The sequence below is a fragment of the Mobula hypostoma genome, chromosome 2, assembly GCF_963921235.1.
Source record: "Mobula hypostoma chromosome 2, sMobHyp1.1, whole genome shotgun sequence".
Taxonomy (NCBI): domain Eukaryota; kingdom Metazoa; phylum Chordata; class Chondrichthyes; order Myliobatiformes; family Myliobatidae; genus Mobula; species Mobula hypostoma.
The window spans coordinates 140,558,992-140,620,653 of NC_086098.1; the positions used below are offsets into that span (position 1 = coordinate 140,558,992).

The window sequence follows — 61,662 nt, forward strand, 5'->3', positions numbered from 1 at the left end:
ATATCTCATCCTCTCTCTAGAATATTTCTTCTTTGGGATGCCTATCATGTGCTTTCCAAATTGCTCCCAGAAACTCTAGCTATTGCTGTTCTTTTACCATTCCTGCTAGTGTCCCCTTCCAATGAACTTTGGCCATCTCCTCTCTCATGCCTCTGTAATTCCCTTTACTGTAATACTGATGCATCTGATTTTAGCTTCTCCTTCTCAAAAAACAGGATAATTTTTGTGATATTGTAATCACTTGTCCTAGGGGTTCCTTGACCTTAAGCTCCTGAATTAAATCTAGTTTATTACACAACAGAATTGCCTTTCCTCTGGTGAGCTCAACTACAAGCTGCTCTAAAAACTCGTCTTGTAGGCATTCCACAAATCCCTTTTCTTGGGATCTAGAACCAACCTGATTTTCCCAATCTACCTGCATATTGAAATCCCCTTTAACTGTTGCAACGTTACCAGTTTTACATGCTTTTTCTATCTCATGTTGTTAATTTGTACCTCACATCTTGGCTACTGTTCAGAGGCCTGGATGATGTGGGTAATTCATCAAACGGACTTTGCAATTCTAGTACTGATCAAAGGAAACAAAAAATTAACTTTTGAAACAAAATCTTTTCTTTTATTTGCATTTGTGCCCTGTCTTTCACATAATGCATTTTTTTAGGTGGCAATAGATGGATTCCTGATAAGCAAAGTGCGAAAAATTACCTCGGGTTGGCAGAGTACAGAATTGAAACGGCTTTCAGATTACCTGCGATCAGTGAAGAACACTTGAGGTGTCAAGTGACCTACTTTTGCTCCTTATTCACCTTAAACCATTTCACCAACTGGGAATACTAGTGGATGAAGAAAAGTAAAAGGGGAATGTTTGAACAGTTTTGAAAGACCATAATGATTTTTATTTACATAGAGAATATATCACCACAAGACATTCTGGAATGCTTTACAGTAAATTAGGTACTTCTGTAGTGTTGTTGAGGTTGTAGTGCAGAATATAGCTGCTAATTTAAATGTAACAGAATTCCTCTAAAAATAATGTCAAGATGATCTGAAAATTTGTCCTTAGCAATGAGGGATAAATATGGTTTGAGATGCTGCCAGCATTTAGGGTTTTGAGATCTTTGCCTCTTTAAAAATCTGTTTGAAAAGATTGCGTTGTCTGCAGCACATCGCTCCCTCAATGTCTCAGTTCAGGCAACACATAAAAAGGTCAGAATGCATTGAGATTTTTCAAATTAATAGACACCAAATTAGGCAGGCAGTACTGGGAAGGGTTTCTTTAAAAACATTGTTGCTGGAACCACTATTTCTCACCAGTTACCTTAACCACTTGGACTCAGGAATTAAGAGAGCAATTTCAAAATGCATGGAGAAGTAAGGGAGTGATTGGTTACCACTGGTGGATAAGAATGCTGAATCAGATTAAATTGTGAGGATTTTCTGTTCGGCAATTAACTGGTAACCAAGTTTCATTGTAAGTGTGTAACATGGTTCATTTTAGACAGAAAATATTGTAATTCACATGCTCCCTTAGAAGGCTAGTGACTGATTGCAGAGCAGAGGGATGTGAGGGTAAATAACTCAATAAAATGGTTGGTAGAGCTCAGTGACATAAGAAAAGACAGCTCAAAGCATCAAGATATAAGTCGAGGGTGTTAAAATAAAGAAATAAAAAAATAATTTTAAGTGTACGTACAATGTCACTTGGACCATGTCCCTGAAGCACGATGGAGATTCGGATATCAAAAAGCAGTGGTGATATGAGAGGAAGTCTAAAATGTGTTTACTAAACTGCTGCAAGGATTGGAAAGTTGCATTCATCAGGAATGAATTGGAGATGAGTCTGAAGCTCCCCTCTCCAGAAGGGAAAATGAATGTGGTAACCTGTTGGAAGTTTGTAGTTGCTCTTCAATGATGTAATACAGGATGACCATGCAGAACAATGGAACAACAACATCTTATGTTTCGTGCTCTTGCCGTTGTAGTATGCTGGGGGGATGGTGGAGAAGTGGAACGCGAACCCATAGTCTCTTAACTCAAAAGAAGGAGCGCTACTACTGACTCAAGTTCAGCACCTCAATAGAGAAAGATTCCTACAAAGAGAATGTCAATATAATGGAAACTGCAGCCAAGTGAAAAGCGTTAGGATAAAGAGGCCAGATTAAAGGAATCTGGAGCACGTGAAATAGAAGGTGCAATTGCAGCAGAGATCGGGGAAAAGAGACTAGTGAAAGGTTATTTAGCCAGCTGGATGATGTTATACTGTGCATTTTCCCAGGGACTGGTACCTGGGCCACGGCTGTTGTTAACGTACGTTGCAGTGGAACTGGGTTTACAGAACCCGGCTTCCAAACACGTAGATGGAAGCACAGTGAACTATGAGGAGAGTGGTAATGGGAGAGGATGCAAAAAGCTTAGAGGAATAGGTGGAAATGTGGACCTCAGTGTAGAAAGTTGTGACATGTTACATTTTATGGAAAGTACAAAGAGAGGAAATATAAACAGGAGGGCAGAATTCTCAATATGGTACAATACGAAAACAGAATATTTAAATTGTCAGCAAGTGGCAGGAGAGCTGAAAGAAAAGTGAAAAAAAGATATTGACGATATTGCTTTATAAACAGAGGCATAGAACACAAGAGAAAGAAAATCATGATGAGCCTCTATAAGAAAAACATATTGTGTCATTCTTGGCACCACACAAGGAAATGTATGGAAGCCTTTGTGAGGGTGTAGGAGAGATTTACTCCAATTATTTCAGGTATGAAAAATAACACATACAACATACTGGAGGAACTCGGCGGGTCAGACAGGATCTATGGAGAGCAATAAAAAGTCAACATTTTGGCCTGAGATCCTTCATCGGGGCTGGTATGAAGAACATTAGCTTTGTCATAGAATGGAGAAGCAGAGCAGCTTTCCTTGGGGTAAAAGAACGGTTGATTAGGGGTTGTGTAAGATATATTTTAAATCATGAAAAATCTACATGGAATAGATAGGGATAAAAAGAAAATGCATGTCCTTTTTTAGGTAATTAATCAATGGATACGGGTTACTGCGAAAGAGTGGTAGAAGGAAAAAGATCAGCTATGGTTTTTCGGAAGATTAAAGCAGGAGCAAGGTGTTGAACAGCCAAGCCCTGCCTCTTTTTCAAATGTTCTTAAGGTAAGCTGTTCCCATTGGCGAAGGGATAGAAACCAAATGCTATAGACTGAATGCAAATTCAAAGCGGTTTTTAAGAAAACTTTTTCTTATATACCGGGGTTTGGAATGCACTGCCAAAGAGGTTAAGGGTGGGGTTATTGGATGTAGAGTCAAATGTAGTTGGGAAATGCAGGGGGAAGTTGCAGGATTATTGGAAGAAGGCGCGGATTGCCAGTTGTTCAATGAGTGACCCGACAGGAAATCAGTGAGGCGATTCATGCTGCAGCCTTCCAGTAATTCAGAGCGGCTCTTAAACCCTAACGAAATTTCAGAGGCAGGATATGGGAAGTTGTTAAGGAAACTGGGAAACCGGGTGACCGATTTTGACTGTAATTTTCTGCATGACCAACGAGCTATTGGCGTTTACCTCGGACAAGGATGATGAGTGGTGAGTGAGACTAGGTGAGACTCGGTTTGAAGTAGGGCGGCCGAGAAAGATACTGCAAAATTGATTACTCATCTAATGCTGCAATGGTTCAAGCAGGCATAGAAGACAAGTCATACACGGTGTATCCACTATTAGTTGGCATTAAAATATTGCTTCAGACAATAATTAATTCTATGCCGAGTTTCTGGATATTGGTCTTCCACGAAACCACAGCCAAAGACAGATTGTCTACCTGAAATGCAAATTCTGTTTCGCTCTCCACAGACCGTTGCCTGGCCTACTGCACATCCACAGCATTTTCTGTTTTTATTTCAGATTCATATCGGCTTCATCTTTGCAAACCTGGCATTCCAGTTATTTAGCTAAAACCGAACCGCTACACGGCCAGGGCAAACACACTATTGGTATTAAACACATGTAAGAAGATGCGGCGGACACCATTAAGAGTAACCCGAGTTACTTGTATTTTCAGAGATTTATCTTGTCGTCCAAGGAGACTTCTGAACGTTGACATTTAATTGTATAATTATTCTCTATTCCAAATGAATTACAAGGGTCTTGACAACTCAGTTACATCTGATACTTATGCACAGAACAACGCAATAAACGTTCCGTTGGAGAGAAAGGAATATCCAAGTGCTGATTTTCTCAGTGCTTATTTGAAAGGTATCTCGTCCACTCCACGCTTCTCGCTCCAAGACGGAATAAACGGTGTACTTCGGCGTCCCAACCAACAGTGGGATCTCCTTCCCTACCGCGTTCAAACTGCACTGCTAGTTTAACCAAAAGTTTAAGACAACAAAAAAAAAGGCACTTATAATGGAGTCTGTGATTAGACAAACTTTCTCCAGTTGGTCTCCTGCCAGAACGAAAGCCTTCTATCTTGTGTCAGAGCAGCAGGATTTAGGATCTGCCTGCACGATTGTTCTCGCAGTTTTCCCGCCGAGAGTCAAGCTGCCCTCTCCTTTGGTCTCAGTACTTACGTCACCGAACAGCTGCTGGATCCGTCGCTTCAGACTTCACATTTGGCTTGTCTCATGTACACGTGTTGACCTTACACCCACGTTTGAAATGTTAACAACGACAACGAAAAAAAAAAGAAAATTAAAACGATCTACTAAGAACCGCAGGAGTAAGTATACTGGGAAATACCACTACCGTACAAACATGCAGGCGCCTGTTCGTGAATAATCTAAACTGTTGCTTTCTTGCAGCCTGGTACAGTATAACTAACAGATCAGTTGAAGACTACGTTTTAAAGACCATTTGTGATTTTGGCAAGAATTATTTTGGAAACGCGACAGATGGGAAGTTTTGAGTTTTGCCACATTGAAGTTAGCTTCGGCCGCTTTTTCGATTCCATTCAGTTTAAGGATCAGTCAAGTTGGTCTAGCCACCTGAGCAACATTTCGCCCACCGTCAGCATCGAGAAGCCCCCAAAACGTTCATAGGGATATGTCGGACTTGCCAGTTTTCTGATGGCTTCTGTGGAGAAGGACAATGTTCAAGTCTGGGCTCGCGTTTGGATTGGTGCGAGCTTCAAACAGTTCGAGTTGCAGGACGGGCAGTTTTCGGGTGGCGTGCTACACAATATCAACAACCCTTGGCCCAGTTTTATTTAGGCACACAAAACATGTGTTTGACAGTAAGAGTCATGAATGTTGTTAGTCTGCTTAAGAAGTTTCAATTATAACACCGGCGAGGTTGATTATCCGTGTAGGAAAGACTTAAGAGTTAAATATCGCTGGATTTGTACATGTCTGACAAAAGTCTTGTGATAGGGACATTGCCGATCGTTTTCTTGAAAAACACTTCCTCAATAGTCGAAGGGTTGACGGAACGTAAGGCCGGCAGAAGTAGAAGTAACTTGCCAAAGCGACACGGCTGTGTTGGGTATCTGGGGAGTACGGAGAAAAGACAGTTAGCATTTTGAGGGCAGACAATACTTTCCCTTGTAAGGGTTAACACGGTGTTCATATGTCAAGAGTTTAAGCGCGGAAGCCCGGGTGAATGTTTCGACGCGCCGTCGCGCACATCTCCCGATCTACAATTCTCCACTTGCGGAGTTTTGTTTCACTCACGCAAAGGGTACGTGGGTTTCGCAGACCGAGGCTGCATTTAGTTGCCCATCTCTAACTGCCCCTGAGAAGATGGTGGTGTTGGTGAGCTGCCTTCTTGAACCTGTGCAGAAACAAATCTCCCTCCGGTTAACCCGAGGTCAATAGAGGGGACCAACACATATCCACAGCGTGTGTTGTGTGGCGGCAGGGAACGACCTAACAGACTGAAAAGCAACCCCCCCCCCCCATCAAATGATCTTCTGTACTGCTGGCGTGTAGAGTTGTGAAGGAGCATTTCCCTCACCTTTATCAGATGTGATCACCATCACATCACTCCCAAATTGTACTTGGCTGTTTATATTTAAGATTATTTTAAACTGGCGTGAGAAGTTAACTTCGTTCTTCTCTCCATATATGCTGCCTGGGTTGAAGAGGATGTGCAGCATATTCCATTTCCACTGTAGATTTAAGACCCCATCCTTGTACTTTGCACCCAACAACACCACTTACAGAAGTGGCTGAACTGCTGAGCGTTTCTGTTTTCGTTACTGGGATAAAACTGATTTAATGTAAAACATTACTGCCAAAAATGAAAGAATGTCAGCCTATTTTGTAAATTAAAATGCTGCATCAGTGCTTTATGTACCCATAGCATTGCCTTGAACACGCCTGTTTAGTGTTTTTATTAGTTGACCAGGAAGTTAATAGCAACATGGTATATTGACGAGGGCAGCAGTAACACACAATGCACCTTAACTTCATCAACTTTTTTTTGGGGGGGGGAGTAAAGCTCCTTTACATATTAAATAAAAACCAAACTCTGACAAGTGTCAGCAGAAAACAAAAGGAAGGTGTAACCCTTAGCACAGAAGCAAAAAAGGAAAACATAAAGCATAATGTTGACAATAGTTAAACACCTGTAATGAGCATGATACAATTAATACTCACGTAGAAAAAAATGGGTTATTTAATAAAAATTATTACGAATCTCTTAGAGAGAACCCAGGCCTGAAAAACTTTTAAAAAATGCTTTTAAGAAATAACATATATACAGATACATGAAATAGAGTGATGATTCTCAATGTGATTTGATAAGGTGTCCCTTAAGAGACCGATAGTAAACCACAGTCCTAGAGTAACAAGGTCAGAGCTTCATGGATGTGAAGTCAGACAGAGGTTGAAAAGAAGAGCAGTTTTCAGCTGGAATATTGCAATTGGTAGTCGACCTCAAAAGTTCTGTTTTCCTTCTCCAGGCCTATACCCTCAGTGGCCACTTTATTAGGTACACCTCTATACCTCGTTAATGCAAATATCTAACCAGCCAATCATCTGGCATCAACTCAATGCATAAAAGCATGCAGACATGGTCAAGAGATGAAGCTGTTGCTCAGACCAAACATCAAAATGGGAAAAAAAGGTGATCTAAATGACTTTGACTGTGGATTGATTATTGGTGGCAGTTTTGAGTATCTCAGAAACAGCTGATCATGCACAACAGTCTGTAGATTTTACAGAGAATGGTGCGAGAAACAAAAAAAAAATCCAAATGAGCAGCAGCGGTTCTGTGGACAAAAAAAAGCCTTGTAAATGAAAGAGGCCAGAGGGGAATGGCCAGTCTGGTTCAAGCTGACAGGAAGGCGACAGTAACTCAAATAACCATACATTACAACAGTGGTGTGCAAAAGAGCATCTCTGAATGCACAATACATCAATCCTTGAAGTGAATGAGGTACAGCAGCAGATGACAACACTGGGTTCCACTCCTTTACCTAATAAAGTGGACACAGAGTAAATATTCTGGATTTGAGCATGGGGAGCGAAATAGCAGAAACACTGCAAATAGCAGTTTAAGGATGGGGGGGTGGTGAAGAGAGAGAGAGGGAGAGAGAGAGGGAGGGAGAGAGGGAGGGAGAGAGGGAGGGAGAGAGGGAGGGGGGAGAGAGAGGGGGGGAGAGGGAGATCACTGAGCAGAGAAATGAAGGGAGGTTGGTATTCAGAGAAACGAAAAGTGCATTTCACTCCAAAATTGTTTCTCTGCAACAGTCCAAGGGTAATAACTGTAGAAGACTTAATAGTGAGCAGAGCAGACATAAGCTTCTGTGGCCAGAAACGTGAATTTAGCTGGTGTGATGCCTCCCCAGTGGCGGGGTCAATACTGTCACAGAACAGTTGTAGGCCATTCAAAAAGCAGAGGGTAAAGAGTCAGAAACCTTGAATCACTTAGGTATTAATTATATAGATAAAATGAGCAATGAGGTTGTGTAACTTGAGTCAAGGAAGTCCCTAGCAGGTTCATATGCAGTACCTTCTAAATTGTCATCTTGCGATTACATCCGGTCATATGTACATGACTTTAGGAACAGAAGTATAAACTAAGCAAATACATGGCTGGAAAGCTAGTGAGAAAGGAGAGGTTTAGATTTCAGGATCACTGGGACCATTTCTGGGAAAAGTGTGACTTGCACAAGCTGAATGGGTTGTATCTGAACCAGAACAGGCCTGGCAGGCTTGCGGGCTGGCTTGCAAACGCTGTAAGTGGTTGGTTTAATTGATTTGACAGACTAATGCTCCACAGATTAGGGGTATGGTAGGGGTGATGGTCAGCCAAATACAGAAGGAAAATTAAGTCAGTCCAGTCAACAGAGCATACATTGACATGGAAAGGCGCATCAGAGAAATGCAAAGCAGGATTGCAACTATTTTAAAGCAAGGAGTTTGACAAAAGTAAAGCCGAATAAACTGCAGGCATTGATTATCAATGGGAATATGATTTTATCATGGAGACATAGATAAAATATTGAAGGGACTGTCAACTCAATGTTCCAGGATGGTAAATAGTTAGCATATTAACGAGCAGGTAGTGCACATTGCAATATTAATCAAGGTGTCTATGACTATAAGAAGGAGAAAGTACATCCCAAAATGCTCTTTAAGTGAGTTCAGATTGTACTTTGGAAGCAGCAAGTGGGTGATGAATCATTGGGGTATACTGCAGGTCTCCTAATCAGCAGCAGGAAAGGATATGATGGCAAATAGGATCATAATAGGAAGGGATTGCAACTTCCCTAATGTTAACTGGGATTGATTTAGTGTGAAGGTTCAGAGGGGGTGAAATTTTTAAAGTCCATCCAGGATAGATATTTGAGCCGGTATGTGGATAATCCCACGAGAGAAGAGACAATACAGGCACAGTGAGGGGAGTGTCTGTGGAAGAACATAGCTCTGTAAGTTTCAAGGCAGTTACAGAAAAGGATTGGAATAGACCAGAAATTAAGGTCCTGGGGAAAGTTGATTTCAATATCCTAAGACAGAAGCTGGCAAAAATGTACTGAAGCCAGTATGTTTACATGTGAACAATGGGAATCATTCAGAAATTAAATAATGGGAATTCGGGGCTTGCTTGTGTGTTTTAGAACAGGGGTATAAACTATTTTGAGCTTTTTAAGCTATTTTGATCAGTTCAGGGATTTCTTTACTTATTATGGTTAGCAAATCTGAAGGTCATGAGACAGTAATTAACCTCTAAGGAAACCCGTTTCACCCTTGCGACCCAGATGCACTTAACATGTACTCCAGTGTGGGTGCAGGCCCCACTCTCTCTTCTACCTGGTGTGGATGTAGCTATTAAGGGTGAGCTGAGCCTCATCTTGCAGAGCTGCGATTGCTGAAGCATTGCGGAAATTCCTTAGCTCTGAGCCACTCTGTGTTGGAACTAGGGGTAAAAAAGAGAGAGAGAAAGAACGCAATTAATAACATTGTAGTCTTTGGTAATCTTTCCCTAGAGAGAAAAAATTTGTTCTGTTAAATGGCTTCATCAAATCACAACATAAAACTATCATTAAATAAACAGAAGTGGGAGGGTATGGTGGGTGATGGTGGTGGGGCGTGGCGACGGAGTGACAGGGAGTTGGGTGTTAATGAGGTTGGGTGATGGTGCTTTGAAAGATGAGGTGGTCATGGAAGTAGAGATGTGCTAGTAGATTGGGAAATGACGGTAGGTGTAATAGATTGTGGTAAGATGGGTGAAGATGGTTGCAGGTAGTGGGCTGGGTGTTGTGGTGAGCAGGGACTGCAGAGAAGAGGCCATGGTGAGACACTGTGCTATGAAAATAGCCTCATGATCTAGACCAAGCGAGAAGGAAAGAAGCAATTTTCTAAACACATGATTCAAAATAGGCTTGCAAATGTGATCTACTTTCAGTGAACCTTTAACTTTTCTTTTGTTTTTGAACATTATAGAGCACATTCATGCATCAACAAAAGACACAAGTCAATTACGTACAAAATATATGGCCTTATGTAAGGCTGGTGATGTTGAGTTCCGATGGGTGAATCCGTACTCCACGTAACTGGTGTTAATTCCTTTGCTGTTCTCACCCTTGGAGGTGTTTCTGCATTGTCGAGGGTTGTACTTGGATGGATTCAAGTGCCTTGTCGGTTGTCCATTAATAAGCTAAGTGATTCTCTGGGGACCAAAGGTACCTTAAAGCATTTTGATCTACAAACATTGTAGATCTGAACACCTATCAAAACGAGCCTTGATTTGAACGATTTCAGATGGCCAACCTCTGCAGTTTGTTTTGGAACTTCCCCCAGGTACTCCCTGTAGAAGTTGCTTACCTCTAGCATTCTAATGAGCTACTCCCCACCCTTCATATCCTCTTTCAGCCAACACCATTCTCTTGCTCTCATCCTATATTTCATTGCTCGCCACACCTATTATCCCTCTCTGCAGATGAACAGATACCTGGTTCCTAATTTTTATCTGTTCTGATTACTTTTATCTGCTGCTCGTTGGCTGCCAGTGACCAGTGGAGTTCCACAGGGGCTGGAGTTGGGTCCACTACTTTTCACGCTGTATGTTAATGACCTAGATGAGGGAATGGATGGCTGTGCGTCCAGGTTTGCAGATGATACAAAAAGAGGTAGAGGAGCTGGTAGTGTTGAGGAAGGACTTGTCCAGATTAGGAGAATGAGCAAAGAAGTGTCAGATGGAACTTAGTGTAGGGAAGTGTATAGCCATGCACTTTGGTAGAACGAACACAGGTGTAGACTATTTTCTAAAATTCAGAACTCAGAGGTGCAAAAGGACTTGGGAGTCCTCGTGCAGGATTCCCTGAAGGTTAACTTGCAGGGTCAGTTGGTAATAAGGAAGGCAAATGCAATGTTAGCATTCGTTTTGAGAGGACTAGAATATGAAAGCAAGGATGTAATGCTAAGGCTTTATAAGTCATTGGTCGGACCACACATGTAGTATTATGGGCAGTTTTGGACCCCATATTTAAGAAAGGATGGATGGCGTTGAAAAGGGTCCAGAGGAGGTTTACAAGAATGATCCTGGGAAGAAAGAGTTAACATGTGAGGAGTGTTTGATGGCTCTGGGTGACCTTAGTGAAACCTACTGAGCATTGAAAGGCCTGGATAGAGTGGGCATGCAGAGGATATTTTCAATACAGAGAGAATCTAGGACAAGAGAACACAGTTTAGAAATAGAAGGATGTCCTTTTAGAACAGCGATAAGGAGGACTTTCTTTAGCCAGAGGATGGTGAATCTGTGGAACTCATTGTAACAGGTAGCTGTGGAGGCATGTCACTGGGTACATTTAAAGTGGATGTTGATAGGTTCTTGATTAGAAAGGGCATTAAAGGTTATGGGGAGAATGCAGGAGAATGGGGTTGGGGGCAGGAAGTAAATCAGCCATTATCAAATGGTGAATCAGATCATCAGATTTGATGGGCTGAATGGCCTAATTCTGTTCCCATGTCTTGTGATGAAAGATCATCCACCTTGGTGCTAATTCTGGTGATCTCCCTGCACGTGCTGCCTGATCTACTGAGCATTTTGAATAACCAGCTAGTGATCCAGAAAACCAAGTTCAAATTCTACCAGAAGACACAAGAGACTGCAGGCACTGAAATCTAGAGCAAAAGCAAACTGCTGGAGGAAGTTTGTGCATCGGGCTCTATCTGCAGAGACAAAGCGACAGTTGACATTTCAGAGCAAGACTTCGCATCAAGACTGAGAGTGTAGGGGGGAGTTGGACAGTGCGAAGAGGTGAAGGGGAGGGCTGAAGCCCATCACCACTCCTCACTTGCCAGTCCGTGCGTCATTCCCACCCTCACCCCTTTACACTGGCTATCTCTCCTCCACAGTCTTCGTCATGACATGCCCCAAGTGTCACCCATCTCTTTGCCTCCACAGGTGTTGCCTAACTCCTTGAGTTCCTACAGCAGATTGTTTCAAGCTCCATTAGACTGCTGATGAACATAAATTCAGCTAACAATCTGAAAAGTAATAATCAAACTAAACAATCAAAGAAATGGACGCAACTATCAATGCTTGAGAGCTTCAAGTTCCCACGTGCAAATGTCACAGAAAGCTTGTCCTGGTCCAACCACACAAATGCTATGGCCATGAAAGCAAACTCGGTTTCTCTACTTCCTCAGAAGGCTAAGAAGATTTGGCAAGTCTGCAGTGACCATCACCAATTGTTACTGCTGGGCCACAGAAAATATGCAGATACATTGAAACATGATATGACAACTGCTCTGCCCGAGACGGAAAGGAATTGCACAGGGGTGTAGACACAGACAAGTCCATCATGAAAAACATCCTCCACTCCATTAACTCTGTCTACATTCTCACGGGCTCAGGAAAGCAAAAATCAATCCAAGATGCCTCCCATCTATCTCCACCCCCCACCCCCACTCCTTCAATTCAACAGAAGATGCAAAAGCTTGTAAACATGCATCAGAAGGCTTTTTAAAAACTCTAAATGTGTTCTTTCTTGTATTATTTATATTTAATTCTATATTTCTCTTGTGAAGGTTGTGGTTCTGATGCTATCTGGCTGCAATGCTACTGCAAGTAACTTTTTCATTGCACCTCTGCATGCATTTACGGTACCTGTGCATATGACAATAAACTCAACGTTGACTTTGACAATTATAGAAACCACTGGAATGTTGTAAAAATACATCTGATATTTGGTTCCCTCATTCCCCTCAGGGGAGAAATTTGCTATCCTTACCCAGTCTAGTCTATGTGTGACTCCAAACCCACCCCATGTGTGACTCTTACCTGCCCACTGAAGTCGCCTGGCAAGCCACTCAGTTCAAGGGCATTTAGGGATGGACAGTAAATGCTGGCCTTGCTAATGACCCCCAAATCCCCAGAGAGGAATAAATTAAATTAAAACTCTCTGCTTTTTTTTCACCAAGTGTGTGAAGTTTACCAAAGTTTTCTCAGTGTCATACCAAATCTGTGCAAACTTCTAAGAAAGTAGAGGTGCTGCTGTGCATTTACATGTTGGACCTCAGACGGATTGGTCTGAAATGATAACACTGGGGAATTTAAAGTTGCTGACTTTTCCCACCTGTGACCCCCCTGATGAGGACTGGTTCACGGATCCCAGGCTTCCTCCTCTTGTAGTCAGTAATCAGCTCTTCCATTTTGCTAGTATTGAGTGAGAGGTTGTTTGTCGTGCAACCATTCAGCCAGATTCTCAGTCTCCCTCCTGTATGCTGGTTTGTCACCACCTTTGATTCAGTCCACAACAAGTCATCAGCAGACTTAAATATGGCATTGGAGCTGTGCTTAGTCTCACAGTCATGAGTACAGTATAAAGTGAGTAGAGCAGGGGGCTAAGTACCTGTGGTACACCTGTGCTGATGGTGATTGTGGAGGAGGTGTTGTTGCCAATCTGAAGTGAGGGAATCGAGGGCCCAATTTCACAAGGGGGTATTGAATCCTAGGCCTTGGAACTTATTGATTAGTTATGAGGGGATGATAGCATTGACTACAAAGCTGTAGCACATGAAGCACATCCTGATGCCTGCACCTTCTCTATCCAGATGTTCTAGCACTGAGCGAAGAGCTAGTGAAATGGCATCTGGTGTTGACCTTCTGTGACAGGAGGCAAATTGGAGAGGATCCAAGTCGCTTCTCAGGAAGGAGTTGATACGTTTCATCCCCAATTTCTTAAAGCACTTCATCGGGCGAATCACAGGTACAAAAGCTTGAAAGCACATACCACCAGACTCAAGGGCAGCTTCTACCCCACTGTTATAAAATGGTTCCCCAGTACCATAAGATGGACTCCTGCCCTCACAATCTACTTTGTAATGATCTTGCACCTTATTGTTTACCTGCACTGCACTTTCTCTGTAGTTGTTACACTTTATTTTGTGTTATTATTGTGTTCCCTTGTTCTATCTCAATGTAATGATTTGATCTGTATGATCAGTATGCAAGACATGCTTTTCACTGTATCTTGATACATGTGACAATGATCAATTCCAATTGGCTGGAAGAACTCGGCAGGTGGACCAGCATTTGTGGGGGGGGGGGCGGTATTGAAGGGATGGTGGTGATGGAAAAATTGTCAAAGTGTGGGTGGAATCCCTGCATAGGGACGATCTCGATGAAGGGTTTGGGACTAGAGAAATCAACGGTTCCCCTCCCCCCCCCCACACACACACAAACGTCCTCCCGCAGATACTGCTTGAGCCCCTGTTCCTTCAGCAGGTTAATGCTCCAGGTTCCAGCATCTGCAGTCTCCAGTGTACCCAATTTTAAAGCAAGTTCCCGTCAAATACCTCAGTATACTTTCAGAGATCCCAATGCTGCTGACGAATCCCTAGTCCTAAATACTTAATTAATACCACTCCAAAAGCCATCAGCAACGACGAAGCCCGTTTTCCAGGTACAAAATTCCCAGTGATAGTTTGCGATGTGGATAACAACAGCCCGAAAATCCCGGGCTTTGGGAAATGCTGCGATTTTACTTTTGGTTTTAAAATGGGAATCCATGCCGAAGGTTTACACCTCGCAACAGACTACGAACTGACCGGCTTTGAACGTCACGATGCACTTCAAACAGGCGAATTCAGTGGCGTCTGCGCGGAGCTGACGGAATCGCGCCACCACTTCCTGCAGAGCATGGATTTCCGCGATGATCTTGTTCAACTTCTGGGAGTCGGTGTTATCGCTGTTCATTCCTTGAGGAAAAAGAGAACGAAAGGGACGGATTTAGTCAGCCTTACTCTCCGTCCGTCACTTTAGAGTGACTCGGTTTCTTCCTGGCATCAGATCGGTTTCTGGACTTGTGAAGGAAACCCTTCCGCAAGTTTTATCACAGCAACCGCTTCAAAGTCTATTTCATCACCTTCAACGATTTCAGATCGTTACGGAAAAATTTATGCGATTTTGACATTAATACAATAATTCAGTGAGTAATTCAAAAAGGTACTGCTCATTATAAAACCTTCAAACTAGGAGTAACACCGAATGTGGTTGTGTAAGTAAACTAGTGATCCATATCCGTGATGAGAGTTTAACTGGTTAGTAAATAGTTGGTACTTAGCTCTCTCAGTGATACATCGCGACACAGCTGTCGTTCACTCCGCCTTCACAAATCCATGGGGCGAGGGGACCAAATGACAAGAGATGACTGGCATGCGGCATGTCAGACATCGGACTGTGTATCCGGTGACTCAGAAACAGAGAGGAAACAAACAGCGCCATACAGGCCCTTCGGCCCACAATGCTGTGCTGAACGTGTACTTACTTGAGAAATTCCCATAGCCCTCTATTTTTCCAAGCTCCAGGTACCTATCCAGGAGTCTCTTAAAAGACCCTATGGTATCCGCCTTCACCACCGTCGCCGGCAGCCCATTCCACGCACTCGCCACTCTCTGCGTAAAAAACTTACACCTGACATCTCCTCTGTACCTACTTGCAAGCACCTTATAACTGTGCCCTCTCGTGCTAGCCATTTCAGCCCTGGGAAAAAGCCTCTGACTATCCACACGATCAATGCCTCTCGTCATCTTATACACCTCTATCAGGTCGCCTCTCATGCTCCGTCACTTCAAGGAGAAAAGGCCGAGTTCACTCAACCTATTCTCATAAGGCATGCTCCCCAATCCAGGCAACATCCTTGTTAATCTCCTCTGCACCCTTTCTATAGTGAGGTGACCAGAACTGAGCACAGTACTCCAAGTGGGGTCTGACCAGGGTCCTATATAGCTGTAACATTACCTCTTGGCTCTTGAACTCAATCCTACGGTTGATGAAAGCCAATACACCGTATGCCATTTAACCACAGAATCAACCTGCGCAGCAGCTTTGAGTGTCCTGTGGACTGGGACCCAAAGATCCCTCTGACCATCCACACTACCAAGAGTCTTACCATTAATACTATATTCTGCTGTCATATTTGACCTACCAAATACTCAGCAAGCATTGTAAAACGATGGGACTAATATATGCGAAGTTAACGAAAGGTACCATCAACTGGGACTTAGGTCTCTGTTCATGGACGTAACTTTACACCACTTGATGGGTAGAAATTGGATTCCTTTCAAAAGCAAACATGAACATGCCGTTAATACTTTGCTTGTGCTGTCTGTGACTTGAGAACTGGCTCAATCTCAGAAGGGCCTCGCCACCAGAGGCAGCGAGAGAAGACTGGCGATCCCCTCTCCACCCATCAGTTGTTTACCACCGTGCCGGTAGTTTTCCATCATGCGGACAACTCCAGTACCGTACAGCAGCAGAATTATCAGGCGGGTTGTCATTGTCCTTACTGTGAGTTAGTTTAGCAAGATCGCTGAATTCATTGAAAATGCTGAGGCTCCCGACAGTTGATTTTAAACAACACACACAAAATGCTGGAGGAACTCAGCAGGCCAGGCAGCATCTATGGAAAAAAAAAGTATAGTCGACGTTTCGGGCCGAGACCCTTCCGCAGGACTGGAGGAAAAAATGCTGAGGAGTAGATTTAAAAGGTGGGAGGAGGGAGAGAGAAACTTGTTGGGGGAGGGATGAAGTAAAGAGCTGGGAAGTTGATTGGTGAAAGAAACAGAAGACTATGAAGAAAGAAAAGGGGGGGGGGGGAGCACCAGAGGAAGGCGATGGGCGGGCATGGAGATAACAAGAGAGAGGGACAAGGTGATGGGTATTGGTGAAGGGGAGGGGGTGGCATTAGTAGAAGTTTGAGAAATCGATGTTCATCAGGTTGGAGGCTACCCAAACGGAGTATAAGGTGTTGTTCCTCCAACCAAAGTGTGGCCACATCACGACAGTGTGTTTTGTGTGTGTTGCTCGGATTTCCAGATTTTCTCGTTTCTGAGTCGATTTTAAAACCAGGAAGATTGGTATCCGCATCACAAAATGCTGGAGGAACTCAGCAGGCCAGGCAGTATCTATGGAAAGGAGTACTGTAAACGGTGGACATTTCGGGCGGAAACCCTTCATCGGGACTGGAAAAGAAAAGGTGAGAAGTTAGAGTAAGAAGGGGGGGAGGGGAGGAAGAGGTGGAAGGTGGCAGGTGGTAGATGAAACCAGGAGAGGGGGAGGGATGTGTGGAGCTGGGAAGTTGATTGGTGAAAGAGAAGGGGGAATCTGACAGGAGAGGCTAGAAGACCTTGGAAGAAAGGGAAGGGGAAGGCGCACCAGAGGGAGGTGATGGGCAGGTGAGGGGGGAAACGGGAATGAGGGAATAATGGTGGGGAGTAGGGGCAATTACCGGAAGTACGAAAAATCGATTTTCATGACATCACGTTGGCTACTACCCGTACATTTCCACAGATGCTGCCTGACCTGCCGAGTTCCTCCAGCATTGTGTGTGTGTTACTTTGGATTTCCAGCATCTGCAGATCTTCTTGTCAAATAGGCATCCAGGAACTTTCCACACCGTTAAACTTGTAATGCCACGAACTTGCACAAAGAGTTTAAAATCTACGATCTTTGTAACTACTCTGACGTTATAATCCTCAGTCAGTTTCACACGACCAAGGAATTTCAATGTACCCCGTTGCCTATGATAATAAACTAAAGTAATCTAAAGGAGGTTTCTTCGACGTATGTTATCTCCGTGTAGTCACAATCGTACCGAGAATTGCAAGTGAACTGTGTTTTGACATTAATTACAGTACTGTATATCATAAATGTGCGGCGACTCACCGGATACGGCCAGCAGAGTACTGGAATCGATTGGAATGGCCCATTGGGCTATCCCCAAAACAAAGAGCTCCCTCCACGCATCTTCCAACAGAATTAGCTGGAATGAGACGAAGCGCAGAAATGTCTCTGTTAGTTTTGACAATGTGTCCCCCCCCATTTTATATTTGCAAACAGTTGCAATGGCTTTTTATTGGCTTTTCTCCAAAGATTTATGACCTGATTTTGATTTCTTGTCCAGCGTCGGCGCGCCCTCCTACCTAGGGGAACCCATTCACTGAACCAATGAAAGAGCCCACATTTCATCCCAGAATTAGCTTCCCTCTCTATCTTTTACCGTGATGGCAATGAACTGGTATCGCTCATGTGAAGACACCTGTTGCTTATGATTTCCGTAAACTGGACAGCGTCGCCTGAGTGTTTGGGATAATCGACAGTAGGACAAGAAGGAGTGCACTAACCTGATCTTGGAATGGGAGCGTGGAAAAGGCGGGCACGCTCTTCGCCCACTTGATGCTCATGAAGAGAAGCCTCGCGGCCGATTCACACACCGATTCAGTCGCCACTTCGTACAGATACATTGGCGCTCCGTTGACTTCATGTGGGTACTGTGAAAATGAACGCGGCGTCATGCATTGCTTGGAAAGGCAGTGCAGTGGAATAATTGAGGATATTTATGGTGCACAGACAGCGGCTATCTTTCATTAGAAGCTTGAGGAGAATTGGTATGTCACCAAAGACACTCGCAAGTTCACAAGAGGTACAGCGGAGCGCATTCTAACCGGATACATCACCACCTGGTACGGAGGGCCCACTGGACAGGATCGGGGGAAAAGATGCAGAAGGCTGTAAATTCAGCCAGCTCCGTCATGGGCAATAGTGTCCCCAACATCGAGGCGATGCCTCAGTCAAAAAGGCAGCATCCATCATTAAGGACCCCCATCACCCCGGACATGCATTTTTTCTTTGCTACCATCAAGGAGGAGGTACACGAGCCTGAAGACACACACTCATCGTTTCAGAAACAGCTTCTTCCCCTCCGCCATCAGATTTCTGAACGGACAATAGAACACTTCCTCATTATTTTCCCTCGCTGTTTGCAGTACTTATTAAATTTATTTTTACATATACTTATTATAATTTACAGTTTTTATCCCTGTGTAATACAACGTAGTGCTGCCGCAAAACAACAAATTTCACGACACATGCCAGTGATATTGAACCTGGTTATGATTCTGAATTCTGAGCTAACTGTTGTCCTCGTGGGTATTTAAATGCTTTCTCCTAGCTCATTAATTTATTGAATGGCTCGGCGCAGAAGGAGACCAATTTGCCCTTGTATCCCTGTCTGGTAGAGTCCGCTCAATTAATTCTTCTCCTGTGCCCTTTTCGTAATCTTTTAGCTAATCATTTCCATTCTATGCATTTTTTTCACTGTTACTTGTGAATCTGCTTTATAGCAGTGCATATCCAAATACAGCCAGGTACTTTGAAAAGTGCGTCTTTATGTCACGTCTAGCTCATTTGGTAATCGCCTTAAATCATTGTTGCCTATTTTGTGAGTTTTCTCTCATTAGACATATGCCTCTCATTTGCACTACCAAAATCATTCATGTGTTTTTCTACCAACTAATCGCCTGACCTTTCCTGATCTAAGTGGAAAACTAGGGGTTTTCCATCTCTGTATAAGTGAGTTCCTTTATTCTGGTAAATCCATTCTGCATCCTCTCCAAATTCATCTAAAAGTGTGGTGCTAAAATCTGACCAGTATTTTGCATATAGTCAACTGTTACTTGACTTCTTTGCATTAAATGTCATACACAATACCCGCTAATTTTACTGAAGAATCTAAGTCTTCCTGAAGTTGGTTCCGATCCTCACTGTTTAGTGAATGGACTGTAGATGTCAGCTTTATCCCTCTTCTCCTTTCCAGCACCATTTTAACATTTCCAGGTATTATCATTATGTATTGTTACCATATTGACACTGTAGCCTGGATACTTCTCAAAACTTTGAGGTCCACCAGCCATTTATTATCGATATTTAGCAATATCTTCCTATCCAATATTGTCACTTACTCTTTGACCCACCTCCATTTTGTAGCCCCTATGGCCAACGTCTCTAGTGAAAACTCTGATACATTCAGTTCAAACTTTGATTTTCTGTCAGCATCCAAAAGCAGGCATTCTATTTAACTCCTAATCAAACCTACCTTATAGTTGTGTACTCATTTCCTATTCATGCATTTATAAAAGGCTTTTGGGTCATCTTTTATGTTTGCCTCTAATCTATTCTCATTGCCTTTCTTAGCACCTTACTCATTTTTAAAATCTCCTTTATAATTTCTATACTCAACTTGCTTCTCTAGTACACTATAAACCTTATAGGTATCTCAAGTCACCTTTTTTCCTGTTTTATTTTATTCTCATACAAGAATATTTACTTTCAGATGACCTTTCATGTTCCTTCATGGGATGTGTTTACTAATTAATGCAGTGTGGTTAATAAGTTACTGAACTAGCAACCGGAGTTTTGACCATTGATCTTATATTCTGGTTCAGGTCCTATCACAGCAGCAGGGGAATTTAAACCTAATTAAGTAAATATGGAATTCTTTTTTGGGGGAAGAAAGTTTGTCTCATTAATGGTAACCATGAAACTACTCAATAGATTATTCTTAGTTGCTTGAGGATTTGAGTACAGAAGTGAGGATTTCTTGCGACAATTATATCAGACATTGTGAGAACACACCAGGAGTATGATGTGAAATACTGGTCCACTGACCTAAAGAAGGAAATATTGCTACAGAGGTAAGTGCATTGAAGATTCACCACTGTGGTTCCTGTGAAGATGGGTTTTCATATGCGGAGTGACTGAATGGACTCGGCATTCATGTGGAGAAGATGTTTTCTATGGTGGGGGTATCCAGAGCTAGAGGGCACAGCCTCAAAATTGAGGGGTGACATTTTTGAACAGAGGTAAGGAGGAATTTTTTAAGCCAGAGAGTAGTGAATCTGTCGAATGCTCTGCCAAGTCCGTTGGTATATTTAAGGTGGACGTTGGTTGTTTCCTGATTGGTCGGCGCATCAAAGGATGGCAAGAAGGCAGGTGAGGTTGAGTGGGATCCGGGATCAGCCATGATGGAATGGCAGAGCAGACTCAATGGGCTGAATGGCCTAATTCTGCTCGTATGTTTTTATGGGCTCATGGTCTTATGACATCTGTTTCCTAGGAGGTGAACTAGTCAGAGGCCATGATAATGTAGATTTAGGATGAATGTATCCCCTGGTAGGGTAAAAGTCTCAAATTAAGGCAAAGACCATTGAAAAATGAAATAAGGAGAAATTTATTCACTCAGAGACTGGTTAATCTTTGGGATTTTCCATTTTTGATTGCTTTTACTGAATCATCAATAGATTTCTAGATATTAGAGGAATCAAGAAATATGGGAAGGATCAAGAAAATGATTATGAGGTAGAAATTAAGCCGTGATCTTTTTGAATGGACTTGATAGGTTGGACGCATACTCCACCTCCTGTTTCATCTGTTAATCCATTAATTTTTAACCTTTTTTATTCTATCTTTATGCAACTCTCTGAATTTAGTCCTCCTCCAACAATGTATTTTTTACACTTGATTGCTTCTTGTCATTTTCCATGACTATTCTAAGTCTTTTTTATGTTGTGATCATTGTTTCCCAAACACTTTCCCATTGAAACTTTACTGACAAAATTCCCTAAAACCAAGAGAAGCACTACATTTTTCTTCGTGGAGCAAAAACCAAGGAACATAGGAATATAAGTACATGGTCCCCTGAAAATGATGGCACAGGTAGACAGGGTGGTGAAGAAGGTTTTTAGCAGACTGGCCTTCACCAGTCATTGAGAAAAGAAGTTGGGTTACGATGCATCAGTAGCAGAAGATGTCAGTGAGGCTGTAATTGAAAAATTGTGTTCAGCTTTGGTCACCTTGCTAAAGGAAAGATGTCATTAAGCAAATCAGTGCAGAAGATATTTACAAGGATGTTGCCCATACTCAAGGGACTGGATTTTGGAAAAGGGTTAAGGCAGGTAAATTAAACACAATTAAAAGGCATTTAGCCTCGAACATGGATAGGAAAGGTTTCCCAACCATTAATCAAGGGTTCCATTGACCCCAGGTTGGGAACCCCTAGTTTAGAGGGGTATCGGCCAAATGCAGACAACTAGAACTAGCATCAATAGGAATCTTGTTTGGCATGAACCAGTTGGCACAAATGGCCTGTATACATACTGTATAACTCTATGAGTCTATGTCAACAAGATAAGATAGGATACAATTGGTCAAGAGTTTTCAAAGTGGAAAGGTCACCAATCTGCTGGGAATATATCCTTGGTTACCGAGGGGTGAAAATTACCTAGGCGCTGGCTAAAGTCTGTCATTGCTCTATAGATATCCTGATTTTGCCAGTGAATAAGTATGCAGGAGTTGGAGATGAAACATTACTTCTATAGCACCAGAGGTTTGGAATGGATTTGATGGGGACATTTGAGAGAATGGTATAAGTAGATGCAAAAGTAACTTTTGAAATACAATTCTATGCATATCTAATGTTTTAACAAACTATGGGGAAAGAGCATGAGATTGAGATTAATCAGATAGTCAGAGCCAGTAGAGACACTATGAGCATGATAGCCTCATCTAAAAACCAAAGCCGAGTACAGGCAATACCACAATCAGAAGGAAGATTTTTCCCAATAATGTGTTTTTTATGCCTTTTCACAATGTATATGTTGTTAAAATATATTTGTTTTTCTCTTATGTTGGCTCCAATTCTGTTCTCCTCCTCCTCTTTGTCTTCATGTTCACAATCTTGTATTCCCCACAGTTCTCAACAGTAGAAACAAGATCTATCATCAAACACTGTCAAACTTTTAAAGATGTACTGTTGAAAGTATCCTGACTGGGGGCATTATGCTCCAGCATGACAATGTAAGAAGCTACTGAGGGTAGTGGAGTCAGCCCATTACATCACTAGTACATCCTTCCCCACCACTGGTAGTATTTACATGCGGTTCTACCTCAAGCAGGCAACATCTACCATCAAAGGTCTCCACCATCCAAGCCACGCCATCTTCTTGCAGAAGCCCGAAGTCTCACGCCACTAGTTTCAAGATCGGTTGGCCTCCCTTCAGCCATTCAGTTCGTAAACCGATCTGAACAACCCTAATCACTACCCTAGCTTAGCAACACTATGACCACTTTGACTTTTTCTATAGAGGACATTCTTTCTTCTAATTGTGTCCTTTCTTGTATGTTTTGTGTAATTTATGCATAATTCATGTTTTTCTTGTTAATGTTGTGTGCCTGTGATATCTCCGTAAGTGTTTCACTTCGAAGTATATTGTCCTGGTAGAGCACAACCGCCTATAGCAACGTTGCTGTCGAATAAGGTTGTCAGGACGGACTTTAATTTCAGTTTGAGGGGTGAATATCATGCTAAGCAGACAAGAACGAACCGGCAACCAACCCATTGATTTTATCCAATTAAACAAACCTGACTGGGTGTAAAACGACGATCCACTATCACCGAGTTTGTTGCAGGGACTATGTCATATCTGGTTCAAACAAGGAACAATTTGCCTAACCGAGCCCTTCCGAGAAGCCACAAAGTTGGACAGGGCACAGTCCCCGGCCATCTCCAGTCCCTCGATGAATAGCGCCGTATGACTAAGCAATCGTCAAATGGCGGGTTTGCCTCCGCGTTCCCAAAGCTGCGGGGAACCACAGATTTCCTGAGGACTTTGGTATTTTGGATCTTTTGATTGTGGGATCGATATTTGTTCACCGGGGGAGGTACATTCTCAGACCAGGAACACAGCACTGGTTAAGACCATAGTTGCACTTCCTTCAACGAAGAGGGAAACAGAGGTTCACGGTCCACAAAAGGCACTAATAAGTAAATTGATATCTGCACCGTAGGGAGCCTTTGCAAGCAAACATGTCTGTGCCTATTGAACCCCAGACCTGTTTTTTTTAAAACACTTACATATTTACGTAATCTAAAGCGATTTGCGCTCTTTTTAAACAGTCCAAATGCGAGCCGGAGTCTGAGAACTAAGTGGTGATGTCTTTGTGGTTTGTTGTGGTTGTAGGTAGAGGGTGCTTTTTGGCCTCGTGAACTGGGATCGTTTTCAGTTGACGGGATCGGGTTGCACTGGAGTCAATCCGCATTTTACAGTAGTCAGGTATATTGTTCTCGGATAAATAGGAGATGGTTCGCCACACAAGGCTACAAAGGGAAATGAAAACTGCCGCGCTGCCATTTTCCAACTGCGGATTAAACAACTGAATCTTTTCACATGGGGGTTAGCGTGGGTTCACTCACGGGGTAGAGCAGGAAACAATAGGCGCTAGCTGATATAAACTACTGCTCTCTCCCTCTTTCTTGTATGGCAGAAAACGACCGCAAACATCCTAGTCAGATGATCATTGCGTGTGAGTCGCTTGCATAGATGAAGATATCTTCCTATGCGAATATCCATCCCATGCCTACTATATAGTTGTATGTGACACTGTGTGTGTGTGTGTGTGTGTGTGTGTGTGTGTCTAAGGCATTTCAATACATTAGTGGCAATCAGTGTAGATAAATGCATGTGTCTGTATCTACAAATATCTGTGGATATTCTTTGCACCGGCCTATCGGTATGAACAATGATGGTTATTTTGTGCCTGGGTGTTTCATGGTTTGTTTCTGTCTGGCTTTTGTGTCCGCATATTTGTGTGTGTGGCTAATTACATCACGGTATTGTGGCAGCAAACATCTGAACAGAAAGCAGGCTTTTGTAATGAACTGAAAGCAGAAAAGTAACGGAGGTAATCGGGAGACCAGGCAGCAACTGTGGAGAGAGAAGCTGGCTTAACATTTCGGGTCAATGACTTTTCATCAGAAAGTATACACGTGAGAAAAATTCAGGCTATCAGGAAGACAAGTGGAACGTTGGCCTTCATTGCCAGAGGGATTGAATTTATGAGTAGGGATTTTATGCTGCAACCGTACAGGGTACTGGTGAGGCCACACCCTGGAGTACTGCGTGCATTTCTGGTCTCCTTACTTGAGGAAGGAGAAGACAAGCATGTTTTAAGTGACAGCAGGCACGGGTTTGGAGAGGTGAGAACATCTCATAAGATGGAGGCCATGTGAATCAAGATGACTCAGATATTGTTAGTGTCGAGGGCAGTGAGGGTTGGTTAATGACAGCTGCGCTGTTTAGAGGGGATGTCAACAAAGGGAGACACACATGAACGAGGACAAAGGAGATTTTTTAAAAAACTATGTACTAGAACTGTGAAATTAAGAACACAGGTCGCTGAAAATTTGAAATTATTGAAATACTCAACAGGTAAGGTAGCATCTGGGGAGATTAATGTTGCAGATCGATGACCTTACATAGAAATGTCTATGCTAGTTCTCTTCTCTCTGCAGATGCTGCCTGACCTCATGAGTACCTCCAGCACGTCCTGTTTTTGTTTCAGATTCACATCGTCTGCATTAGAAGAAACAATTTGAGCGAAGTAACTATTAATATTTAAATAAAAATTGGGCCCTCATTTTTATTGATACAAATGCTTTTGTGACTAAATAAATGGAGAGAAATATTTTATGCAGGAAACCTTTCTGCCTCTGGCTGTATTCACTAAGAATTAATGGCATCAATTATTCACAGATTTTCTTTGCTGTTTGATATCAAAGGTGAAAAAGGACATGGAACATGGAAGAGTGGAGCACAGGGACAGCTCTTTTGGCCCATGATGTCTGTGCCAACCATGATGATAAGTTAAATTAATCCCATCTGCCTGGACATGATCAAAGTCCCACCAACCCTGGCTGTTGATGTGTCTGTCGAATGCATCTTAAAGGTGACTATCAATATCTGTGTCATTACTATTGTAGATAGTCATTTACCTTTGGAGTCGGCTGTGGTAAGCCTACTAACGCCTGATGATCTGGCCCAGTATTGAGGTCAATGTTGTGTGTCTCTAACTGGGTTACAGCAGTGAAGAAAGCTGGTCCAGGCAATGCAGCAGATGGGTAAGGAGTGACTCCTCCATTCACTTCCTTATGCCCCCGAAAATATAGAGCTACTTGCTTCCTTATCGTGGATGTTCTGGGTCCTCTTTCATGTTGCACAGCTGTGGAGAAAAAGCGTAAGAAAACATGAGAGGAGCCAAACAGAAACAAATCAGGTGTGCTTTGGTTTGATGATTAGTCATTCACTTAGATCAGGGAATACATATTCATTCATTCATTATGTGCATGTTGTATAATGTGGGCAATCATGGTCTTGACCATGATTGTTCTTGGCAAACTTTTCTACAGAAGTTTTTTGCCATTGCCTTCTCTCTGGGTAACGTCTTTACAAGAAGGGTGACCCCAGCCATTATCAAAAATTCTTCAGAGATTGTCTGCCTGGTGTCTGTGTTTGCATAACCAGGACTTGTGATATGCACCAGTTGCACATATGACCGTCCACCACCTGCTCCCATGGCTTCATGTGACACTGATCGGCGGGCTAAATGGGTGCAACATCTAACCCAAGGGTGACCTGTAGGCTAGCAGAGGGAAAGAGTTCCTTACACCTCCTGTGGTAGAGATGTATCACCAACCTGCCACGCAGGGAATTTAAGAGTAACTGATTCCCTTCGGTTACAAAGAAAGAATGAGAATTTTGAGCTGCACTAATTAACCCTAATTGAATCATACTGTTCAGAAGAAATGAAGAAAAAAGTACTCTAGATATGGCAGATCTTCGAAGTAGTTTACACTCGATGCATCCAAATTATTTGCCTACTTTTAAGGTAAATTGATTACAATGGACTGCAGTGCTTGAATTTACAAGGATGAGAGGAGATTCTATTAAATACATGGAAAAATCTTAGAGTTTTTGAGTTACTCAAGTCTGTTTCCTTTGATGGAAAGATAGTATAGAACTAGTGTCTGTTGCTTCAGGCTAAGAGTGGGACATTGCAACTGAGACGCAGGAGGATTCTAAAGTGAAATTCTCTAACCCGGGATACCCTGGTTACTCTGCTAACTATATGCAATAATCTTCCAAGTGGACCACAACCTTGTCGTGGTTTGGAGGCTTGTGTGTCTCAAAGACCCGGAGAAATATATTGGCTGGAATCAGGGTCTTATGCTTTGGCTCTTGGTAGGGTCACCCATGCCAAACAGTAGAGGCCAGACTAAGAGTGGTCCACCAGTCCTCCAGGTTTGGGGGTTCAGCTCAGGGCTAACCACCCCGACTGGTAAAACAAAATTGTTATGGAAACAGCAATGAAGAATCCTTTTACATCTGAGTGCGGCACTATTTCTGAATCTCCACCCAAGACTTGCATGACTGACAGTAGTGAAAACCAAGAGGAGGCTACTGACACAATGAACACTGTCAGAGATGGAGGACCTTCATTGCTGCCCCAAACGCCAGTAACAGGCAGACATCGTCATCATAACAATAATGATAAATTCTGAGGCACAAAGGAAATCAAGGAATACAAGTATACAGTGGTAAAATGGGCTCAGACATGATATTGTTGAAAGACAGAGCAGGCCTGACTGAATGTATGGTCGATTCCTGCTCCTATTTCTTGTACCCACTTGGATATTCAATACCTCATTATCTGTCGTGATATTCACTTTACAACAGTGGCCATTTAAGTACTTAATTGGGTTTAAAGTGTCTTGGCCAATGGAGGTTTTGAAAGACACTATGTAAATTAATAGGCCATACACTGACTTGAGCCTATTCTGCCTCTCAATAATCTCATGCCTGCCTTAATTCCACTCTCCTATCATATTGCCATGTCCTGCGATTCTCCATGTAATTAATCCGAGATATATCGGCCTTGACTATACTCAGACATGGTTCACTGAGGTAGAGAATTCCATTTCAGAACCGTCCTGGGAGAGGAACATTCTCAGTCCACCCTCTATCCTGAAACAATGGTTCTTCGCACTTACACTGATGACGTCTTCACCTGGTGGACAATAATTTACCATTTTCCAGTATGTTGCGCTCAGTGACCATTTCATGGGGTACACCCGCTCATTAATGGAAATATCTAATCAGCCTATCATGTGGCAGTAGACATGGTCAGGAGGTTCATTTGTTCAAACCGAACATCAGAATGGGGAAGAGATGTGAGCTAAGTGACTTTGACTATGGGATAGTCGTTATTACCAGACAGAAGATCAGCAGTTTCTGAGACACTCAAACCAGAACATAATTGATGAAGAGGCGGAGTTAAGATGGCGCTAAAAGGTGACTCCTTTACTTGCATCTTCGGAAACAGCTCCATTTCTATCTTTAATATCTCTGTTTTCCCATTTCAGGGTTCTTTTGAAGACCCTGGCCTGGAGTTACACGCTGACCTCGGTTCTTTGCTGGAATGGGACCCGTTCTCGGGGTTTCAGGACTGGCTGTTGTTCGGCACGCCTAGGGTTCGGCCTGAGAGCTCGGCTCGAATTCGGAAGCCTAAGATCTCGGGTGTCAGTACAGGAGATCCGTGTGTCGTCGGGGGAGTCAGGATATCTGCTATGGGCCCGAAGACCCGGGATCTTTGCGATCTTCGGGCACAGAGCTCGAAAAAAAAGCGGCGTAACGGACTTTTTAACATCGTAAACCAGCGAGTTGTTTGTTATGCCTCCCCGCTCGCTGGGAAGATGGAGACAACTTTTTCTCCCTATTAGGGAGAGAGAGAGAGAATGTTGAAAGCTGGGTGTTACCCGAAGTCTTTGGGGTAACTGCAAGTCTATATCTTGCTCTCGCCTTGCTCACGCTTGAGGGCTTGGTGATGGTGCCGATGTTTTTTTTGCCGGTGGGGGGAGGGGGGATTGTTGCTCGCTGCCGCTTTCGCGCAAAACCGAGGGGAGCTGGGGGGACTTGGGGTTCTTACGTTTAACCTGTCGTTCATCCTTTGAGGCACTTCTCTGTTTCTGTGGATGTTTGCGAAGAAGAAGTATTTCAGGAGGAAGATTGTATACATTTCTCTGCCATTAAATTGGACCTTTGAACCTTTGAAAGGAAGGAAGTTGCTGGCCACAGAAAGATATCAATGGATTTATTTCACCGGGCTGAAAGGCAGCAAATACAATTCAGTCCAGAAAATTGCAAGAAATGCATTTGGGGAGGGCAAACAATGCAAAGGCATGTACATTGTAACTGAGATGTGCAGGGAAATAGAAGGATCTAGAAGGATGTGTTTAAAATCCCTTAAGTTGCTGAGAAACGGAATGTGCTGGTTAAGAGGATTTGTGGGATGATTCTTTACTGCCTAGGGCTTTGAATATAAGAGCAAGGATAACATTCAAGAGTTGTTGAAAACAGTTGGTACACAACATCTAGAGAGGTATGCACAGTTCCAATTGCAGTATTACAGGAAACATGATAGCCCGGTACAGGTTTCAGGGGAGTATATTGCTCAAACTGGTGAAACGGGGCTGTGAGGACCTGTGGTGGTGTACTTTGGAATAGTAGGACAAAGAGACTCAGTTAAAGTTTGATAAATTGAGGGAGGACTTCGTGGAATGATTAGAAGGGATTATTTCCCCAGCAAAGAGGTCAATAACAGAGACATGGATTTAAGATAATATAGTAATTAGAGAGGACTTCGTTGCATTGAAAGAGCGATGGAACCAAGAACGGTAAGTTTTGTCTGTATTCCACAGAAACAATGTCCACAGAAACATTCACAGCATGATTTGCTGTGAATGCCCCCAGTAGGAATATTTACAATGATCTTTTTGTATAGTATATATTGCATGGCAGAGGAGACATGATAAAGTTGAAACTGTTGTAGCTACAGTACAGTGCAAGAGTCTTAGGCACATATATATTGCTAGAGTGCCTGGGACTTTTGTATAGTACTGTATTTGTCAATGTAGAGCAGAGAGTGAGTTTGTAAATCTGGCGAGAGCAAAAGATGTTGGGAATGGTGAGGGTAGAGCACTGCAGGGGGGGATAGATGGCAGAGAAGGAGTGTCAGGGGTGAGGGGTGGCATGGATGCAGACTCACCCAACCCCGAGACAGCAGGCAGGGTTATTTGATTCCAAATAATTGGTTTATTGATCATTACAGAATGCCTCTCTGTGCTTCCCTCTCCATTCCCTCTCCCTTCCATTTTCCCAATCAGGAGTTCCCTCTTCTTGCACCCTCCCCATTCTCAGTCCAGAATGAAGACGCATATCGGAATCAGGTTTATCATCACGCATAAATGTCATGATTTTTTTGTGGCACTAGTACAGTGCAATACATAAAATTACTACAATACTGTGCAAAAGTATTCAGCACCCTAGCTATATAAGTGTGCCCAAGACTTTAGCAAAGTACTGTGAGTCTAAATAAGAAACCTGTGTGAATGGGAAATATAAGATGTTCGATAAATTGCTGGATAACTTGTATGTTCATAAATTGCAATTGATGATTAAAATTTATCTCTAAATATAACTTCATTCAACCATCTACCTGTATGTACCTGGTCCATTTTTCGCATCTGGCCCTGGGGTGGTGGACGTAAGAGCCCTGAATACTTTAAAGACAAACTAGGATAAGTTTTTGATACATCTGGGCTCACCCTGAACCTCAAGGCTGCAGGACAAAATGTGAGAAGGTGGATTGTTTACAATAGCTCTTTCACAGCGGGCAAGTACACAGTGGGGTGAATCACCTTGCCTGATACCATTAACTTCAATTGACAGTACAGTTTAGATTATGGAAACATAAACACAACTATTAAATATATGAATGACACTAGATTTGGTGAGGGGAATGGTGGGGTGGCAGTGGCTGAGATCCTCAGGATGATGGGGGTGGTGAAGGTGAGAAGTGTGGGTAGTGAGAAAAGACAATGGAGACAACAAATTATGAATTCGTTAGTAAGTCTGCATCATAAGCAAATACATGTGAATAAAAACCAGCACAGTTAAACGTACACTATGACATTTTGGCAGAAGGAATAGGAAAGTCACAGCTCTTGGAAAACGTGAGTGCAGACTGGGCAGACAAACAAATGCTAGGATCACTGAAAGTTGCACCACAGATTAACAAGGCCATAAAATGCAAATCAATCACCAGGGTTTATTTCTTGAGAGTAAGTATTAAGAGGTAGGAAAGTTATGCAAAACCTATATCAAACCTTGGTTAGACATATGCGTGCCATGCTAATGCAGCAGTTCCTGATGCTGCCTCATATCTTTAGGACCCAGCGTCAAGCCTGACCTGGGCTGTTTTTTGTGCAGTACTTACACTCATCTTCATGACTACATTGGTTTCCTGAGTGCTTCGCTTTCCTCCCACACCTCAAAGAAAGACTGGTAGGCTTATTGGTAGCTGTTAGTTATATCTCAGCATAGGTTAATGGTACTGATCTATGCTCTATGGTCTATGTTATATGCTCTATGCTCTTTGCCTTATGTAAAAAGAGTTAAGGGGACTAAATGGGTAATCATCTGAGAGAACAAATTACAAGGGGTATAGAGAAATGAGAAGAGGGGACATGGGACTGAGGGGATGGCTCCCATGAAAGCAAACACGTACCCAGTGGGCTGAAAGGGCTACCTCTGTGTTGTGATAAATGTAAGATACCAGAGGAAGCAGAGCCTGAGGAGGGGGTGCGGAGAAGAGGTGTAAGCATGGACACATCAGAAACCTGATGAATATTAGTCTTTAGCATGAAAACGCTAACTTTTATTTTCCACAGGTGTTGTCTAACCTACTGTGTGTGTTCCGGCAGCTTCCACTATTTTTAATTTCAGGTTTCCAGCATCTGCAGATGTTTGGATTTTCAACAGATGGAGCGTCTTCCCTCTTCAAGAAAGAGGATAGACAGTTGACCTGAAACATGTCTTTCCAAAGACAAAAGGTTTTGTTGGAAGGATGGAGAGATATTGTCTCCTTTGTCGGGAAATGTTTAAGAGGAGCCCATTAATAAAAATAAGTCAACAGCAAATCATTTGGGAACCCTGGAAAATGCCTGACCCAAAGCAAAGTGAGAATGAGGAAATCTCCTTTGCAGGTGAAGTGAATACATTTTAACAGAAGTTTGACAATGGAAGAAGACAGTAGAACGTCGCCCTGGTAGATTTAGACGAGGAAACTTAGGTGCAGGCTTGAATAGAGCATGAGCTGGTTGGGCCGAATGGCTTTTTTCTCTCTCCCTGTATCACATAAACCAGTATTTACAATGATCCGCCAATTTCACCTTGTCCATATCTGATGATCTCTTTCCATTCTGGAGTTAGAGTGTGTTGTTCAGCATGGCCCAAGTACCGGGGCGGAATCTGAAGGCCTGTTTCTGATTATCAGTTCGAAACGGTTACTTCAGCGAATTAAGCACCGAGCCTCCGCACCCATAAGGAAAAGTTCGAGTTTAAAAGTCATTTAACGAAAACAGTGTTTGGCCACAAAATATGATTGTGGCTGCTGATTGAATTTTGCTCTGAGAATGGGTGTATTAAAAAAAAGCTGATTATTTCATCTGTCCAATTGAATGGACACCACGTCGATACGAGAAACAGAGCAGACACGAAACATATGTGGCACCAGCAGATCAGAGATTTCTACATTGTACGTACATCATGAATTGTAAAACGTCACGCACTTGCTGCCAAAATATTGAACGTGATATCAGTAGTTTTAATCATAAAAATGAAACACTAATTAAATGACATTCATCCCCATTATAACTTGGGATGTTTGCGAATTTCATCCTTCTAATTAAGTCTCAGCAAATCAGTCATTCGATTTAATTAACCTAACAACCGAGTAACAAACAGTCTTCAAATTAACTGTTAAAAAATTTCAGTCTGAGTGGGTTGGGGGTTGGATCGCGGATTTGCCTGTTGAATAAATAGTTTCTAACCAATAAGAATGGCGGGAAAATGACCTTTGGTTTCATCTGCAGCTTTAAGGCAAAAGAAAAGGGAGAGGTGGAAGGGAAGGCCTACATGATATTCTTGAGAAACGGTTTCTGCCAAACTGCTCCAGAAAAGCGGCGCCATATAGGTTAGGGATTCGGTCCCACTCGGGACTAAAACCACAAGCTATCCTAATCGATAGGTTATCGTGCGTGTGGGTTGCCCGAAAGGGACACGCCGAGAGAGAAACGCACACACAGATGAAAGCATTAGAAGGAAAGGACATGGCTGGGGTCTGGTAGGGGATATCTAGACCTAAATCAAGTTTCCGCCGAAAGCATTTGTCAATAGTCCAATGTCGGCCGAAAAATGTATTTCTTCCACTAAATTTGAAAATTATTGGGTAGTTTATGTTGAGGGTTGGGCGGCATCTTGATTTGAAGATAGATTTTCTAGCTAATTATTCCAAAGCATTTTATTTTTCTAAGCGTTTAATGGCATTTTACAGCTAAGAAGAATGTGATGGCGCTGAAGAGACCGCAGAGGAGATTCAGCAGGACTTGAGGACCTTAGGTTGGATTTAATTTTCCCGGTGCGAAGGAGGCTTAGGGGTGATTGAAACAGGCAAATAATATTATAGAAGCACAGATGGGGTAATCAGAAACTTTCTCTCATGGTGGAGTATCAAAAACAAGAGGAAATTAGTCTAAGGTGAGAGGAAGGAATTTTAAAGAGGAATTGGAGGGAAGTTTTTTATTGGATGTGATTAATAGGAACTGTAATTCAGGTAATCAAATAGACACTGAATTTTCCAAATAAAAGCTCTTTTACTAAAAAAACTAAAAGTCCGCCTATTTCCGGAATGTCCTTCCGGAAATCTGTGAAGTCTGGCCTGCGTGTGACAAAGCTTGAACCTGAAAAATGTTCAACTACCTCACCGGTTCGGGCAAATTAGGGATGGACATGGACAATACAATGTCGGCATTGTCACTGATGTCAACATCTCGTTAAGGAGCAAAAAGATGGAAATGCAATAATTTTTGTTTTGAATATCAAACAACAATAGAAGAAATTTATGAAAGACATTTGCAATGGAAGACTCCCAGTGAAGTATTAATAAGCTTGGGTAGGGATCATATTGATTCGGTGGCATGGCGTGGTTCGTTTCCTGCTCTGATACAATAAAGAATTACAATTTGAACTAAGTAAGATTTATAAGAAGTGTTTTCCATCTACGACAAAAAGTTGAAAATCGTATTATGGTTTAGATACTCAAACTGGGCGAACGATATTATGCTTAGAAGGGAAGATTAGTTTAAATCGCAGATAGAAACACCCAACAACTCGAGGCGGTGGCAGGATTGAGACGACGAAAAGAAAACTTACCATCTTTGTTCATGTTAACTTCAAGACACTTTTTCAGTCGGCAAGCTCTGCATTGATTTCTGTGAGTCTTGTCTACAGGACAGCCACCCTTTAAAAAGATAAAAGTAGCCTAAAATAAACACTATGCTTGGTAGGGATGAAATGTGTCTCACTTTAGACGACGCGTATAAGTGCTTTAATGAAGGTGGAAATCGAAATATTGTGTTTATGACTGAGTAACTAGAGCCAAATTGTCTCTCATTCCCTGCAACATAAATCAGTTTGAAAATCTTCATTATACATAAGGTCAAATTAGTTTACAAACGTTTAACTTATTGATTTGATTTGATTTGATTTGATTTCCCTGACCGGTCTAACACTACAATAATCTCAAATGTTCTGTGTCGAATCAAACTTGCTGAAGAATTTAACATCGCTGCCGCAAAGCTGTTTTTCACGAGCAGCCGGAGTCAATCCTACACCCCTGGTCCATCTCGCTTAACAATTTCCATAAGGGCCTGGAACCCAGCAAGCAAGATTCCCGTATGGGAATCCGGCGAGCTCCCCATCCCGCAATACAAAGTGAAATCGGCATCCTAACTACTTTTAAGAGTAAATTCTCACTCCCACAACCACACCCCCCCCATAAAAAAATTAGGCCGGGCATACTGGTGGAAAGTAGATGCATCTTTACGGCTACTCCCAGCGTAACGGGACAGACATGTTTCCCATAAATTGTCGAAAACGAGCGAATCCCGACAAACACACAGCCGGATCTGTCCTTTCGAAATAATATCCTTTCGAAAGAACATTTCAGCCAATCGTGCGTGTCGAGGAGATGCGAAATGCTTCTCAAATGTTCTGAGCACAGAAGGTAATCGCATCGGGTCTTGGAGCTTCGTTGGTACCTGATTTCCTGATTTGCAAACGTAGGTTCTGTTCCGGCGAATACTGCGCTTAAAAAAACCCGAGCAGCCGTCACAAGCATAAACTCCATAATGTTTACCAGAACTTCGGTCTCCACAGACTTTGCACGGAATATCCAAAATACGACCTACGGAATGACAAATTGGATGATTTAAGTTGGAGATGAAAGGGTTTTCAGGTCTTCAAATTGAAGTTATTGTTAGAAGCACGATTTATTTAGGAGTCCAATATAAAGAAATATCAAGGGTGTTGAAAATGAAGATTATATTCTCGGAATAATGAAGTGATGACTTTCTATCGAGACATTAGGAATCTCACAGGAAATAAGCGTTTTATTAGCCACAGACCTGCACAAGAGAACGAGTAAGATGCACAAAACAAAATCACGGGTGAAAGTTGTCAGTGTCTGGCATCTATCATTTTTAAACCATGCAAATCTCCACATGTTCTGTGCATCGGTGGCTCCAACAACAGTTATATTCAGGTATATTGCGTGTAGCATTAGTAATTAATCAGGATTAATTAGATTCGAACCACAAAATATGCGGCAATCAGATTCCTTCAGAGATTGTGTTTTGAGCTGAGTAATTACACAACCCTGCAAGTAGCTTAAACAGGCATAGCTAGTGGGAATTGCAGACATACGAGTAATAATAATAATAATAATAATAACTTATTTATAGAGCATTTTCATAGAAACCATGTAGTTCAAAGTGTTTTACAATGGGATAAAGTACAAGCATGAAAATAAAAGACAGAAAGACGTTAGTTAAAAGCAAGATTAAATAAACAGGTTTTGAGTTGGTGTTTAAAATTGTCAACTGAGGCTGCATCTGTTATATAGCTTTAGCTATCGAATTCCATAGTTTGGGAGCGTGGTTCAAAGAAGCTGACCGGCCAATGATGGTTTGAGGGAGATAGTTTAAATTTAAGAGACCGGCGGAAGAAGACCTGAGACAGGACTATAAAACGAACGCGCTTCTGAGATTACTCCGGTTCCAGACCAGTGGGAGCTTTAAAAACAACTAAAAGAACATTAAAAATCAAATCTAAAAGATTCAGGAAGCCAGTGAGAGTACCTCGGACGGGAGTGATGTGCCCCCTGTTCCTGGTTTTTGTTAAAAGTCTAGCAGCGGCGTCCTGAATGAGTTGGGGGTGGGGGGGACTGCATTACAGTAATCTGGTCTATTCGGTATAAAGACGTGAGTAAGTTTTTCGGCATCTTTACGTGACAGTACCTTTACAATATTTCTTAAGTGTAGAAATACTCGGGCCACTTTCTTTATGTGGGGTTTAAAATTCAAATCTAAATCAAGGATAACTCCCAGGCTTGTTACTTCCAATTTTACAAGGGGAGCCAAGTTCCCAAGTTTATCAAGAAGTTTACCTCTGTTTAGCTTTGGGACTATCCAAGAGTATGTCAGTTTTATCTTCGTTTAGTTTTAGGAAATTATTGCTCATCTATTTGTTTATTTCAGCCATAGCAGAAGTTAGAGAGGATAGGGTGTTATCACTATCAGGCTCAGCCAACCTCAACAGAGAGAGAAATGGGGTTAAATCATCTACCAGAAAGCAAAAGATTTTAATTTATTTACATGGAAAGGACCCACCATCCAACTAAAGACAATTATCATGAGCGGCTGGACATTTATGTCGAATTTGGCACCAAATATTTCTGCTCTTATCAATAAACTTTTTAAAGAAGCTGTTTAAGATATGCTTGCTGCAATGAATAAGTAAAACACGGTATACCCCTGTGCCGCCTTGAAACAGACAGAAAAGTCTGCTTACACTGGTTCCTAAAAACAATGAAAATAGATAAAGCACTATTGTAAATAAATTGTAAGCTGACTGATGGACGCATTGACCCTGGAGAAGTTTTTAAAGTGCGCTTACTTTACAGGATTTTTAAACACTCTTATTTGTGGATCCTCTTTTGAAATTTTGGATTCAATTCAAAGTGGGTCAATTTGTTACTTCAGAGACGGGGATGGACAAAAAAAATGTGGACAACAAGCGAAAGAAGGGGCGAGTAAACTGACCAGGTTAATACAAGAGTAGGAGGGCGTTGCCACAAGGAGAGATGCGCTTCAAGGATCCTGGCAACAGCCTCGGGGAAAATCAGTCTGGGTAGTAACATTATCGTGTTACAACCCAAGAACAATTTTTTTTCAAAAAGATAACAGATCCCCTTTTTTGAGTCAGTGGATAAAAGTGACATGAAAGACGAGCGAGAAACGACTTGTTTAAAATGTATTTCTTGATGCGCTGGAAAGCATCTGGCACAGAGAACCTGTAAGTTAGCAATAAATAGGCACTTTGTCAAAGCGGTCTGATACTATTGACAGTAGTTACACTCTACATCTGTATAATTCTTGAAAATCCTCATTAGTCGAGATGTCAGCAGTTATCTGACGTTGAACATCATCGGATCTTGGGACTTTGAGGACTTTTTATGTCGCAGGTTGCTTATGCAGACCATGGGAATTTAAAATCAGGGTTTTAGAAGTACAGACAGCTGTAACAATGTCTGTGATAGTCAAACTACGAGTCGGAACATTGGGGGGAAAGTGTTGAGTTAATGATTTCCCATTGAACTTGTTGACTGCTCGCAATGAGGACAAGCTGTCATGACTTTCTTAAATGAGTCCTGACAGCTGCTTTATACAAGAGCTAAAGAAAAACAGCACTATAGTGCGGGGGATTAAAACCTTCTCCAAAGACGCGAATTAAAAAGTGGTATAATGAACCTGGACAGGAAAGATATCGACCATCAAGTCATTTTAAAACAGATATCTGATTAACGTCAGCGTCCAGTGAAAATGGAATCATTTCGTAAATGTGTAATTATGTGAATATATTCCCACCTGCCCATTGATTTACCAGTGACCCGTCAAAAACGGTAGCATGAGAATTCGGAAATGCCAGCATGGATGCAGGGGAAAGCAATCGATATGTAAGGACAAGGTCCAATCGTATGGCTTCAATTTCATTTAACATCACAAAGCTCAGACCGCGCATAGCCTTCTTCATGTAGAAAAGAAAAGATCTGATTAACATAAAGTATTGAGTTTATTAGTCGTTACTTCACCAAAGTTACTTTCGATGGGGAAAAGTGAACTTAAATGTGAAAAGATGTTTATTTTGCTCCTCATGCGAATAATCATGGACACATATATTGGATTTTCTTTAAAAAATTGAAAACCGAGATATTATTCACTATCTCTTGTTTCTTGCATACAGAATACCGCTGCTGAAATTAAACAATTTAAAAACTTTTTAAAAAACGATTTCTGCCATAGAAAAGTTCGATGTGAAACGTAAAAGCCACTCAAAATATTTATCAGTCCTTTTCATTCAATAATATCACGATAAGAATAAACAATGGAGTTTTCAATCCTATTTTTCTAAATTCCCTAATTATAATACCACTCGCGCGCGCGGTCGGAATATATTCCAAATAAAGTTCAGCCAAGGAGAACGAATTCTCAATAATAAAAAAAAGAAATCGACGGACTAAGGTAGCAACATTATTAGTACAGCAAATAATTAAACAGGTGATCGACTACTTTAGTCTTGACGTTTGTAAAATAAAAAGCAGCACGATATTATTCACTAGGAAACATGCCTTTAACTTCTGTCAGTAGGGGGTCATTTGACACTTATTGTGTATAATAATTACTTAAAAGTATATGGCATATTATATTACTGTAATTACCATCAATGCTATAAGCCGTTGAAAGAAGTTATCTTTGATTCGAGGAAAGTGATTGTTGGGAGACGAGTTGGTTTCTATTGCCACCCATATAGCATTCTTGTTTGTGCTCAACATAAACTAATAGGCAGAGTTAGTGAAAGCTCCAGTCCCACCACAGTTCACCTAACCGCGTGGGGATGGGTGTATCAAACTGCGTTCTAACAAATCATAGTGAAATTATAAAAAAAAATCTCAAGAGACGTTATATTTGCTCACAGAAAGTAGGAAATTCAACACACAGAAACAATGTAATTTGCACGCATTGATGGGACTCCATTGGAGAAATACCTTTTCCCATCTTGGCAAGAGTGCGAGATGTTGCTGCATGAACCATTTCTGAAGTTAACGTGTTCAATTCATCACCTCGTTAAACTAACTTACATTTTTTGCAAAACTAAAACAAAATAATTAAGCATACCCTGTAGGGGATGTGTGGGGTTTGTACATTTTAATATGTATCAGCATTCTTGCTTGTAATTTAATCTCCAATAATGGTATCATACGCAAAACTTGCAATACTGAGGACAGAAGACAGTAGTTTCGTTAATTCTGAATGTTTCACTCGGTTCGATTACAAGGACATTTGTTTATCTGTTTAACTCAGCTTGACTTCTGCTCACGTATATTTAATGTTTTCTTCATTTCTTTTTAAATCTAGGTTTTTCTTTCTTTGTGATACTAAACATATAGGTAATAATCCCGTGTTCAGATTCAGCATTTATATAGAGAGTATTCCCCATTAGCCAATGAATTTAGTAAATGCGACCATTTCCATTTCAATATCCTTGGGGATATATATTTTCATGTTACAGTTATAATACCATAGATTTGTATCTTTTAGCATTTGCTCTGTACTGTAGAACTTTAACTTTTTGAGCCTGCCTACATCATGTAGAGGATGAAATGCTTTTATCGGTGCGCTTCATTGTGAATTCCTCAGTAACACCTTGAATAATTTTATTGCCACTTATGTGGTATTCTGAGTGGTCCTCACCAAACAGAGTGAATCTTAATAAAGATGTTCTGTTCGAGGCCGTCTACCCGCGTTTCGTTCTGGCCAGGGTCTCGGACTAAGTTTTACCTGAAACCCAGTCTGTTTGGTAAGCAAATACTGAAATTGTTGCTCACTCACTTCAATACGTTGGCTGTAATGTTTGAATTTAGCAAACAAAAAAAATGTTTTAAATAAAATGAATCCCTATTTTATAGCGGAAGGAACTCCTGATCAGACCAATGCATTTTAGTTTAAGGAATGAGAAATCAGTGGTTATTACCAGGACTAGCGAATGTGCGTCACGCTAATATAAAGTGAGCGTAGTTTTAGTATTAATAAACCGAGACACTCACTCTGGATGTGTAAAATTAAATCCCGGTGTCAGTATGCCGATTGGACCTGAATTATAGACAGACGTTAATCTATGTAAATCACTTGATATGGTGAAAATACTCGAGGAGAGGTTAGAAACGTAAGCATTGGTCGTGCATTTGAGATGTAAAGGAAGACAGCAACGGATTGCTGTTGGAACCTCATATTAACAGCCCCCCAGTTAGACGTGTTGCTAAAGAAAGGAATTGGCAGCTTCTGTACATTTTCCCTCTCCTTTTAATTGCTATGGGAGTTAGGAAGGTAAGGTAAAACTCCTTCGCCACAATGCTCACACCCAGAGACCACAGCGACCAGAATCAAAGTTCTATGTGTTAATCCCCAGCCTGTGTGTGTAACAGGTCCTCGAGCAGCACCAGCGTAATAGATACTCGGAACGGGATCACTAAAATACAGTAAGCGAGCTAACTTTAGAGACCATAAGCCAAGACCTGCAAACTTAAGCCGTTGCCCAGTACCAAATAAAAAGCTTTCATTTGAGCACTTCATCTCTCCGTGCTCGGCCCGTCAAAACGGTCTCGGCTAAAACAGCTCGAGGTGTAGTTCACGGCCCAGTGGCAAAATATTCTCAATCTGCACTTTGATCATAAAATATAGCCTGGTATTTGTTACTGATGCACACACTCAGCAGAGAGCTTCACAAATCTACCATTCACACGTCTTCCCCATACTGGTCAATTTAATATTATTGGAATACTTGCTCCACCAGAATCCCACATCACAAAACAAAAATCCATATTTATATGCATCACCCACTTGTTGATCCGGCGGGCTTGCTCATTCTTGCGATCTTGGTCTGAAATTGGTTCGTATGGATATATATGGCAGTGTGTGAATATATTTAACATATAGAGATGTATCACGAGGCTTGAGTTGGTTCAACAGTATGTTCGGATTTATTCCGATAACTCTCCTTTCGCTGACCACTGGCGACTCTTGTGCTCCCAACAAGCTGGGCGATAACTTCTAACAATATCAGCCACTTTCCTCCAGTCAAGTCCTCAGCCAGTGCCGTCCATAAATGCCCCGTTCTCGCCCCGTCTCCTGTAAGGTAGGAAGAATTCGATTGTTGAATTCAGCAGGTCCATCCGTTATACATCAAGCCCTTGGAAGTTCCGATCCTTCGAGCTGTCAGCGGTTAAAAGAAAAAAAAGAGTCCTGACTTTCGATTCGGTCCGGATAAAAAGGAACAAGTTGCAAGCGGGTTCCGGTAACGTGAACCAAACTATGATTTGTTTTGAGCATTCGGGCGATATGTAGTGAATACGTCTCCCCGCACCCAGGTTCGAACATCAATACTTTCACACAAGCACGGGATTTGATAGATCAACGCGGCACAAACTTCCTTCCCCAGTCTCCATAGTGCGGCTCGCCGCTTTATCTTTCATCACCCTCTACCAACCACCTCCTCCCAACTATTAAGCCATTACGTCAGCAGCTTTTAAGATGCCATTGGCATTCGGAGCTGTGCTGAGACTTTAAAGTTACAAAAGATTTTTGTTTGCAAAAAAATAATCGCGGTGTGTGCGAGAAGGGCGTGAGATGACGAAACCGTCACTCTGTCATCTGATCCAAGTAATAAAACAAATATCGGCAGGACTGTTTATCTTTTGAATCAAGCAAGTTGGAAATTGGCGAGGAAACCGGAGCAGTCACGTGTATTGCTCCTCACACCATCCTCAGCAGTAAATGTCAGAATTATTCACTTTCAATAAAATCTAATTCTAAGCTGCAGTTCTCCGCCATAGACCGCGCTCCGGTGAGTAAAGATGTACGCAGATATGTAAAATTATATCAGTTATGTTGTTCCCTCGCCAGAAAGCTTCAGGATGAAACCTCGCACTCGCTACCAGTGTGTTCTTTAGAGAAGTTCTGGTTCACAAATCTAGTAACTAGTCCAGCAACACCGAGGCATAGATTTCTGAAGATTTTGATAAACGCGGTGTAATGCATGAAACCAAGTCCAGGGTAGTCTCGGTTATTGTAGTGGTTTTGCAATATGCCACTAATGTCTACATGGTATCTTCTCCATAGCGTAACAACGAATATAACAAGATATAATGATTATAAATCGCCTACTGACAATGCAGCCTGTGAATCCAGTGCCGGTATCAACGATCGCAGGAACAAGGCCCCCACTGCCAGAATTTGTTCAGTTTTTCGTGTCGAAGTTACACTCTCTCCGAGAGGTTACTAACCTCTCCCGGATGAAGATTCGACTTCTGAGCTGTTACTCGATTACAGGCCGGGAGCATTGATCTTGGTTCTTTCTTGGCAATGTTTTGGGCCGGGCCGCAGCAAAACCCTCCTTAAAGTTACAGCGCATCGAAACTGCTACAGTTGTTAACTACATAATGAGTGAGGATCTGCCGCTGCTGAAGCAGACTGCGACGTGAAACGGCTCACGGCGGACTGGTGAGCTTGGCTTTGGCACGACTGTATTGACGACTTCAACGGGATCTTTTTCTAGGTAATAGCATTATCGATTTTACTTTAGTAGTGACACAAATTCTTTGCGGTAAAGCGGTGACAGCCAGTCCCCGCGGCCATTGCCAGCATCATTGTCACGTGACCCACGAAAATCCTAGTTTATAAAGATAGGTTACAGTCATTTTGGATATTTGAATACTAACTCATGAGGTTCTGAGTTAGTTATGTGTTGTGGCATCGAGAGCAATTGTCATCTCAATTGCCCAATGCATGTCGTACAAATGTAACTGTAGAGGATATTGGGATGGGTTAAATAACATATGTACAGAAACTTTAAATACAAATAGAATATGATCAAGTCCATCGTTTTATTTACTTTCACGAAGTAAACCTCTCAAAACTGGATTCACTTTAAAACGGCGTCTCTAGAGTACGTCTAAATGGTTTCACTGCTTTTGCATTATTCATTCTAAACTTTGGTGTCTTTGTATTTTAATATTTCATTGGTTTCCAAGATACTCGGCATGAAAACATCGATTATGACGGCAAAATACAATGTGAGTACACAGCTACCCAGTTCAGTGATAAATTGTAACAGGCATGGAAAAAGATCTTAAACTTAACATTTATCGATTACATCAAAGCTTACGTGAAGCAATGTGTAATTCTTAATGGTCAATAAAGACAATGCAAACTAATGTTTTTTTTTAAATTAAGTTTGAAACGCGGGACGGAATCTACAGAATGCGTCGAATCTTTGAACGAATGAACAATGGAAGTTGTAAACTTTTACGCCTCTCTGACATTCGGAACGCGAGGTCAAAGTAACACCCGAATTTTACTGTGCCAATGATATTATCTGATCTGAGCCTCACTCTGGGAATAACATATGCAAAAATACTGGCGTTGGGCTAACCGACCAATAGCATACTGATTTAGATAACAGAAAAGGGCAAGTTGTTTCAATTTACCATGCTGTAAAAGTTATTGCAGAACATCCATCGGTGTACAGTAAACTGGCCACATTCTATTCCAAAGCGACACACGCAATCTTAATCTAGCTATTTTTATATCCTTGGTGAACTAAGAAGTTTCGTTATATCCTATTGGTAAAAGTGAACATCTTCTTAGGCAGCCCCTCTGGGTCGAGGCAGACTTAAAATAAACGGGCATATCTGCAAATCACGGTATATAAAGTTGTTGTTAAATATGTAATGCTCTCATCGTCTTGATTTCAACTGCAACATTTCCCATTTTAGCGGTTAATCTCAGCGACATCCGCAACAAGAATTTTTGTCGCCCCCAACACCGGATTTTATGTTCATCCTTTTCAGATAAAAAAATACGAGAAAAAATGTCTTCAAGCAAATGCTTTTCCAGCGATATGTCTGGCGATCGAAGGCGCCGGCCAGGATTTATTAGCCATCACTAATTGTCCTTGAACTGCGCGGCTTGATTGACCATTGATTACAGCAGTGAAGGGTCGACCATTATTCGCTGGGTCTAGAGTCGCATGTAGGCCAGAGTCGATAGGGCGACAGATTTCCAACTGTGAACCAGATGCTTTTTTAAAACAACAATCCGGTAGTTTCATGGTCATTATTACGGATACTAGTTTTGTATTTGATTAACTTAATTTAACTTCCCCAGCTGGCGTGATGGGATTTGAGCTCGTGCTTCCGGATTATTACCTCCCTGCGTCACTAGTCATTCTGACTGTTGCGCGATAGGGCTCCATTTATTAACGCATATGAAAATACATCACATATCCAATGTACCGCATACCTCACCTCTGAATCGTGACACAGTCATTAGAGTCTCATTAACTGCTGGGTTGGCGACAAACAACTTTAATGATCAAAAAAGTGAGATTGGTTCAAATTTATAGTTCGTTTCAAATAATATAACCCCACTTTGTCAGAAGAAAATTCCACGTCTAAGTGATAGCAATTGCTGTACTGAACCCGAACTCAAGAGATTCTGCAGATGCTGGACATCCATAGCAAAACACACAAACTGCTGGAGGAACTCAGCAGGTCAGGCAGCAGAGGAATAAACAGTCGACGTTTCGAGCCGAGACCTTTCATCAGGACTGGAAAGGAAGGGGTACTTAACCTAATTGTTTAATTTCCATTTCAGTCACAACGTTACGCCGGCAGTGTGCAGCATTGCCGGGGGTGCCATTTTATACATGAAACTTTAAAATCATTCTTGTCGACTGCCTCGGGTGATTATAAAATATCTCAATGACTACTTCGAAAAATAGGAAGTTTTCCCCCAAGGTCATTATTTATTGTGCAATAAAAAACATTTACCAAGCATATTTTCCGTTCCCTGTCAGATAGTCATTTGTGCGATCCGGTTGCGAGGAACATCGTGCACTTCCACCGCGGCAGAACAAGTCCCACATTTGCTGAAATCCTTCACTGTGGTAAATCCCACAGGGCGCCTTGAGATACGAGAAGTCAAGAATTGAATCGAGATATTTATTTCTTTTATCACCTTTGCAGGAGGAGAAATATGGAACTGTGGCATCCAACTTGGGAATTTTTCTCAAGGTAGGTTGAGAAATCTATTGAAACCAAGTTCAAGGCCACGCATTCCGTGATTTATTAAAATGAGAGTGATATTTCCACGCCTAACACAATGAGATCGCGTCAGTGTTTATTTTCCGTTCAACTGTCCCTGGAATTTATTTTTACAACATTTGGTGGGTAAAGAATTTCAGACCTTATTTCTGAGGGATCTACACGGTTGGTACAATATGACGCGCAATTTCTTCTCTTCCTGAGGTATACTACAAGGCTAAAGAACGTAAGAGCGAACTAACAGCAGGAAATCTTTCGGTGCCCTAAGTGTCGGCAGGGTGCCACTGGAGCCGGACAATCTACAAGCACGCAATGCTGGGACACGCAGCTCTACAGTGTTTCCCGCCAGAATCACTGCACGTGTGGGAACACTTGATTTTTTAATATATATATAGCGAAGAGGAAGTGCGAAGTATCCCACTCACCGCTGTATTTCTGTCAAGGACCCAGTGAATTGATGGGCAGAGGGGGTTACCCTAGAGTACGGTGGCGTGCTTTAGTCCTTTTTGCATGGAATGGAATCCCATTAGCAGACATTTTGTATCTTGGAGCCAACTTGACCCCGAGAAACATCGCAATATCGCTCTGTTGGAGGCACGAGGCTAGCCAGTGCTTAATAATGCACGTCATTAACAGACTGTACCTTGGTAATGCATGTAGTCGTCATACTGTAATGTTAATTGTTTGCATCGACGGGTGATTTTACTCAGCGTTTTAGCATCTCTCGAGCCTCTAAAGCCAAATGGAAACGGTATGATATATGGTTACTAGAACGTTACGGTGACTTAAGGGGGACCCCCATTCCTTTAATAACAAATTGTCCCTAGCTCTGAAGGTGTTTGGGGTAAATTATAAAATAAATTATAAAGCGGAGTTTATTTCTGCACCGTCGCTCCACACTGTTGTCGAACCTGCTGCAGGTCGGGATACGGCAATCTATCAATTTGGGGCAAATTGTCAGTGAGAAACTTCCGCTCGAACTATTTTAGACAAAACTTTCCTGTTGAAATGGATAAATCCCGCCACATGAAGGTCTGAACAATGGCCGAATGCAGTGTGGTGGCTGTGGCCGGGCTGGCTCGGAGCTCACAAAGAGCGGATTAATTGGTGCCTTGGCTGACTGATTCGAGATGGCTCCAGTCATTCAGCACTGCGGGGAGTCTCATTGTCCTCCGCCTGATTCCGAGTTTTCACAAACTCGAAACAAAAGTCAATTTCTTTTCAAAATCATCCCCGTGTTTTTGGTCTATGAGGTGACTTGTCGGAGTGGCGGGCAGGCTAGGAGCTTGACTCTCCTTTGCGTCTAGGTACGCCTCTAATGAGTGTGAGAAAATCGCCTTTTCTTGCAGACACAAGTACAGGAATGTTCTGGCAATGGAAAGTGCAAAGGATTTGCTGGAAATACTGATTTGTGTTGATACAGAGTCACATGAAAAGCGGTGTACTGTACGGCCAAATGCTAAATTTCACTCATTATGAGAGGGGAGCAGTTGGGAGGGGGTTGGAGTATGGAGGGGTGGGGGCCGCTACGAAACTACAGTTTGCATTTCACTGACTGTCTCTCAGTTTGAACCTGGACCTGGTTTCTGTTGTTTTTTCTCTCTCCCCCTCCTTGTATGTGGAACACCGCAGCCGCACCGTCACTTGCTCCTGTTTTGGGTCGCGTTCTGAGCAAATTTCAAGAATCTAGTGAACAAATATCGCGCATTTAATATTGCTACTATACGGCTAACTTGACTGTACATCCAATTGACCATTGCTACCATCAAAATACCGCTTTGTACACGTGTTTGCGGTCATTTAAAAAATGCATGAAGGCCGCCCCCTCTCGAATACCGCAATTACCCACCAAGAATAGGGAACTGGATTGAGGTTATGTTTCTGACAGAAAAAGTATATGCGTGTGTGCAGCCGCAATCAGGCCAAAATTGAGTCTTTTTGTCCTTAATCTCTCGTTCGGTCAAAAAAAAAGTAAGTTTTCAAGACGTAGCACAAAGCCTCTCTTCACTTTTAGGTTGGGGAGACCTGGGTGACCTACGAAGTTAATTAGGAGGTTAACAAAGAATAAGCTGGAGCAGAATACATCACTCTCATCCAGTGGAAGATGTTATCTATTAATTAGGAAAATCGTTAAGGTGGCTTTTTGTCCCGTATAGAACCTGCAGTTGGCGGTCAACGATTTGATCAGCCTGTCTCGGCGGCAATGTCGTTTAGTGAAGTTGAAGCAGAAAGATGGGTCCACTCCTCTCGTCCCAAACCTCAATCTCAAAACCGGCGAGTACGAGTTGCAAGAAATATATTCGAATTAAATAGTCGACAATTGTCCCGGCCTTGTTTCGCAAGAGGTGCAAACATACTTTGGCGGAATCTGCGAGCAGAGACGCAACCTGGTAATCTGACAGACTAGTAAAAGTTAACATCATGACTCTCAAGCAAAGTTTGCTTTATTTCCTTTCAGCAGACTCCAGCTACGTACATTTGTTTTCCGCCACAGGCTACCAAAGAGAAGACATGTACAGTAGTTCCATCGCTTGCATCTAATTAACTTGCGGATTCTTTTATGTTCCCATAACTGAATGGGAGCCGCATTTTATATTTATATCAGTCCATTGTATTAGGCACTCCGCGATTTGTTAAATCATAAAAGCGTCCCCACGCCAATTAAAATTCATCATGTGACAGACACCAATATTAAAATTATGGCCAGTACATCTGCCATTGTAAATACAGTAACTCCAGCAGGCAGCCTATAGATGGTCGTAGTAGACGTATATTCTTGTGCATATATGCATACATCTGATATGCTTCAATGTACACATCGATAAAGTATTGTAGACGTCAGGTTTCACACTGAGAAGGTGACCTGCGCCGCCACTTCTGCAGCTTCAAGTATATACTTGGGACATCTATAGAACTATCGAAATAGAGGGCATGAAGCGTTTCTGAGAGGCTTGGTTCAGACTGGAAGTTGCAGGGACCAGTTTTTAATTGCCCTGAAAGGAGGGTTGTCCCCCTCGGCGCATTGTTGACACGCGCGTACATTTATTTATTTATTTCCACGCAATGCCCTGCACTTTGTGAAATGCGCTCTTTCTGTTCCACCAGCCCTTGGCTTGATGCGGCATATCGCACCCAACGCAGTTATTACCTATGATTCTTGTTCAACTCTCATTAGTCTCGTTACTACAATTGAAAGAGTTATCATGACATCGAAGATGCCTTCAATAAATACGGACTAGTAAACAGTAGGCTTTGTGCTTAACGTCACAAAAGGGAGTGACATATCAAGTTTCATTACCTTAACTATCACGAATAAGTATTCTGTATCTTTTAAGCAGTCAGAGGGCGGCAAATGACTTTATTTAACTTCAGTAAAAATAATATTAATTTTATTTTTAATTAAAGCGAAGCTTTTGAAATATTTGGCCAGAAGACCGAAAGAGACTATCGTCTGTGGCACGAAGAACATAATGGGTTTAATGGAAAATAATTATAAATTGTAGGAGCGAACACTATTCGGGTTGCAAAGGAAGGCATGCATACCTTCACATGGAGGGTTAGCTTGTTGGCAGAGATGAACATAAAGATAAAAAAAATGTTCGTTCCTATGTCTGGAATTTGCTAACACGACTTGGGCAATCAATAAATAAGATGCATAAATTTCAATGCTATAAAGTACATATAAAATTAATGTAAGATATTAATGAATACTATTTATTGCGCGCATCACCTATACATAAGCTAAGACGTCGATATACAAATAATGTTTTTATTTGGCCGCCCTGTCGTTTATTAGTACTAAATTGTGGTATAACGTGGATATTTGTCTTTTTAAAGAAGGGTTTAACAAACATACACAATAAAATGACATTACTGTTCAATGAAATTAATTATGACCTACTTGATCGGACGCTAGTACGTCGTTTTCAAGAATTCATGGATTGTAGCATTTGACTATGTTTCAAAATGATTGAGTAATTAAAATAAAACAAAGGAAATTGTGTCATTGTGATTTTGCCTTTATGTGACTCGCACATTTGTTTCGGTATAATCTACTCTGGCAAGGAGACAGATGTGATTTTTTGAATCCAATGTACTGTGCTCTGGATAACAGTAGGAAGTTCCTGGTTATCAAATCAATCGCAATCTCTCTCTCTCTCTCTCTCTCTCTCTCTCTCTCTCTTTCCCCTTCTCTCTCTTTCTCTCTCTGCCTTTCCCTTCATTTTCTTACACAGTCTTTCTGGGTAGTTTTCTCCGTCTTTGATCAGTGCTGTTTTATCACACACGATGAAAGACCTGAAACATCCAGGCAAGTAACTTAAACAATTCAATACAACTGCGGAAGCTGCAGGAAGTTGGTAAATAGCAAGCGAATATTTGACGACCTGCCTTCTTGTTTGGGAATTGATGTCGGCCATGAGTTTCCAGGAAGTCACACTATTGTAATTTTAAAAGATTTAAAATATTTGAAAAGATGACAGACTATTGAAACGTGTTGGAAGGGATAGTATTTGCAGATTAAAGCCATTAAAGTTCAGGTACAGTTTTTACTTCAGAAAGTCATTTCTAGAGGTTGTGTGTTTAGTATCATGAAATGTGGTGGATGCTATCTATTTTCCTAATGACAAGCCCTGACTATAGCTAGTCTCATTTCCCGCAGATGCTGCGCGTTCCCCTTTCAAAGAGACCTTTTCACAGGAGTCCCAGTATTACAGTTCATGAACCATTCAAGCAATTGACCAGCATGAACCTCCCTTGAATCGCTTAATCTGATGGGTGGATCCATGTGTTTTGTTGCTTGTCAAAAACAATCACCCCTCAGCCCATTACATTTACAGCACGTCGTCCTTTAATTGGTGTAACACACTGAGAATTGAAAAGAAGAAAGTCCTACCAAAGAACACGAGTGAATGAGCCCAGGCGCAAAAAAATGTAGGCTCGTTGTTCTTCAAAGGTTGAGACTTGGCCACTAACAAGGAGGTAAACAGTTATTTAAGGAGCAATTTCACGAATACGCAAACCAATGCGCCTCCTCGGAGGTGCTCGGGCGGACTGGACTATTGCTACTCAGGCAGAGAACTAATTGGAAAAGGGGAACTCACAGGCTACAAAATGTAGTACGAATGACTTTGAATGTGTGTGTGCGTAGGTGCGGTGTTTGGAAAGTGAGGGATGGGCTGCTGTAATAATGTTCAGTGCTCCGCTGACAATTATGATTAGTTTGATGAGCACGCTGCTTAAGTCCACCGTGCTGTGGGCCCGACTGCAATGTGCTACATTTTCCCGGGGTCCCGCCCCCAACACCCCCCCCCGTACCTCGATCACGTCATCGCCTGGCAGAACTCGTTAGCAAGATCTGAAACTCTGTTTAGCAGAGTTGAAATAAGTCAGTTCCCTGACTTTTCAGAGACGGGACGTCCCCCACCCGCTCCTGTGTCTCTTTTGAAGGAGGTATGGGGGCTGGGGCCGGGGAGAGGGTGACCGACACAAGCTGGACCAGCGCAAGATGTGCTACCATCTTAGAGGCGACCAGCAGCGAGGAAGTCAAAGCCGCCTTTGTGCGCTTCTCTCGGCTGCGTGTTTGTTAATTATCCCCCTGTCTGAATCCTAGAGAACCACCCAGTTTATCGAGTAGACAGACAGCACGCACTTAGTGAAGATTAACTTTGATTAGGTAATAAAAAAAACTTCATCCCTCGACAACTTTTAACTCAAGCCCCTACGCGAGTCTATAAATCAGCCGATAACAGAATGGTAGATAATCAGTTCTGTTTAAAATCTCAACTAGTGTATTCGGTCCAATAAGTGCCCCTCAGCCCGTAAAAGTCATCGTCGAGTTCCGTTTAAGACTATTTACAAATTCTTTTAGTCTAGTAATATCCCCAGTCTTGGCTTTTTTTATTGGTAAGTATCACATACCACGAATCAAAAGATTATCTACCTAATTTTCAAGCAGATTATGTGTAAGACTGTAGCCTGCGCGCTGAAAACGCTGTACATTTGCGCCAGTTCCCAACTCCCAGAATTGTAATCCGTCAAAAAAAAGCTATTGATAATTGAGCGTTACTTTTTAAAACGTTTCACCAAAAACGCCTTTATTATGCGCCTGAAACAGCCTACTTGATGAGTTGGCTGGCACAAATCAGTTCTTAGCAATCCCTTGATCCACGTCAATTGTCATATAGAGTTGGGGCACTTTGACCGCGAATAGTGGTGAAGTCAGAGCTAATCCTCTGAAGGAATCACGGGAAAAGAAAAGCAACAATAACTAAGTCAAGCGTAAAAAATGAAAGAGAAATCTCTATTATCAGTCACTACATTTCCCAGCTATGTAGTGAAAAATAAGCTATTTTGTCATTCGAGTCAGACACCTAGAGAAGACTATGAGGTCGTGGTGGGTTGGGAGACTCACACGACGTATAGAATAATATTTTAGACCAAAAGATCTCACATTTTGAACAGTCCGCTTTCAATCCCCCATCCACTATTACCTACCATTAAATATAGCGTGCTTTTGCTTGATATTAACAGGACACACGCATTATACTTGTTTGTATATATAAACAGAAGTAAATCTGGGGGATTTATAAGCGTCTGACGGACTTCTGCCGTATTATTGTAAAATGCACTGAGTAAACTTGCAATTCAGTTGTGTTTGCAGTGCAGAACACATCGGCCTATAAATAATTAATTATGTAGTTACTCGGTTTTTAATGAAATATTTCGGAACTTTATGCAGTTGATTATGTTTTGATTTCTATTTGTGGCAACAAGGAAAGTATATAGGCGATTCCCATCCTCATTCCCGACCGGTTTCTTCTAAGTGTGACCTTTAGTTTTTGGGTTGTTGTACTGGACGTAGAAAATAGTTGCACATACCAGAATTCAGGATAGTCGAGTGCCTTTATTATTAGAGTGGAAACCTTCTTTTGATAAACCGCTGCAAACTTTCTTGGACCTTTTTAATTTTATTTTTACAAGGACATCATACACCTAAATTCAACGACTTTTCACGAGTTGGCTTCTTATTTCAGCGTTGAAGAGCATATACAAAAATAAAACCAATTTGGACCGTATCATTCCATCATCCCGGTGCCCATGATAAAATATGTGTGTGTGTGTGGGGGGGGGGGCGATTAAGGGAAGTATTTATCCCCACACTTGAAAGAACGTTTCGTCCCAGTGGTTTTTCGGCCCTGCGTTCGCTTTTTAAATTGGGGATCGATTTGAATTAGATTCGGTTTCTGTTTTAGTAAAAAGCGCGAACACAATTAATGCCCGATTGATCATTTTCTTTATAAATTTCATTTTATATATATTATCATAATCATTCATTTTATCAAATGCCCAAATTTTATGTTCTGCTACAGATTTGCATAAAAGCGTTTCTGCATCACCCAAGCACTTGAAACAGTGCTTGAAGCTTACAAGACACTCTGCAATCCTAATTAGTGATTTTTGTCCTCTTGTACTGGGCTCGGTATCTCATGCAAATTAACACTTCATTGCAAGCACGATTACATTCATGCAAAATTAACTGCATGTTATCCTTAATAATATGCTGAGATTCTCTTATCTCGGCTTCCTTTTCACAAAAAAAGTCCTGATTACTTTAATCAATACACAAAAAACAGAAAGACGAGCATTAAATATTGTTTCGTAGTATCTCAGAACCCAACGTCCTTTAGATCATTTTACAGCTCTCATGTATAAATAACACACTGTAACTTCAAAAAAAAGTTATGAGCTATAAATTCAAATGAAATTTTTAAAGGTCAATAACACGCTCTGCTTTTATTTTCAGACAGGAAGTTTCCTGCCGCATTTTGTGATCCCCGCTATGACTATTTTTAAAGCAGCGTGCTTTAGGCTGGTAATCAGCGATCCTGTCATTGAACCCAGAGCAAAAGCACAGGTCGCACTTCGAGAACTAGTGTTGCCCCTGGAGAGTGCAGGGCAACCGTGCAGACGGAGTGGTTCGCTGGAGGCTACCGAAATGCAACGACAACAAACAGCAAACCACAGTTCCATTACAACATGGGGGGGGGGGTGGGAGTGAAGGGCATTCAGGTGGTTTAGATCAAACGAGTGACTCCTCTGTTAGAGCAGCGCGTTATTAAAATGTTAATGCGTGGGTAGTTAAAAAGACTTTTATTATTTACAAGAACTATTACTTAAAATCTGGAGTGTGTGCTTGAAAGCCACGCGCTCGTTCGAACCTCACTTTTATTGGTTTCACCCAACACCTCTCAGGTACTTGCCTTTTGTGCTTCAGTGGGCCTGATCGAGTTTTCATGACTTATTTATGAATTCCTCAATTCTGCAATAAAGGCATTTACTGCTACGACATGACCCAACACCCTCAATTCTGCCAAGTATCGGTTTTGAAACATCCTACTGTGTTTTTTTTCGGCGTGCAGAGATTTCCTCGCGGTTGTTCGGGAATCACCTCTCCCGAAGGGTTTCTTTGCTCTGAACTCTATCGGAAAAGTTTTGATCGGTGCAGACAGGCTGTCGTGGATCTGTCCTCTTGTGATTTCCGATAATTAGCCAATAACTTTCAGCCTGTGTCAATACTTAAGCAAGATCCCGCCTTCTCAGACCCCAACAGCTTAGTTTCAGAACTTTTGAATTTGAATATATTTTCTTCATTTAGTTCTTGGTCGGTTATTGGACATTTATCGAGAATTAATAGGCAATTTGATAAATGAATCAGGTTAGAACGTTGACTTCTAACTCAACTCCAAAAACGTAGCTGGAAAATCCACAACGGACCTACTACTCTTTCCATACCAACCGGAAGGGAAAGTAAACGGGTAGGAGTATCATTGGAAATGCTCAGCAGATGTTACAGTATGCCTAGAACGAGAAACGTTTTAGGTCAGTAAACATTTTACTGCGACTAGAAACTATAAGCAGGCAGCGCCAGCATAAGGCATTATTTCAACAACCATAATTAATTTATAGGACGAGACACAGAGTAGGACACTACAAAAAAACGGCTTAATCTCCTAAATGTTCCAATCACAATAAACTCCACTGTCAAATAAATCAATAAATGAAATCACGCCAGGTTGGTTTCGGAATTTAACACTTCCTACAAAGTTTGTAAAATATCGATTCAGTTTTAAGTCCAATGTTATCAATACTAATTTACTTCATTTCGGATTTCCGGTCCTGCTGGTTTTCGTTCTAATTTTGTATTTAATCTGTAATTCTTTTCAATTTTGATTAGTATAATGCTGTTTTATGAGGTGAAATAGCAAAACCGCATTACTGTTACTTTGACCATGACTATATTTACAAACTCTTACATGCCTATAATATCCCAGTACTTGCACATTACATGTCGAAGAAAGTTTTTTTAAAGACATATATGGTTTTAAAATATAATTCTGACAAATTGGAGAGTCTGCACTTCTAATGAGATTCAATATTGCTCTGTGTTTTAGTGTTGTTACATGTATATTGGACAACTGGATTCCTGGCTAAACAACAAAAATAACTTCAACGTCTTGTCTGCCCACGATATTTTTAATGTCCTCTGGTTAATTTGGAAATATTTTGTTTCCTTTTTGGATTGTTTGTCTAAACTAAAGTATTAATGAAGTACGTCATTACTATTAAATCCATTTTTCCATAAACTTCCTATGCCAATGATACTCTATTCATCTCATCTCCAGAGAAAAGTCTTTGGAGACCTTTTTCCTGTTCCTCAAGTTAGGACAAGCTGCTTATGTAACCTTACAACTTGCAGTATATTAACATTTGCCTGGGCGTTTTCCTGAATAAGATGGTAGAATTGTAAGTCTATAGGTTAAGAGTTCAGAACTTATTTCAGAGATGTTAGCTCAAAATTTAGTTCAACCTGGCAATACAATATTCAGAGAGCAAAGCACATTTGATGGCACCAGGTTTCAAATGAAATGCTTTATTGAAGCTCCGATAGTTGGAGATAAGAGACCTCATGACTTTACTTTAAAAGAAATCAGGAAAAGTAGGGTAAGCACACACACACAAATGCTGGAGGAACTCAGCAGGTCAGGGAGCATCTGTGGAAAGGAGTAAACAGTTGAAATTTTCTCACGTTAATGAAAAGTATTTGCATCATCAGGGTCAACATATAACTTTCAAAGAACAATTAATCTGGTTATTAACTCATTGCTGTTCACAGGACATCTCTGTGTTCAATTGGCTACTTCTACTTTATTGCATGGCAAAGGCATATTATTGGCTGCAAAGCATCAGGTATTTAGTTTGAGAAAAACACTATCAGGCAAGGTTTTTATGTCCTTATTTTCAACAAAAAATATAACATCATTATCTTTAAAAAGTGAGCACCATCCTTGTTGTGAGTTGATTATATATATTTATCATGGACAAAAGAAAACGAACTTGTTTTTTGCTAAGTCAAAACTATTGCAGATGTTAAAAATCTGAAATAAAAACACAGGAAATACTCAATCCATTGGGTAGCATATGTGAGAGTTGGTTATGGTAAATCAGCCATAACAAAATAACGCAACAGACTAAATGAGCCAAATAGCCCAATTCTGCACTTAGGTCTTATCGTCTTAATCAACTTTTCATCAGAGCTGGAAAAATAAGAGCTAAAATAAGTTTTAAGGTGAAAGGAGAGTCTGTGTTGTGGCAAAACACTGGAGAGGACAAGTGACAAAGAGTACGATAAAGATAATGAAATAAAGTGGTCAGGCGTTATAGAGTGCTGAGTGGAGTGTTTAGAGGAGCTCTACTTTGCTTCCTGATGCCATTCCTCATTCCTATTTCACTAAAGGCCTTCACCTGGCTCTCACCCATTGTGTCATTTAATCTCTTCTGTCCTCCACCTTATTGCAGACTTTTATTCTCCCCTCTCATTTTCCCACTCTGTGTTTCAGAACATGTTTCCCTGTGTTACTTAATCTGATATGCCATGTTTCTCTCTCCACAGATACTGCATGATCTGCTGCAAATGTCTGTTGACTCTTTTACATGAGCTTTGTTAGTTTGTTACTTGATGTTCTTGTTCCGTGCTCATTTTCTCAGTAATGTTTGCAATTTAGTTAAATAGACTGGAATTGCCATTGTTCTTTTCTCTGAAGAGGAGTAAGATTCAGAATCCTGCTTTTAGTTGCTTTTCTGAATCTTTCCAATACTTGCACTGTCTACAAATCATGTATCCAAAATCGTCCAGATGCAATCTCAACAAAGCAAAATAGACTGGTTAAGAATAATTTATTTTGAATTCTCTTTGGTATGCAACGCTGTGTGATTAAGGACATTTAAATAACATCACAATGACAACTTTCAATACAGACTATTAATCACTTATGTATTTTTCCACTATTTATGATAGACACCAATTATAATTGTCTATGAATAATGAACACTGCTTGATATAATTTTTATTCCATGATGTAATTTAATATTATTATGTTAATTATGCTTGCCTGTTTAGTATGAACAATTCAAACATTAGTGTCGGCAGCCCAATACTTTAAGTTTTAGTACTGTCCACCATTTGGGCAGAATAATAAACACTAAATGCTGTCTGATCCCAGAGTCTGGCTCATCTATTTCAATGTTCAACTTTAATATTCAAAGATTATCAAACATTATGTGGATTTCACTGCACGAACGTTGAGATTGGTTGAGTTATTCTAATTTTGTAAAGAAAAATATTTCAGCGTTGGCTGAAAATTTTAATGATGGGCTTCCTTCAAAGAGAAGTAATTGGTTGTGTCTGTGTAGGGCTAAGGTTATCTGGTCCCACATTTAAACAGGGCAAGCACAAAAGAGGTTGATTAGTTTCTGAGACAATTAAGGACCTTGTGGAGTTTTTATTTCAATTGCCCCTGAGTTAGTTTTGTTCCTTTTAGTTTTGTTTAGTTTGGTGGAGTCAATTTCATCAGAAAATTTGGCAGTATTGGTGCCTAAAGGGGGAGGCTTTTGAATAAATCTGCGATGGGTTAGATTTCCCAGCATCACTGAGTGGTTTCAAGTAAAATAATAACTCTTATAATCTGTGATATTGCTTTAATTTATCTGATTATATTCTTATTTCTTCATGCTTCTTATTCTTTCATTGATATGCATCACAAAATGTCTACTTCTTCTAAAGTCGCATTCCTTTTAATCACCTTCCTATCAATCTAAAGTTTACTTTCCCTTCTATATTCTCATATGTATTGGATGTTTTATTATATGATGTAATAATGAGGTGATAACCAAAGCGAAGGTCTCATTGTTGCTCCAGATTATCGTGGATTTTCAGTAATTAACTTGTTACATCCATCTCATTGCCACACTATATATTGATCTCAGCAGCTGTCATACATTTCTTTGTGTAAAGCTTGAACTTTCACTTTTGACTTTCACTTGTACATTATCTTCTTTTCAGGAATCAACAGTTATTACAGCATGATATCTATTTAAAAATAAATCTCACATGCTTATGGTAAATTGTGCACGTGGCTGTTTATATTTGTCTTTAAAAGCCTATGCCTTCCTTCAAATTGTGATACATGCCTTTATATTATTTAGTTTAGTTCATACTGTACATAGTTTTCCACGACTTGTGTGAATCGATAAATGCCCATGTTTATTAGAGCGTTTTTCTATTTTTAAATGGGTATACGTGTTTCTAACTGCTTGCCTCAAGGCGTAGTTCCACTCATGTGTAGTATAAAACAAAGGCGACTCCTGCTGGCCATGGAAAGTCGATACGTCCTCATGGTTCCAGTGGTTCTGAATCTAATTTAAGAGGATGGAGTGAGTTACGTGAATACAAGGTTTCTTGTGATGTGTCAGTGGCTAAAATAATTGCAACGATGAGAGAAGCACTTAACTGGCTCAGTACTTGGTTGTACTCGAACATATCATGTTAAGTCAATTATAAAAATCTAAATATAAATCGGAAAAAACCGCGTGTCAAGAGCAGCAGGTCTCAATTTCAGTGGATATACTATGATAAAGTGCTACTATTATAACTTCTGAGGTATGCTGAACAGTTCTTCAGGGCGCATGTGACGGAAGTGTTTCTCTCTGCTTTTCAGTTTTCTGGGCAGGAGTGAACATTCAGCTAATGGAATCAGTCATCCCAGGGAACCTGTGTAAAATGTACCAACGAAAGCCCCGTAATATTCTACTAATCCCAGGCTCCTCTCAAATTTTCTTTTGCAACATGTTTTCTTTTTAAAGTTTAAAATTAATCTTCTGCCACTGCTTCTGGACGTCACTTAATGTTCTCACAGTTCAACACATTGCAATACCCGGACATATTCATTCCTCTGGCATTGGTGTTAAATTTAAAAAGTCCGATACTGTAGCAGTCTGCAAATGTGACACCAAATCCATCCCTTTGTCCACGTTTATTTGCAAGTACATATACAATACAGTAAATATATACTGTATGTCAACGAGGTAGGGTCTACAAATCACTCCTCTGGGTCTTTTAGTTAATTGAAGAAAAGTAAATCACTCAGAGAATTGAGGTTATAGATCTCATATTTTGCTCAGGAGTCCAATGCCAATTCATATGTCCATATATGTAGACACCCTGAGCCAATAGGCTGGTCCTGGACTCATTTCCTGGCATAATTTACATATCACTATTTAATTATTTATAGTTTTATTACTATTTAATTATTTATGGTGCAACTGTAACGAAAACCAATTTCCCCCGGGATCAATAAAGTATGACTATGACTATGACTCTATGAAATAAACCAATGTGGAACATATTTTCTCATGATGCAATGGAAACGTTTTACTTTTAAGCATCTGTTATCAAGAGTGAGGGATACTGCAGAGTAAAGTGGCTGCATAACTTCCTACATCAGTTGCTGGAGTAGTAATTTCTCAGCATAATTTGATTAATTTGAACTTTTAAATGTTTGAGATATTTTAACATAATTTATATGTTTTAATCTGAGAAATGACAGAAAAAAACATTTCATAATCACCTCATTCTCTTTTATTAAAGATGCATTCATACAATTATTACATTTTAATTCAGACAATTTCTTTCTGTTTAATTTTCAGTGTTTACTGCGCTCATAGTGAAGTTTCTCCTGCAAAGGCAAATCACTACAGGTTTTCTGTGGATTTCACATTGTCTGAGACAATTATATCATTACCTTTTCACAAAAGCTACCCAAATAGTTCTCGTATATTCTATTTATGTTTCCAAATTCTTCAATCAGATTATTTTTCTTTTATTTTGAATCTTAATATTCTTTGCGGTTTTAATCATTCCCTTTATTTCCCTTTATTTCCCACATATTTATTAGTATCAGGACCACCTATCTTTATGTCCTTGCTCAACTCTTTTCCCATCTCAGCTGATCAACTACCTAAACCCTCAACCATGCGTTTGACTTTTCCAAACTCTCCTGGTCAGATTCCAAAATTGTTCCCTTCATAAACTTGAGCTAATCTCCAAATCTGCTAACCACATTCTTCACTGTACCATTCAGCTTCACATTTGAGATCACTCACCTACTTTGACTCACAGATCATCAGTGACTAAAATTAGTGATTTAAAAATTCTCGTTCTGTTTCACATTCCTCTATGCCTCTCATCTCCCTAACTCTAAAACCTCTTCTAGACCTAAAGACGTGCACTTCCAGCTGTTCTGCTAAAATTAGAATTATCTTAGAGTTGAAGTGCAAAGTTCAAAGTATATTTATTATCAAAGTACATATATGTCACCATATACTACCCTGAGATTCATTTTCGTTTTCTTGTGGGCATACTCAATAAATACAATAACCATAATAGAACCAATAAAAGATCACACCAGCTGGGCAAAAAGTGAAAGTGCAAAAGATAACAAATTGTGCAAATACAAAAAAAGTAATAAAAAAATGCATGACCCCCCCCCCATGGAAGACAAGCCCATGATCTAAGCAGACTAGATGTCGACAAGGAAGTATTGAATTCCTGCTCTAGAGTTGGTGACCTCTTCCTAGAATCATAAGGGTTCCTTCTGGCAATGTAGGACCAGGTGGTTAACACAAAAAATTATGAAAAATACATAATAAAAGACCAAAAAATTAAAGATAAAAAATGTAGAAAATGCTGAGAAAAAAAACAGTAAAAATCCAACATATTACAGGATCCTGTAGCAATTTAACACAATCTGATTACTTACACAGGCACAATCAAGAGGCAAGCATCATTCATCAAAATCTTGCTTTAAAATACAAACTCACAAATGAAATTGAACCTTACTATAAATACAAACCTAATCCAGTTTTAAAGTCAGAATATCACAAATTATATTATGACCGATCAGTTATTATAGTTAGGACAATCCACAACTGTCCGGATATAATAATACAGGATAAACAAGAACAACTTATTTAATAGTTATAGCCATTCCAAACACACATAACTTACAGAAATCAATACAGGTAAGTGAAAAACACCAGAAAATGCTGAGTTAAAAGAGAAAATTGAAACACTTTGGAACATAAACAAGGCATACATTGTCCTGATAGTTATATCTACAACTGGTATCATCCCAAATGCACTACACAATAGCATTAAACAATTAGTAATATCTACTGCAAGTAAATCTTCCCAAAGCCACAATATTAAACATCACTAGAATAGTCTGAAAGTTCCTAACAATTGATAAATGAGCATGCTTGCCTATGCTCATACCTCAGGTTTTACCAGCTTGAGCTGAGAAATATGTTTTTAATTTTTTATAATAATAATAATAATAAATACTATAAATATCAAGAACATGAGATGAAGAGTCCTGGAAAGTAAGTCTGTATGTTGTGGGAACAGTTCAGAGAAGTTATGCCCTTTGGTTCAAGACCCTGATGGTTGAGGAGTAATAATTGTTCCTAAACCTGGCGGTGTGGGTCCTGAGGCTCCTGTACCACCTTCCTGAAGGCAGCAGTGAGAAGAGAGCATGGCCTGGGTGGTGTGGTCCCTGATGATGGATGCTGCTTTCCAGCGACAGCGCTTCATGTAGATATGTCAATGGTGGGGAAGGCTTCATCCGTGATGGACTGGGCCGTATCCACTACTTTTTGTAGTATTTTCTGTTCAAGGGCTTTGGTGTTTCCACACCAGGCTGTGATGCAGCCAATCAATATACTGTGTACCACACATCTATAGAAATCTGTCAAACTTTTAGATGTCATGCCAGATCTTCATGAACTCCTAAGGAAGTAGAGGTACTGCTGTGCTTTCTTACATGTTGGGCCCAGAACAGATCCTCTGAAGTGATAACAGAGAAGGATTTAAAGTTGCTGACCCTCTCCCGATGAGGACTGGCCCAGAACTACTGACAACTGGTATACGTAGCTTTTTTAAAAACGGTTAATTGCAAAGATAGCATGAAAGCACACACATAGCACAATACTTGTCGAGGCATAAGATGATTAGTTTTCCTTTAGTCTTTAGATTCCTGATTCTGGGCTCTTCTTTGAGTTTTGTTCCTAGGATGTCTCAGTGATTGAGGTTCTTGTTGCAGGGTTCAGTAAGGAACCCCACTTCCAAGACCTTTCTCTCTCCTATTCCTTCTTTTCTCCCCCAATGAGATGGTGGCACCCTGTTGTTGGTGATTATAAATTCAGTCATCTAAATGTACTGCTCTAAAATCTGCCTTTCTCCTCCATTACCTCTCAGTCTCCTCATCTCCATTCCCACCTAAGAAGTATCTTAACATGTATACAACCAA

At 41.1% G+C, this 61,662-nt stretch overlaps 1 protein-coding gene across 1 annotated transcript; it reads right to left on the reverse strand.

Annotated features, from left to right (window-relative positions):
* Nucleotides 1–639: 639 nt before the first annotated feature.
* nr2e1 (nuclear receptor subfamily 2, group E, member 1) lies at nt 640–41,335 on the reverse strand. Its single transcript, XM_063040805.1, has 9 exons — nt 40,698–41,335; nt 34,782–34,927; nt 33,895–33,982; nt 25,560–25,786; nt 18,076–18,222; nt 17,618–17,714; nt 14,500–14,649; nt 9,256–9,361; nt 640–5,486 (listed from the first exon to the last, which is right to left on the reverse strand). The coding sequence occupies exons 1-9, from the start codon at nt 40,720–40,722 to the stop codon at nt 5,324–5,326; spliced, it is 1,149 nt and encodes a 382-aa protein (XP_062896875.1). The 5' UTR covers nt 40,723–41,335; the 3' UTR covers nt 640–5,323.
* Nucleotides 41,336–61,662: the final 20,327 nt, after the last annotated feature.

What these genes read in the sequence shown, in the direction of transcription:
- nr2e1 (XM_063040805.1), bottom strand. Translation starts at nt 40,722, where the DNA reads ATGAGCAAGCCCGCCGGATCAACAA. An exon ending in TACTCTGCTGGCCGTATCCG is followed by an intron (nt 14,650 to 17,617) that starts GTGAGTCGCCGC and finishes TTTTTCCTCAAG; the next exon opens with GAATGAACAGCGATAACACC. An exon ending in AATAGCTACATCCACACCAG is followed by an intron (nt 5,487 to 9,255) that starts GTAGAAGAGAGA and finishes CGTACTCCCCAG; the next exon opens with ATACCCAACACAGCCGTGTC.